The 67,992-nt window shown below is 41.5% G+C and overlaps 1 protein-coding gene across 4 annotated transcripts; it reads left to right on the top strand.

Moving 5' to 3' along the window:
- The first annotated feature begins 20,810 nt into the window (after positions 1 to 20,810).
- Positions 20,811 to 67,606, top strand: LOC149309189 (stAR-related lipid transfer protein 3-like). 4 transcript variants are annotated; one of them, XM_089531911.1, is made up of 16 exons: positions 20,811 to 20,897; positions 33,302 to 33,365; positions 38,973 to 39,252; positions 47,722 to 47,799; positions 48,369 to 48,446; positions 48,583 to 48,636; positions 48,949 to 49,066; positions 52,652 to 52,750; positions 53,567 to 53,619; positions 56,972 to 57,064; positions 58,626 to 58,688; positions 59,495 to 59,590; positions 61,583 to 61,662; positions 61,766 to 61,870; positions 64,254 to 64,347; positions 64,787 to 67,606. In XM_089531911.1, exons 3-16 carry the CDS (start codon positions 39,043 to 39,045, stop codon positions 64,889 to 64,891), a joined length of 1,326 nt encoding a protein of 441 aa, XP_089388037.1. In that variant the 5' UTR covers positions 20,811 to 20,897; positions 33,302 to 33,365; positions 38,973 to 39,042; the 3' UTR covers positions 64,892 to 67,606. The 4 variants fall into 4 exon arrangements, with proteins under 4 accessions (XP_089388037.1, XP_089388035.1, XP_089388038.1 ...); XM_089531910.1 differs by lacking the exon at positions 20,811 to 20,897 and adding an exon at positions 29,074 to 29,100; XM_089531909.1 differs by lacking the exon at positions 33,302 to 33,365.
- The last annotated feature ends 386 nt before the right edge of the window (positions 67,607 to 67,992 follow it).

The following is a 67,992-nucleotide window of genomic DNA, read 5'->3' as shown; positions in this document are numbered from 1 at the left end:
GAGCTGTTTTATCAAGAGAGTTGTATGCTCTCTGTAACTGGCCCCGGTCAGCGTTCTGACTGCCAGATTTTGAACCCACTGAAGTTTCCAGACAGTTTTCAAAGGCAGCCCCACGTAAGAGTGCATTGCAGTAGTCCAAACGGGATGCAATCAAGGCATGTGTCACTGTAGCCAGATCTGACATCTCAAGGAACAGGCACAGCTGGTGCAAATGTTTATGATGTGCAAATGCACTCCTGGACAGTGCTGGGAGCTAGGCATCCAGGTTCAGAGAGGAGTCCAGGCAGATCTGACGTCTCAAGGAATAGGCGCAGCTGAAGCACAAGTTTAAGATGTGCAAATGCACTCCTGACCACTGCTGGGACCTGAGCATCAAGATTCAGAGAGGATTCCAGGCAGTTCTGACATCTAAAGGAATAGGTGCAGCTGACGCACAAGTTTAAAATGTACAAATGCACTCCTGGCCAGTGCTGGGACCTGGGCATCCAGGTTCAGAGGAGTCCAGGCAGATCTGATGTCACAAGGAATGGACACAGCTGACTCACAATTTTAATATGTGCAAATGCACTCCTGTCCACTGCTGAGACCTGGGCATCCAGGCTCAGAGAGGAGTCCAGGTGGATCTGACGTCAAAGAACATGCACAGCTGGTGAATAAATTTAAGATGTGCAAATGCACTCCTGTCCACTGCTGAGACCTGGGCATCCAGGCTCAGAGAGGAGTCCAGGTGGATCTGACGTCAAAGAACATGCACAGCTGGTGAATAAATTTAAGATGTGCAAATGCACTCCTGGCCAGTGCTGAGACTTGGTGACACCTCACTCCAAAACTCTGGATGACCTCTCTTAGCAGTTTCATGTAGATGTTGAATAACATAGGGAACAACACAGAACCCTGAGGGAACCCACAGGCCAGTGGCCAAGGAGTCAAAGAGGAGTCCCCCAATACCACCTTCTGAGTCTGTCCTTCTAAGAAGGACCAGAACCACTGCATAACAGTGCCCCCAAGTCCCATCCCACAGAGGCGGCTCAGAAGGATAGCATAGTCGGTGGTATCAAAAGCTGCTAAAAGATCTAGCAGGACCAACAGGGACACACTCTCTCTGTCCAGTTCCCTGCAAAGGTCATCGACCAGGGGACCAAAACTGTCTCCATCCCATAGCCAGGTCTGAAACCAGATAGAAATGGATGGAGAAACCCCTGGTGCTAAGAGGTCACCACTTGCTCCAGAACTTTGCCCAAGAATGGAATATTAGAGACTGGCTTATAGTTATCATAATCCTTGCAAGGATACTACAGAACAGATTAGTTCCTGCCATTGCAGAAGAACTTCTTCCTGAAAGCCAGTGCGACTTTTGAGCTAATAGGAGCACTACAGATATGGTATTTGTCCTTAGACAACTGCAAGAGAAATGTAGAGAGCAGAATAAAGGACTCTATGTAACATTTGTTGACCTCACCAAGGTCTTCGACACTGTGAGCAGAAAAGGTCTGTGGCAGATCCTGGAACAACTAGGATGTCCCCCTAAAGTCCTTAAAATGATTATCTTGCTACATGAAGGCCAGCACGGTCAAGTCAGATATGGCGATGCTCTCTCGGAGCCCTTTCTAATAACCAATGGTATGAAACAAGGTTGTGTTCTCGCTGCAACTCTATTTATAATCTTCTTCAGCATGATGCTCCAAAGGGCTACGGCAGATCTCGAAGAAGAAGAAGAAGAAGAAGAAGAAGAAGGCATTTATATACGCTACTGTACTGATGGTAGCTTGTTTAGCTTAAGCCGTCTGAGGGCTCGCACCAAGAATCTAAACAATCTAGTCCATGAGCTGCTTTTTGCTGATGATGCTGCCCTCGTTGTCCATACAGAAGCAGTTCTGCAGCACCTAACATCTTGCTTTTCTACAGCTGCAAAGCTCTTTGGGCTGGAAGTCAGCCTGAAGAAAACGGAAGTTCTCTACCAGCCTGCACCACAGGAAGAACACTACCATCCCCACATCACTGTAGGCACATCTGTGCTTAAGTCCGTCCAGCAGTTCACCTACCTGGGAAGCATCATCTCCTCAGACAGCAAGATTGACAAAGAGATCGATCACAGATTAGCAAAGGCATATAGTGCATTCGGAAGGCTTCACAAAAGAGTCTAGAGTAACAAACACTAGAGGTGAAGCACAAAAATCAGTGTATACAGAGCCATTGTACTGTCTGTTCTCCTTTATGGGTCTGAACCATGGGTCACCTATCGCCAACACATACGACTCCTCGAACGCTTTCATCAGCACTGCTTACACACAATTCTAAATATACACTGGACTATGTGACGAATGTTGCTGTCCTTGACAAAGCAGGGATCACCAGCATTGAGGCCATGCTATTGAGAATACAGCTGCGCTGGGCAGGACACATTTCTAGGATGAAGGACCATCGCCTCCCCAAAATAATACTCTATGGTGAACTCGCCACAGGTCAGCATAAGAGAGGCACCACAAAGAAGAGATACAAGGACTCTCTGAAACAACATCTCAGGCTTGGCCAAATCGATCACCAACAATGGTCCGCCCTGACCTTCCATCAGGAGGCATGGAGACACACTATCTACAATGCTGCAGCCTTTTTTGAGCTTCGAAGAGAAACGACAGCACAGAAAGAACCACAACCCAGAAACATCACCCAAGGAGATCTTCTGCTGTGCGTACTGGACTTGTTTATCTCGAATTGGCCTTTATAGTCATCAATGCGCTTCTAGAAAGCGTGGGATGAGTCCTTCCTGAATCTTCGTTCGCGAAGAAAAGCCAGAGAGAGATAGTTATCAAAAATATTAGGATCCAGAATGGCCTTTTTCAGTGACAGTCTCACCACAGCCTCCTTGAGACAAGAAGGAAATCTGCCTTGCAGCAGTGAGGCATTTGTCACCCCCCCTTACCCACTCGCCCTTCCCTCTCTGGTTGCCTTCAGAAGCCAGGAAGGGCAAGGATCCAGTATGCTAGTGGTGGCCCTCACTGTCCAGAACCTCAGGCTGCATAAGTTGAAACTTATCAAACAATGCAGAAGAAGCACGTGCCGATATTACATCCACTGGACCTGAGTCAATGACAGCATCCACGTCAGAGCAAACCCGAGTGATTTTGTCAGCAAAGTGTCTCGCAAATTCCTCACAGCAAGCTGTTTGTTTTGGTCTTGGAGGCCAGAATTTAAAAGGCCCCTGACCAGTCAGAACAACTCCGCTGGATGACACTGTACAGACACTATGGTGGCAGAGACGTATAATTTCATCGCTGCCTCCACTGCCTTGGCATAGGCCTTACAATGGGCCCGAGCCCATTTTCGGTCACATTCACTCTGAGTCTTCTGTCATCATTGCTCTGCTCTCCATCCCACTCATTTTGTTACTACCAGCTGCTGACTTAACCAGGGGACATGTTTGGGTCCACTTCGTGGGAGTGGACGCTTAGGCGCAATCATGTCCACTGGCCTGGCCATTTCTTTTCTCCAGAGATGTGCCAGGGCATTGACAGGATTGCCTGCTAAGACAAACTCCTCAAGAGCCATCAGGACTCCATCTGAATCCTTAAGCCTCCTGGAGCGAACCATCTTAACCAGCCAGCAGCTTTATGCTACCATGGGAAGAGTACACTAACATGAGTATAATAACATGAAGCTGTACTTATATTTCAGACAGAGAGAAGAACCAATTTCAAAGGAAATGCTTTTGCAAAATCCAACATGGTCCCTGGGGATACCGCTCCATGCTCTGACCACTTGGCTTTTGCTACCACCTAGCAGCTTACTCCTTCCATGCATGCTTTGTATCGGCCAACAACTTACTACTTCCATGCAAGTAAGTGTAACAACTTCCCCCGCCACTCCAATTTTTCTCTCTTTCTCTAGAGGATGAGTGTACTAACATGAAACTCTGCTTATATTTCAGAGGGAAGGAAGAACCAATTTCAAGTGAAATGCTCTAGCAAAAGCCAACATGGTCCCTGGGGATACTGTGCCAAGCTTTGGCCACTAGACTTTTGTACCGGCCAACAGCTTACTCCTTCCATGCAAGTAAGTGTAACAACTTCCCCCGCCCCTCCAATTTTTCTCTCTTTTTCTGGTGGATGAGTCTACTAACATGAAAATCTGCTTATATTTCAGATGGAAGGAAGAACCAATTTCAAGTGAAATGCTCTAGCAAATGCCAACATGGTCCCTGGGGATACTATGCCATGCTGTGACCGCTAGGCTTTTGCTGCTGGCTACCAGCTATCTGCTTCCATGCAAGTAAGTGGAACAACTTACCTCGCCCCTCCATTTTTTCGCTCTTTGTCTGGGGGATGAGTCTACTAACCTGAAGCTCTGCTTATATTTCAGATGGAAGGAAGAACCAATTTCACGTAAAATGCTCTAGCAAAACCAACATGGTCCCTGGGGATACTGCCCCATGCTGTGAACACTAGACTTTTGCTCCCCACTAGCAGCTTTCTGTTACTATGCAAGTAAGTGGACCAACTCTCCCCCTTCCATTTCTTCTCTCTTTTTCTGGGGGCTGAGTGTACTAACATGAAGCTCTGCTTATATTTCAGATGGAAGGAAGAACCAATTTCAAGTCAAATGCTCTTAGAAAAGCCAACATGGTCCCTGAGCATACTGTGCCATGCTGTGACCGCTAGACTTTTTTACTGGCCAGCACCTTACTGCTTCCATGCAAGTGAGTGGAACAACTTCCCCTGCCCTTCCAATTTTTCTCTCTTTCTCTGGAGGATGAATGTACTAACATGAAGCTCTGCTTATATTTCAGATGGCCAGAACAACAAATTTCAAGTGAAATGCTCTAGCAAAAGCCAACATGATCCCTGGGGATACTGTGCCATGCTGTGACCGCTAGGCTTTTGCTGCCAGCTACCATCTTTCTACTTCCATGCAAGTAAGTGGACCAAGTTCTCCCCCTCCATTCTTTTCGCTCTTTGTCTGGAGGATGAGTGTCCTAACCTGAAGCTCTGCTTATATTTCAGACGGAAGGAAGAACCAATTTCAAGTGAAATGCTCTTGCAAAAGCCAACATGGTCCCTGAGGATACTGCGCCATGCTGTAGCCATTAGACTTTTGTACCGGCCAACAGCTTACTACGTCCATGCAAGTAAGTGGAAAAACTTCCCCCGCCCCTCCAATTTTTCTCTCTTTTTCTGGGGGATGAGTCTACTAACATGAAAATCTGCTTATATTTCAGATGGAAGGAAGAACCAATTTCAAGTGAAATGCTCTAGCAAATGCCAACATGGTCCCTGGGGATACTATGCCATGCTGTGACCGCTAGGCTTTTGCTGCTGGCTACCAGTTTTCTGCTTCCATGCAAGTAAGTGGAACAACTTACCTCACCCCTCCATTTTTTCGCTCTTTGTCTGGGGGATGAGTGTCCTAACCTGAAGCTCTGCTTATATTTCAGACGGAAGGAAGAAGCAATTTCCAGTGAAATGCTCTTGCAAAAGCCAACATGGTCCCTGAGGATACTGCACCATGCTGTAGCCACTAGACTTTTGTACCGGCCAACAGCTTACTACGTCCATGCAAGTAAGTGGAAAAACTTCCCCCGCCCCTCCAATTTTTCTCTCTTTTTCTGGGGGATGAGTCTACTAACATGAAAATCTGCTTATATTTCAGATGGAAGGAAGAACCAATTTCACATAAAATGCTCTTGGAAAAGCCAACATGGTCCCTGGGGATACTGCACCATGCTGTGACCACTAGACTTTTGCTCCTGGCTAGCAGCTTTCTGCTACTATGCAAGTAAGTGGACCAACTCCCCCCCCCCTTCCATTTTTTCTCTCTTTCTCTGGAGGATGAGTGTACTAACATGAAGCTCTGCTTATATTTCAGATGGAGGAAGAACCAACTTCAAGTGAAACGTTCTAGCAAAAACCAGCATGGTACCTGGGGATACTGTTTCGTGCTCTGACCACTAGGCTTTTGCTACCAGCTAGCAGCTTTCTGCTTCCATGCAAGTAGGTGGAACGGCTTCTCCACATCCATTTCTTCTCTGTTTGTCTGGTAGATGAGTGTAATAACATGAAACTCTGCTTATATTTCAGATGGAGGGAAGAAGCAATTTCAAGTGAAATGCTCTTGGAGAAGCCAACATGGTCCCTGGAGATACTACGCCTTGCTGTAAACACTAGAATTTTACTATCGGCCAGCAGCTTTCTGCTTCCATACAAGTAAGTGGACCAGCTTCTCTGATCTGACATCTCAAGGAATGGGCGCAGCTGGCGCACAAGTTTACGATGTTCCAATGCACTCCGGGCCACTGGGCATCCAGGCTCAGAGTGAAGTCCAGGAAGAAAACTCCCAAGCTGTGAGCTTGAGATTTCAGGAGGAGTGTGACGCCATCCAGCCGAAACCCCAATTCCTTGATCTTCCTTATCAGGAGCACCTCTGAATTGTCTAGATTAAGCTTCAATATTTTTGCCCTCATCCAATCCATTACTGACAGCAGACACTGGTTCAGTACCGAGGCAGCTTTCTTGGAATCAGATAGAAAGGAGAGATAGAGTTGAGTGTCATCCGCATATTGGTCACACCTCACTCCAAAACTCTGGACGAGCTCTTGCAGTGGTTTCTCCCCTTTCGTGATTTTTCAGCACTTGCTACTAAGAACACACAATCCTCAAAAGAAAGCCATCTCTCCACAATAACCCAGAGTGCTTTATTCCAGTAAGACCAGTTGCACTGAGAACTTCTTTCCCTCCAATTTTCTTTGGGGTTATTGGGAGGGACTGGGCAGCACTGAGATCCTGGTAAAGTGTCTATTCTGACTTTCCATCTCTGTGTGTGTTTGTATGGGGGGTTTCTCTCCTTTTCTGGGGTTCTAGAAGTTCCTATGAAGAATCCACACAACCGTTTGTCCGAAATCATCCCAAACCCGTTCCCATTGCAGCTGGATGATCAGATAAGTTATCTTTTCTGTATCTCAAGAGCAAGTCTCAACAAATACTAACAACAGCGTGCTAGGATCAGATCCCTAACAAAACTAATCTCAAGGATTCATCCTAACAGTAATGATGGTAATAAGGAGGTTTCTGCAATGTCTTAATGACTCTTTTCAGGTTGCAAAAAGTGAATACCAGATACAGTTGAAGCTTTGTGGTGTAAATGTTCTCCTAACCCTGTCAGGTTTTCTTTTCCTGAGAGAACACTCATGTGTTCTCTCAGGTTTTGCTTTTCCCCTTGTTGAACTGACAGAAAAAAGCAAAAGGCGCTGGTGGTTGGCACTCCTGGTTTCCAGGATGGGGTTCAAGTCCCCACGGAGCCCTTGCTTTCCTCCCCAATGCAGCTCTAGGAGGGTTTAAATCTCATCTTCCCTTCTGCCTTGTTAATGACAGCTCTCTCTGAGAGAGAGAGAGAGAGAGAGAGAGAGAGAGAGAGAGAGAGAGAGAATTTCAGGATTAGTAACATAGGGGCTCAACAGATCCGGCCTTTCAAGGGTGCAAAATGGAGCAGCAAAAAGCTACTCCTTTTTGCACCTTCAAAAGGGTGCCATAGCTGCGATGGTGCGGCTATATGGTTGGTACCCCTTCAGAGCTGCATCATTTGGACGCAGCGCCGGAGGCGTGCCGTGATGCCGTGCGCCGTCTGATGCAGCGCATGGTGTTAGGACGCTCTGGGGGGACAAAGTCAGATGTGCATTGGCAGGATGCTATGCCCTGACTCTGCCCCCAGTCCAGCCTTTCAGGACAGTTTGTAAAGGCTCATATTCCCTAATGGACTTTTAATAATTATTTCCTATCCATTTTTATGCATACCAGAAGTCAAGAATTTTGAAGAAAATGGTAATAAATGAATAAGGTGACAGACACTCTGAAGGGATGCCATATAGTAATTAAAGCTCTAAAGTAAGCAAATAAAGCACATTTATTTATTCCAAGGAAAGTGTCAGCTTTAAAGGCAGAATGACCATCAATACATAACCATAGTAAACAGACTAGGACCTGCTTTAGATATTTTGTACATTTTATGTATGTGTAAGTTAAAAGTGTAGGGGACTTCCGGTGGTATGGAGAAGCAAAAGGACACTCTTTAGGAGGTCTCCAAAGAGTGCCCGGCTAGTCGCAGAAAGGAGCTGCCGGGGTGAGGTACCGGCAGCTGAAAGTATTCTCCTGATTAGGAGAAGGCAGAGGGGCTCAACATAAACCTTTCATCGACTGAGCTTAATTAGCATCTTAAAAAGAAAAGAGGAAAAACGCTGCAGCCGAGGGAGGACTTGAGTGATCACATCTGCGACAGCCGCTGCGAGCCAAGGCTCCGCAGCAAGGGCTTCTCCACCACTTTCTTTCTTGTTTATCTTCAAGGGATCTCAAGACATTTTGGAGAATTAATCACCAGTAGAACTTCTTTCTACAAACAGATCAAACCCGTGATATATTGAACTTGGGGTGAGTGTCCCTGTTCTCTGTTTACAGAGGAAAAGAATTTGAAAGAAGGAATTCCAATGCATTTGGGAATCCTTTAAGGGGAAATGTTGGTGAAACTTTTTAAAAGAAAAGATATTGTGGAATCCACTGGAGTGTATTAAGTCAGACTAACAAGCGACTGGATGGCGGAATAAAAAGAAGATTCTCCCCCCCACTTTGAATTATTAAAAGTTTGTATGCCATTCTTCTGATTTTTTTTTCTTTTTTTTGTCTCTCCTTGAGGTGGTAATTAAGGATTGTTATCAAGAATAAGAACGTTTCATCCATGAATTAAAATCATTTTTTATATCCTTTCCTGCCTCCTTCCAATTAATAAAAACTTCTATCAAGTGTGGAGTTGGGCTGAGTTTGGAGGACAATAAATGCTAACGGAGGACTGCTGAACTGCGATATTGCTACCTAAATTATTCTCTGTAGTCCTGTATCCTTCCTTCCTTTGGCAATAATTTCAAGCTCTAACAGACATCTTCCCTATGATTTCTCCTATGGAGGACTAATTCTACTCTACTTCTGCTCTGAGGAGAAGGCCAGACTGTGTTTGGAGGACACACTGTGTTTGGAGGACGTTACGTGTTGGCAACTGTGAATGAGACTGGTCTGGAGGACAACTTAAATTGCTTGGGACCTTTTCTCTCCCCTCCTCTTGTCTATACCAATTTTATACAGAAGATATTAATTTACTTTGGAGACAGTTGTAGACAATTGTTGGGAGTACAGTGACAGACATATAATAATTCTTCTTTATGTGTTAAGAGATATAGATTGTGCTCCTGGGAACCCTGAAGCTCAGTAAGCTGAACAGTGCTTGCAACTAACCATAAAGCAGAGAAGGAAAAAATATTAAATTTAACACAAATAGAAAGCTTTTTGAAGGGAATTATTGAAAGAAGAAAGCACATTATAGGGGACTTGTAAGCTACTGCAGGTATTATTATTTATTCTTTAATTGTATTATTATTGGAAAATAATAGATAAACATATGAAATTTTGTGTGCTGGGGGAGAGAAGAAGAATAGGGAAGGAGAAAAACTGTAAAGCTACTAAGGGGAATAACAAGGACTGGTTTAAACTCTAAGGATACAATCTTGCAAAATAAGGGATACGAGTAGGAGTATAAATTGTAACCAACTATCTAGACTTTAAATAGAAGAGTTTTGAAGGGTGACAGTTAATTGATCTGGTGGAGATACTTCTTTCCTACTCTTATTCTCCTCTGAAGAAGGTAGTGTGAATAGTGAAAATATCTTGGATTAACTAAATTAAAGCTGCAGGGGTGTTGTTTAGATAATATTCACCTTTCTTTGGTTTATTTGTCTCCTGAACTTGCTACTGTCAACTTAAGATACAACTATCTAATTTAAGATTATTGTTGCACTAGGATTAATAGAGTGTTATATTTAAGGCTTTACAGGATCTCTAAAGGCAAGAGAGAGGAAAGAAGTGAGAGAAAGAGGGGAAAAAAAAGAAAGTAACAAGATAAATCGTATAGGTAAGGAGGGTTAATATCTATTAAAAAAAAAATTCATACTGTCGGATTTGGATTTTGAGAGACTTAAAATTATCTACCGTGGAAGTGAAAGAAGGGACTATCTATTTAACTTGTAGGCGAACCAATCTTTATTCCTCCAGCAAAGTTTGATTTAGAGGAATTTATTAAAAGAATTTTGAGTGGATTTAATTTTATTTGTGACTTGAAATTTAATTCTATACTTATCTGTTAATTTTAAATATAGGATTACAAGTCTATTAGTGTATTGTGTTTTAGAAACTGACTAACACTCTATCCCTTAATACAATAAAGATGCCAGTAGGTACGAGAAAAACAATAGCGCAAGCTGCAGCGGCACCTCAGAGAAGACCTTCAACTTCAATTTCAACTGAATCACCTAATAGAACGATGGAGAATAACAACCTTCTTCTAGAAGAAATGAGAAGACTCCAAGCAGAAACAAATAAAGAAATATGGAGTTCTAGAGACGAACTAAAGAATGAGATTGTAGAAGTTAGAACAAGATTGGACAAAATAGACATAGATATCACAATGATTAAAGATAGAGTGAAGAATCTCGAAAAGAAAACTGAGGACTTGGAGAAGCAGAAGGAAGAAAGAACTAAAGAACAGAAAGAAGAACAAGATCAAGTGTTGAGGATACAATTGAAACAAAGGGAAAATTGTCTAAAACTACGGGGTCTTCCTGAGAAAACAAACGAGAATCTGTATGTGGAACTTTCACCGATCTTGGCAAACTTCATCGAGGAATCTGTTGACCACTTCCCTTGGGAACTAGACCGAATATATAGATTAAACTCGAGAATTGCTAAAATGATGAAGTTGCCAAGGGATGTGGTGGTTTATTTTGTGCGCAAGCAGACTAGAGACATTGTGCTGCAGCAGAGCTATAAGAAAAAATTGGTGATAGAAGGCAAGGAGGTATTGATATTGAAAGACATCCCGGGGAAAATTCTTAAGAAAAGGAGAGATTATTATTTCGTGACTGACAAACTAAAAAAGTTTGGCATTTCATTCAAATGGGATGAAATGGAAGGATTACATGTTTTCTGGGATGAGAAAAGGATAAGAGTAAATTCAATGGAGAGGGCTGAGAAATTGCTGGAAGAGCTACGAAAAGCATACGATATGAAGAAAAATGAAGGCGACAAAGGTGGGGGGGGGGACTCATCTAGCTCACAGAGCTCTTAAGATTTCCAGGGCTTATTAAATATAAAGTTATCAAGGTTTTTTATGGTTTCTGTAATTATTTCGGAGTACATGTGATAACAGATATCTTTTTAAACACTGTTAGGTGTATTTACTGACTTAATATTACTCACTGCAAACCCTGAATTCACTGTTAACGCTATTTTTGGTCTTTGGATTTTATAGTTTTTAGGAACTTGTCCAGTATTAAATCTACAAACTTGGTCAAATTAGAATTATTAACTTATCTGATTGAAGCAAAAGGGACAAAAATAAATCTTTTGCTCTTGTAACATATTAAATAAAGTCTGTTTACTTATAAACAGAGAGTTAAGTGTATTGCTTATAAAGAGAGAATAAAAATATACGCCATCGTAACACGTCATATTACTTTCTCTCCCCCTATATTCCCCTTATTTTGGTATAAGGTACAGCTTAAATATTGAAAGAAGGGAATATTGAAACATGAAAATTTTATCTCTAAATATTAAAGGGCTGAACTCTCCCCAAAAGAGAAAAAGAACTTTCATATTTTTGGAGAAGCAACATGCAGACATTGTATGTCTACAAGAAACCCGAATAAGGAAGAAAGATTCAAGACTAATTAAAAATGAGAAATTAGGTAAAGAATATTTATGCGCAACTGATAAAGCCAAACGAGGGATAATCATATACATCAAGAATCATTTAGAATCCAAACAAGTTATATGTGATTCAGAGGGTTATTATTTAGGGGTCGAAATTAATTGGAATGGGGGAAAAATCTTGATACTGGGGATATATGGACCACAAGAAGGGAAAAGTAAATTCTTTAAAAAAATGAAGAAAAAAGTGGAAGAGCTAGAGTATACAAACGTAATCATGATGGGAGACTTTAATGGGGTGATTGATCCCCAGAGAGATAGATTCTCAGGGAAAAAAATAAAAGAAAGACAAGGGAAACTACCTCAAACATTCTTTGATCTTATTGATGAATGGAATTTGTTAGAAATTTGGAGACATTTGTATGTAAATCAAACGAATTATACTTTCTATTCTGAAAGACATGAATCACTTTCTAGAATCGATATGTTTTTTGTATCCAATTCTTTAATTAGTAAAGTGGAAAAAATGGAAATTTTAAACAGAGAAATTTCGGATCACAACCCAATTGAACTGAAACTAAAAGAGGCTTATAGGAAATTTAACTGGTATTTGAATGAAGAACTGTTAAAAAATAAAGAAATTGTTAGTGAAGCTAAAGAAATGATGAGAAATTATTTTAAGGAAAATTTGGATAATGAGGTCAAATTACCCATTGTATGGGATGCAGCTAAAGCTGTTTTTAGAGGCTTCTTCACACAGCAAAACATTAAAAATCAGAAAGAAAGGAAACAAAAGACTAATCTACTAAATAAGCTATTAAAAGAAAAGGAAGAAAACCTAACTAAACACCCAGGTAATAAGGAAATACAAAATGAGATTAAAGCTCTACAGAAACAACTAGAATCACTTACCACTGAAGAATTAGGGAGAAAATTAAAATTGGTTAAACAAAATTTCTTTGAGCAAGCAAACAAGACAGGTAGATGGTTATCACACAGATTAAGAAAAGAAAAACAGAGAAGGACAATTTGTAGAATTAGGAGAGGGGAAGAAATGGCAACAAAGCAGGAGGAAATAAAAGGAATATTTAGAGAATTCTATCAAAATTTATATGCAGAAAAAGTAGTTGAACATGGGAAATTTGAGGACTATCTTCAAAACTGTAATATTCAACCCATTTCGGAGGAGATGAGACAGAAACTTAATCAACCCATAACTAATCTGGAAGTCGAAGAAGCCATTCAACATTCCAAAATAGGGAAAGCACCAGGAAATGATGGGTTAACGAATTTATTTTATAAAACGTTTAAAGATGAAGTGGTTGAAACCCTCCAAACAATTATGAACGATGCAATATTAGGAAATATACCTCCTTCTTGGAAAGAAGCGGAAATAACTCTAATCCCCAAAGAAAATAAAGATTTGGAAGACCCTTCAAATTATAGACCAATATCTCTCTTGAATTGTGACTACAAAATTTTTGCTTATGTATTATCAAAAAGGCTAAAGAATTGTTTGAAGGACACAATTGGGTTGGAACAAAGAGGTTTTTTACCTCAAAGATTTATCAGAGATAACACGAGACTTTTACTAGATGTACTGGAATATTATGATAAGCATAATGATAAAAAAATTGGGCTTGTTCTTCTTAGATTTGGAAAAGGCCTTTGACTCTGTGAATTGGGATACTTTACTAAAAACACTGAATGTATTTGGAGTAGGTGACAGCTTCTTGAATTGGGTAAAAAAGATTTATAGTAACCAGAGAGCTCAAATTAGAATTAATGGAGAGAAAACAGATTTTATCGAGATCCAAAGAGGTACAAGACAGGGGTGCCCCCTATCCCCCTTATTATTCTTAATGGTGATAGAAATTTTGATTAAAAAGACCATTGGGATTAAAGAAATCGAGGGATTGAAATTGAAAAGAAACAATTATAAGATTAGGGCATTTGCGGACGATATTATTTTGTTTAGTGGGAATCCAAATGAAAATATTGGGAGAATTGTAGAAATATTGGATAAATTTGGTGAAGTGTCAGGATGCAAGCTGAATAAAGGTAAATCAGGAATCTTGACTAAAAACATGAACAGGGAAGAACAGACAAGATTAGAGAAAGAATCCGGTATTCAAGTTGTTAAGAAGACCAATTACTTAGGATTGCAAATAAGTAATAAAACAGTGGAACTATTCGAAAACAATTATAAAAAATTATGGAGTAACATAAAAAAAGACTTGATTAGATGGAACAAACTGCAATTATCTCTTATGGGGAGAATAGAAACAATAAAAATGATGGTGCTTCCAAAGATTCTATATCTGTTCCAGACTTTGCCAATCATTATATCTAATAAAACCTTTAGAGAATGGGATAAAGATTTATCTCAATTCATTTGGAGAGGATGTAAACCAAGAATTAAATTCAAATTGTTGCAGGATGTGAAAGAAAGGGGTGGACTAAATTTACCAAATTTGAGGTTGTATTATGAAGCCTGTTGTCTACTATGGATTAAAGATTGGATTATGTTGGAAAACGATATACTGTTGGATGTGGAATCAGACGGGATATTTTATGGTTGGCATGCCTATTTGATTTATGGGAAAGAGAAACAAAATAAATCTTTCAAAACTCATTGTATAAGAGGTTCATTAATTAAAGTCTGGAACAGATACAAAGATAGGGCGATTCCAAAAATACCAGGATGGATTTCCCCGCAAGAAGCTTTCCATAGAAAAGAGATGATAAAAGAAGGGGATTGGATCAGATATAGTGATATCATTGATAAAGGGAAAATGGAAATTAAAATGAAACCTAAGGAACAACTGAATAAAGAAGGGTGGAATATCAATTGGTTCGCTTACAAGCAATTACAAGAAAGATTCCGAGAGGATAGAAAGACGTATGGGTTCGCTTCCACACGGGATAAGTCAGCACTTATACAAACTTTATTGGAAAACAATGAAAAAGTGATTGGGAAAATATATAAATTACTGCTAAGTTGGGATTTGGAAGAAGAGGTTGTGAAACAGCAGATGGTTATATGGGCAAATAATATTGGGCATTCTATAAATTTGAACCAATGGGGAAGAACATGGAAAAATAACTTCAAACTTACAGCCTCTCAAAATTTAAGAGAAAACTTTTATAAAATGTTTTTCCGGTGGTATTTAACCCCGGTTAAGGTTGCAAAAATGTCCAAAAACTCAAATAACAAATGTTGGAAGTGTAAGAAGGAGATTGGGACCTTCTACCATTGTTGGTGGACATGCAAATTTGCCAAAAACTATTGGAAAGACATTAATGATCAAATTAATTTAATTATGGGAAGAGAGATAAAACATAAGCCGGAATGTTTTTTATTGGGAATATTTGAAGAGGATATAAAAGGGAGAGAGGAAAAAATGTTGTATTACATGGTTGTTATGGCAAGGATATGTTATGCGCAACATTGGAAGTGTCAGACAAACCCGACGGTTGAAGACTGGATCTATAAACTGTACGAAGGAGTAGAAATGGACAGACTGACACAGTTTATGAAAGATAAATCTAAAGACCAAGTTAAAGAAGATTGGGAGGGGTTTTTCAAATTTTTGGAATCCAAATGGGGCAAAATGGCTACATGTTTTGTATGAGATACTTATATGGATAAGCTGTTTACTTAAAGATATAGATTTACAGAGAACTGAAGTTTTAAGACTGTGTACATGATAATATACATGGCAATTTAGGGTAAGTGGATCTAGGTTAATATATTTTTGTGATTTAAGAAAGGCAATATTAATCAATAATAGAACACATACTGGTGAAAGGAAGTCAGTTTATGTGTGTATGTAAGTGAGAATGGGAAGGGCAGACTCAGATGAGACTGAAGGGAATGTAAGAGGAAAACGGAATGATAAGGAGTTAGTAGTTGAGAAAGAAGAAGAAAGTGAAGAAGATTAGAGTAAGTAGTTAAAAGAAGCTAGGAGAGTTGAGGAAGAGGAAGCGAGAGAGTTAAGAAGGAAGATTAGGGTAGGATAGATAGTTGAGGGTTAATAGGTAAGAGGGTTGGTATAAAATTTAAGAAGGTTTTCCTCCGGCAAATTATTATGAATGTATAAGAATGAGATGGTTTTTTTTTTTTTTGATTGTTTTTTTTTTGTTTGTTTGTTTGTTTTTTTCTATGTTTACTTGTTTGATGTTTTGTATGATGTTTATTTATTATGTAGTTGATTGTAAACTTATTTATGTACAATACACAACTGTTTTAATAATAAAATTTATTTTAAAAAAAAAAAAAAAAGTGTACATGTAATCTCCAAACAAAATGATGATGATGATGACGATGATTCCAAATTAGCAAATACAGGTTGAATATCCTGTATCTAAATTGCTTGGGACCAGAAGTGTTTTGGATTTTGGATTTTTATTATTATTGAATTTTGGAAAATTTACCTGCACATATTGAGATATCTAAAGACGAAATTTATGTATGTTTCATATACACCTTATGCAAATACCCTGAATATAATTCTATACGATACTTTAAAATAATTTTGGAGTTGAAACAAAGTTAGTGTACATTGAACACAAAAGTGTCACTATCTCAGCCACCCATAAAAAAGTTTTGGATTTTGGAGCCTTTTGGATAAGGGTTACTCAGCATGTAGCATGGCTCACACATCTAGTTTCCTCTCACAGTTACTCTTTCACATTCACATTATCCAGCTGCTGTTCAATTTCTGTGTGAAACCAAGAAGAGAAGTCATTTGAAGCTTTGAAGTGAAATGTAAAGGGCATACTTCTGACTCAAGGTCTATTGTTTCTTGTCACCATAAATGCAGGCTGTTACCCAAAGAAAGTGAGAGAGGAAAACCGGAGTGGCTCCAATTGGGGACCCTGAGGACAACACAGAACATACACGGAGTGCAGAGGTGTATTCCTGTTGTGTGCACAGAGGCCAGGTTTCTGAGACTCATGTTTATACCTGATAACTAGCCTCCGGGAGTGTGCTTCATGGTCTCTAGCACTGTAACAAAGACCTGATGGCTTTCCCAGGTACTGACAATGGGATTCTGGGCTGGTTGATGGTTTTAATTTTAGTGTGACAAAAGCAGCTGTTGGATCAGGATATCTCCAGGATGGATGGACAGAGAAGTTTGGCAGGGAGGTTAGTTTACTGCTTTGGGTGCAAGAAGATCCTTTGCCTCAAGTTCCAAGAGGAAATGCAGATGACTTGGGGAAAAGAAGGAGCACTTCGTACACCCATTTAGATTTGATTGTCCCATTACCTGGATGTGTACATGCCTTGAGACATGCTCTTTTTCTCCTGGGAACCTGACCTTGTGTTCCTGAAAGGTCATCACTCTCTCAAGAGCATAGAGATATAAGATATGGGGACCCCAAAATAGAGTGTGGGGTATGCAGGCCGTGTCCTTGAATGCGACCTGAGCTGGATTGGCCCATTGAGGATGGACACACTGAAATGCAGTATGTTAAGCACAAAGGCACCGCTGGTAGATCAGATGCATCGTCTGTGAGAAATCCCTTACTCTGGGTTGTCTGTGGACTTGTGGGGGAGGAGGGGAGCAATAGCAAAGAGTGCTTTTCCATCACTTGTTTTGTGCATCAGCTATAACCTGAGTCAACCTGATATAGTAACAATCATCCATGCTATAACAACTTGAACACTGGAACAGAAAACTCTGTGAAGCAACCCATTTCAGGGAATGCAAAATGAAGCAGCTGATAGATCATATTGAGATCATATTACTCCAGTACTGAAAGATCTGAGATGGTTACCAGTCACTTCCCAGATCTTGATTTTAACTTTTATCACTTTTAAGGGCTTGGGATGTAGCTCTCTAAGGGACTACCTATATTGCAACCAAGCTCTCCAGTTGTTAACATTTCCAGAAGCCTTCTTGGCCATGGCCAGCAGAGGCACATGAAGAAGGGCTTCTTCTTCTTGTGCTGCTTCCAGACTGTGGACTCCACTTTCCTAAACTGCAATCCATTCCAATTCTCACTGTATTTACTTAAGTGTGAAACTACACCTCTTCAACCTGGCCTTCCAACCTTTTTTATTGTTTACTGATTTTAATGGCTTGGTTGCAAGAAGTATTTAAGTGTGCTAATTGTAATGGCTTTGTTGTTCCATTTATTTTTATGTGGGTTTTTTTTAATTAAAGTGGAAAACCAGAATAGGGATGTTTTTAAAATAGTTATAATATAATATACACACACGCTGATCCCTTCCTGATGTATACCTTTCAACTCTTTTAATTTCTGTTACTGTCATGTAATCTCAATGACGTTGAGGACATTCTGTTGGAAGGTTTCTTCATTCTCTTTCTCCCTCTTTAGATAGATAGGGAATTCCTGCATCATGCAAACTCCTCTCTCACATACACACATATTCAAACTAACTATGTGATTTTGGTCACAACTCCTTTGGGACTAACAGATTCTCAACAATTTTCAACTGTACCACATATTTTCAGCCTTCTTCCTCTTTCAGCTTTCTTTGGAAAAATGGTGAGATATTCCTTTTTACCTGAACTATTCACTAGCTAGATTAGGATATAGCCTTTTACGTAAATATATAGTAAAGCCATTAGTAAATTTTTGTTTGAACTTCAAACTACTTGTGTTGTTTTTGGAATCAGTCTCAATTCTTAGGGAAGCACAGTTAGACAACGGCACATTTCTGTTACTCTGCTAAATTAAAGCTAGACCCTAACAAGGTTTGTCTTTGCAAATTTTCTTTGAAATTAAGAAGGTTACAAAGTTACCCCTTAAAACTTAATATAATTGAATAGTCTATGGGGAAAAACTGGTAAAATATTGCTTTATATGTTGCCAGCAGTGAGAATAGTTGATGATGAAGATGAAAGAAATACCTACATTTGAAGATTGGACGCTTCAGCCATTTGATATATTGGAAATGGACAAACTATCAAGAGAGAAACTATCAAGAGGAATTAGAAACAAACCATCAAATCTCTACAAAGAAGATTGGGAGAAGATGATAGAATACTTCCAAAAGAACTGGGGGGAAATCAGTACTCTAGGGATAGAATTAGATTAATTTGAACTAATTGAAATAATGGCTGAATAATTATTCATACTTTAAGGCAAAGAATTGCAATGATGTTTAGTTTAATTAAAGCAAATCTATATTAGTATTTACACAATTCAATTTGGGATTCTAAAGAAAAATTTGTAAGTATAAGAAGGGTAGAATGCCTTTTCTTTGTATATTTTAGTATGAGATCATCTAAAAATAGATTAGATAATAACAAATTCAGACTTGCAGATAGGAAGTGATGAATGAAGGAATGTTAGGTATATATGGTATATGGTAGTTAGATACATGTAGTCTTTGTGTAGTTTCTGATTCATGTCTTTGTTTTGTTTAATGTTTTGTGTGTATGATATTTCTTATGGTTGATTTATGTATTAACTTTTTAAATACAATTGTTAAAGCTTAATAAAATATATTTTTGGAAAAAAAAGGTTTGGCTTTGGTATTTTTGACATTTCAGTATCTGTTTTCTATCCAAAGGCTGAAGCCTTAGGAAACTTAAATTGCCCTACACCTCCTCCACTATTTAGTTGTCCTTTGTCGAAATCACTCAGATCAGCTCTGACTTGAATGTTAACAGATGGAGTGGATTTAAGTCATAGAACCATAGAATGCTAGAGCTGAAAAATACCGCAAGGGGCATCCAGTCCAACCCCATTCTGCCATGCAGGAAATCCCAATCAAAGCATCCCCAACAGATGGCCATCCAGCTTCTGCTTGAAGACCTCCAACGAGGGAGACTCCATTACACTCCGAGGGAGTTTGTTCCACTGTTGAACAGCCCTTACTCTCAGGAGGTTCCTCCTAATGTTGAGGTGGAATCTCTTTTCCTTCAGCTTACATCCATTGTTCCAGGTCCTAGTCTCTGGAGCAGCAGAAAACAAGCTTGCTCCCTGCTCAACATGACACCCCTTCAAGTATTTAAACAGGGCTATCATATCCCCCCTTAACCTTCTCTTCTCCAGGCTAAACATCCCCAGCTCCCTAAGCCATTCCTCATAGGACATGGTTTCCAGATCCTTCACCAATTTCTCAATGTCCTTTTTGAATTGTGGTGCCCACAATATTCAAAGTGGGGCCTGACCAAAGCAGAATAGAGTGGCACTATCACTTCCCTTGATCCAGAAACTCTTGATGCAGCCTAGAATTGCATTGGCCTTTTTAGCTGCAGCATCACACTGTTGACTCATGTTCAATTTGTGGTCTACTTGGACTCCTAGATCCCTTTCACTGGGGCTGCTTGTCCAGTGGCAATGGATACTTTTCAGTTTGTGCAATCCAAGGATGTAGGCAGGATTCCTGGAGAGGTAAGAGCCACCGCACATGTTCCAAATCCTAGAGCATCCGTCCAAAACACACTGCAGAAATAATCCAGTTTGAGACCGCTTTAACTGCCCTGGTTCAATGCTAATTAATTCTGGGAACTGTAGCTGTCTTGTACAATCCCAGCATTCCCTTGCACTGAGCCAGGGCACTTAAAACAGCCTCAAACTGGATTCTTTCTGCAGTGTGTTTAGGATTTGGACACAATATATTCTAGTGTCTCCCGCCCTTTTCCCTTCTGGCCAATCGTAAGGCGCCCTCACACCTCAGCAACCAATCAGCATTCAGGTTTCTTTCTGCCATATCCTTTCAGCCAATAGCGGCCCGCTCCAATCAAAGCTGTTGCTGCTGCTGTTGCCAGGGGCAACGGTCGCCTGTGGCCTTCTTTTTTCTTTTTAACCAATCACGCATCACCTTAGAACTCTCAACAGCCAATGGACGCGCCTCACACTTTAAGCGACCCGCCCACTTTCCTGTACGGCAGCCAATAGGGCGATGTTGCTAAACCGTTTCCCTACAACCAATGGGCCTGGCTTTTTTCCTTTTGCTTAGCCAATGAGCACTCACCATCTCCTTCCAAGCCCCGCCTACTCAGAGAAAGAGGCTTCTGACTCTGCTCCTTGTGGAACTAAGAGGAGTGAAGGGGCGGGGTTTCGAAGTCATGTGACCGGAAGTAGTGTCTGGCCTTGAATGAAGGAAGTTACTTCCGCCTTGGTGCTCTTGGTTCCTGTTGCTGGGGGAACTGAGGCCTTTGGCTGGAGTCCTCTGAGCAGGTAAAGCGCCCAAAGGCAGGTGCTGCCTTGCTTCGCATGGAGAGCTGGCGAGAGGGTCTTAGGGGAAGCATTACAGACCTCTGTGGTTCTGCTCAATGAAATTGGTCCAATAATCCACTTTGAGACTGCTTTAACTGCCTTGGCTCAATGCTAGGGAATCATGGGAACTGTAGTTTTGTGAGACATTCTGCCTCCTCTGTCAGAGAGAGAGCTCTGGTGCCACAATATAAACTACAATTCCCAAGGTTCCCTAGCATGAAGCCAGGGCAGCTCAAGGATTCTGGGAGCTGTAGTGTCTGTGAGACATTTAGCCTCCTCTGTCAAAGAGGAGCTCTGGTACCACAACGAACTACAATTCCCAGCATTCCCTAGCACTGAGCCAGTGCTAAAGCAGTCTCAAATTGGGTGATTTCTGCAGTATGTTTTGAACCACTGATGCTTTGCTTTTCTATACTTTGCAATTGTTAATGTAGGGCTCCTCTTAACAGCCCTGAGAGCCAGTGTGATGTTGTGATTTCAGCTTTGGGCTATGACTCTGGGGAGCAGGGTTCGAATCCCACCGACCTTGGGCAGAAGTCACACTCTCTCAGCCTCAGAGGAGGGCCATGGCAAAAGCCCCTCTGAAGAAACCTTGCCAAGAAAGCCCAGTGATAGATTCGCCTTAACTCTGAATCAACTTGAAGGCACACAACAGCTCTGCAAGGTAGATCATTATTGTTGTAGTTGTGTGCCTCCAAGTCACTTTTTACTTGGACTTCGATGGGTTATTTTTTTACTTACCTATAGTAGTGTTTTCTTGGCAGGTTTCATCAGAGGGAGGTTGCCATCACCTTCCTTTGAGGCTGAGAGAGTGTTACTCACCTAAGGTCATGCAATAGGTTTCCATTACTGACCTGGGATTCAAACCTTGGCCTCCAGTCATTCAACTCTCAGATCACTACACCACAGTGGACATCAGTATTAGCACCCCACATTATTGGTTGTTCTGGCTCAGGAGTGAGAGAGGAATTTTCTGCATTAATACAATTTGCCCTCCACTATGCCCTTTGAGGAACGCCTTAGGGAGCGGGGGATGTTTAGCCTGGAGAAGAGAAGGTTAAGAGGTGATATGTTAGCCCTGTTTAAATATTTGAAGGGATATTGTCATATTGAGGAGGGAGCAAGCTTGTTTTCTGCTGCTGCAGAGAACAGGACATGGAGCAATGGATGCAAGCTACAGGAAAAGAGATTCCACCTCAACATTAGGAAGAACCTCCTGGCAGTAAGGGCTGTTTGACGGTGGAACAGACTCCCTCGGAGTGTAGTGGAGTCTCCTTCCTTGGAGGTCTTTAAGCAGAGGCTAGATGGCCATCTGTCAGGGATGCTTTGATGGAGATTTCCTGCATGGCAGAATGGGGTTGGACTGGATGGCCCTTGGGGTCTCTTCCAACTGTACGGTTCTATGATTTGGCACTTTGTCTTTTGCAGGTTTGATTAATACATTCTCTCTAGGAATCTCTAGGTCCTCTTGCGCAATTCTGCCCAAAAGTTCACCATAGAGTTGTGCCAGAGAACCTAGAATTTCAGAGACAACACTTCTCTAGGCATTTGTAGATCCTCCAGCATGATTCTGTGATCAACGTTTGTCAGATGTTGAAGACAGAGTTGCATTGGAAGACTTGGAGATTCCTAGAGAGGTATTCTCTCAGGTAAAAAGAATAGGGTTTTTTAATTTGCATTTTCCCCACATTCACAGGGGTGCTTTACTCCTAACCCCAGCTCTTTAAAACCATGGCTGTCATTTGTTCAGTATCTCAAAAGACAAACAGTATATTTACTTCTGCCTTCATGTACTGAGAGCATTTCATGAAGGCAATTTTATGGCAATCATTTCATCAATCTTCTAAATATGTAACTTCAAGAGGAGTTGTTTTGTTTCTCTGTTGCAACAAAAACAAAGTGATTGGTGACATCTTAAAGATAATGGCCTATGTTCTTGTGACTTGCAATGGTTTTCCTGTGGCATTTGTGGCAGAGACAAGACATGACGATAAAACTCTGTGATTCAGAGTTCAGTTCATAATATCTGTCTCACAATGCTATTATCAAGATGACAGTGCTTCTGAGCATTTGGAGGTTGTTTTTCCCCACAAAGACTTAGTAAGAGTAGAACTATTATGAGCCTAAGCGTCTCAGACTTAGTGGGAGAGAGCGTTTTAATTCTCTTAACACACGTGGTTTTTGCTATAAAAAGAGAATGGTAAAGGAGGAAGAGAATCAAGTGTAAACAAAATAAGGAAAGGGCAGATGATGGATTTGCTTAAAAGCAACATGGGACTGGGCTGTCCCCAGAGGTTATTTGATGACTAATAATCAGAGCAAGCAAAAGCATTTTAGGAAGTGAGAAAGAAGCATTGGATGTAAATGAAACTGTGGCAACAATGATCTTATCATAATTGGTCATAAGGGCCCAGGAAGGCAGACTGCTGATAATTGCCAAGGAGAGCTGTGGCTGAGAGAGAACCTTGGACCCTTCTAGGAAGGTCTGGCAGCAGTGAGATTTCAAGGGAGAGGAGGGCTCTTGCTGGATTGTGAAGCCTTTCAGTCACCTCTCAAAGAGTTTCCTCCTTTCCAGTGAAAAGAGATCAAGCTCAAATTGCCAAAAGGGAGTTAGGGATGGAGGTTATTTTCTTCAGGTCCCCTCTTTGTTTTTGCCCCTACTAAATCATCAAAAAACCCTGTTTTATTATCAGTGTCTTTGTGCCTCATCCAGTGGGAGTGAATCAAGAAGTGAGCATGGAAGAATAAACACAATAAGTAGCTGTATGGAAGTGAGGGCAGAAATCCTGGACTTGAGACCATTTAGATGGGCAAGTTTGGATTGTCTCCCCTTTTAAAATCTCCAGAGACCCTTGGTTTCAGTTCATGAATGACCTGGACCCATGGCTTGGGTTGTGGGAACTATGCTTGAGGAGAACTGAGAAATCATAGGAGTGGAAGAGGGAAGTGATAAGGGGATCTTATAAGGGTGTGCGGCCTGGATGTTTGTGCTGAGGTGAGCAATACTTCATGAGTACGTGTATTGTGGGAGGTAAACCCTTCCCTGTGACCCTTCCTGGAGCTGGGAGACCTTGAAACAGTAATACATGCGCTGGTAACCTCTCAGCTTGACTTCTGCAACACACACTACATTGGGCTACCCTCGTGCCAAATTCGGAAACTTCAATTGGGACAAAATATGGCAGCCAGGTTGGTTGCAGGCACAACTAGAACTGCCCATATTACACCTGTTCTAAAATCTCTCCACTGGCTGCCTATTAGTTTTTGCGCAAGATATAAGGTGTTAATTATAACCTTTAAAACCCTACATAGCCTGGGTCCAGACTACTCGCAGGAGCACCTTCTTCCACATAATCCACCCTGCACAGTTCGGTCCTCTGGGAAGAACCTGCTGCAACTCAAGAAGACTAGATTGTCCGCAGTGACCCAGAGGACCTTTTCATCTGCTGCTCCTAGGCTCTGGAACACCCTGCCGGTTGAGAGCCATCATATTACCACTCTGGAAGCCTTTAAAAAGGCTGTTAAGGTGGATCTCTTCCGGTAGGCCTTTCCAGATTAGCCTTCCTAGACTAGCCTCCCCCTACCAATACTATTGACCCTGCTCCTCCCTTCTCGCCCATATCTACCCGCAATTTTTAGTTAATTTGTAATTGGAACATTTTAATTTATTCTGTTTAATATCTTTTTATGTTTTTTGTCTAATGTTTTTATGATCTGGGGAGGGTTGGGATGTGGGGTTATCTTTTTTTAATTGTAACCTTAACTGTATGATGTTTTATTCCTATATTTGTAGTAATTTGCTTTGATTCCTCTGCAAAAAAAGCAGATTATTATTATTATTATTATTACAGTTGATTATACAATATTTTATTTATTAAGTTTAAATCTTGCCTTTCTTCCAGTCATCTTAAGACAAGCTACATGGCTCTCTCCACTTTATCTCAACAATAGCCAAGTGAAGTTGGTTATACAGAGAGAGAGAGTGATATAGTCACCCTGTGAATTTAAAAGCTGTGCTGGCACCTGACCTTAGACCTCCTCAATCTCAGTCCATCATTCTAATCTTTATAACACATTTGTTCTGTATTTCTAAAGCTTCCTTAAAGTCCTGATATTGGGAGCCTTTGAATTTTAACACTATGATTCTACTTTAACTGCTGTGGCTACATCCTTTCATAACTTGGGATTTGTAGTTTGGTGAGTCACTAAAGTTCTCTGACTGAGAATTCTAAATATCCTTTCCTAAACTGCAAATCCCAAGAGTCCATAGGACAGTCAAAACCATATCAGTCAGGCCTAATACAGATGGGCAAAATATGCTGGGTTTTGACCAATTACGAGGTGAGGCATTTAGATGATACACGGACCAGATCCAGGGCTAAAAGCTGCACTAAAAAGGAGCTGAATTTTTCTGCTCTTTCCTGTAAAGTGCACACCTAAATGCAGCAACGCCAAAGCGGTTCTAAAGGAGCACTCTGTTCCATTTATGCATATAAATGCTCCAACACAGGAGTACATTAAGAAAGGACAGAGTTGCTGTACCCAAGCAGTTGGGGTGGCAATGCTCACAAGTGAAAATGTAACATCTCTCATGGAGATAACGAAAGTATACACAAACCAGACAGTCCAAGAGGGGGCATGGGTTAAAGCAGTACTTCTCAAATAGTGGGGCGCGCCCCCCAGGGGGGGCGCAAGGCTCCGTAAAGGGGGGGCTCGTTTGACCTCGGCAAATACTATTTGCAGTCGCGCGGGGGGCGCAAAATGTTTTCTTCTTCCTGGGGGGGCATGACAGAAAATAATTGAGAAGCACTGGGTTAAAGGAAGGTAAAGGGGGCATGAATAGGGAAATGACTGGATGCTCCAATGCCCTGTACCAGTGACTGATCAAAAGGGGGCAGCCATCCAGTGGGATGGCATCTAGGGAGAGGCGGTTGCTGATGGTGGTATGTTTGTGTGGCAGTGTGCCAGGATGGTGGGGAGGCAACAAAACATACTACTGAGCGGTGCGGCTTGATGCTGCGTGGTGCAGTTGTGACGTTCACATCCAGGCTGCCTTGGGAGCAGCCAGCGAGTTTGGTGGGGCTTTGGATCAGCTTTGGAAAAAGCAGCTTTGAGACACTTTCTCCTGCTCATCTGTTTCACCCCTTAAAGTGGAACCATAGTGCTTAACTGGTCAGTGTGGTCAGTGGAGTGGTTAAAAGGCCAATGAAAAATGAGAAAACCAAGAAAATCAAAACTGGGGAAGAGAATTTTTACCAGTTGATTAAAGTTTGCCGAATGGGCTATTCTTCCTGCTTTCTCCCTTGGTATTGTGTGGAACAGTGAGACAATTGCTCATATAAACTTAGTTGTGTGAATGTAAAGGAAAATTACAGAAGTGTAACAAAAAGGATGAAGATGATGCAAGGGGCAGATACAGCTATAAGTGCTGAGGAGGACCAAGTTTAGAGTAATGAACTGAGAATGGCTATAGCAGGAGGCATCCGGGTTTGCCACCTTGCAAGCCTGTCTTAACCAAGTGAGTGCTTTGATATTACAGTACATCAGATCTAGTTAAAACTATTCATAGTGAGCTTTTGACTCCTTTGCTCTAGTGTTTTCACTGGCTTCTGGTTTATATCTGGCCTGAATTCAAAGGGATGATTGTTATCTTAAGGCAGTAATTCTGCATATGGCTATCTGGGAGAGGGTCCCATTGAACCTATTCCTAAATCTAACAGATGTTAGGTTATGGTGTAAAATCCCTAAATGATTTAGGATTAGGTTACCTAGATTGCCTCTTAGCATATCATCATGCCTGTTTTCACAGTTGGTTGAGGGAAAGGCTCTTTTATGCCTCCCACCCATATTTGAGGCTTGTTTGGCAGAAATATGTGATAGAGGTTTTTCTGTTGTTGTGCCAGGCTCTGAATGCCCTGCCCTGAAATTTGTTTGGCTTCCTTTCTGATGACACTTTGTTCCAAGCTGAAGACTGTTTGTTTGTTTGTTTGTTTGTTCTGGTAGGCCATCGGCCTCTTTGGATGTTTTGAGTGTTTGTTCTTGACTTTATTACTCCCTAGTTGTTGTTACTGGGTTTATATTGTCTGATGGTTTGCATTTAACTTTTAGTTTGCTGTGTTTTGTTTTGTTTTGAATTGTTTTTGTTTGCTTGTGAGCTGCTTTCAGTGCATGAACAAGGCAGAGTAAATTCTAAATACTCACACATTGCCTTCTTATTTGTCCTGGTCCTTTTTGCTTCTTGGTCTGATGACCAAGATACAGAAATTGGCAAAATCAACGTTTGCTTTTTGGATTTAAAAAAAATATATTTTCAAGTTTTGGATTGTTGAATCCTTGGATACAGAGGTCCAGCTGTACTTTTGTCTCTTTATGTGTATGGTTGATGGGCGGCAGGGTGTAGAGAGATTGCAATATTGCCAGCATCTGAACTCCACATCCCACTGTGAATTTTGACTAGCTTGAGAATTAACACACTCGCTGAGTCTTAACCAATGAGAGAAAATCCTCCCAAACAGCTTTTGCAAGCTAATTCCCTACAGTCACTATGCATCTTAAGGGGCTTTAAACAATTGGATCTATATTACTGGCAGCCTGGTTGGTGATCAGAAGTACAGGCAAAAACTTTGAACAGGCTGTTGAACCAATCCTGGTTTATATCATGAGCCACATGGTACTGGGAGCACCACGTCTGTCTTTGACACTCTTTTGTTTTCCTCAACAAAAGGGCTTTATGAATTTCACCTCAGGATGCTGCAGTGATCTCACCAGATCTATTCCTTGGGTAGTTTTGCCCAGCTTCTGTCCAGTCAGAAAGAAGGGGATGCATTTCTGCAACTACCTACGGTAAATCAGCAGTCTTCTTTCCTTGTCCAGCCCTCATGCTTTGTTGTTCTATACTCTTGCCTGAGGTGGGAAATTCCCTTTCTGATATGCTTCATGTTCAGAAAGCAGAAGGTGGAAATTGGGAGGCTTCCATTGAGCAGAAAGTGTGACTTCTGCTCATCCTTGATGCACCCAGCCAAGCTTCCCCTTCCCCTCTTTCTTTCTCTTTTAGATATTAATTTACATTGGCCTGTTCTAGGCGGGTTTTTGGCCCGCCCCCAGTACGTACTAGGGGTTGGCCAAGGACGCAGCGTCCAATCAGGCCTCACCCCTAGTACGTACTGGGTATGTCAAAATGGCGGTGCCCAGTACACATGGGCGCTGCCGTTTTGACGTGGCAGGCGCTTAGTGTCCGCGCGGCTCGGTTATGACGCCGCAGGTACACCATTGGCACCTTGCGGCGTCACAACTGCTTTTTGCCGGTTCTTTTTGCTGCACGGGGGAATTGCACAGTTTGTCCACTGCGACTCCATGCAGCAAACATGGGCGCCGGCAGAGCGCCCTTTTGGGGCGCTCTGTAAAGCGCCAAAGCTAGCTTATTAGTACTTGAGTTTGGTAAAAGCAGTTTTATCCCAAATGCCTGCCCTACTTTATTTAACGAAAGGATAAACAATTCATATTTCAATCCTCCATCCCACTGTCACATCTTTACTATTCAGTCATAAATTATTCCCCACCCCAGAGCTTGGAAAGGCAAGATCACCAAAGCTGGACGAGCACCAGAACTTGGCAATATTCTTTTTTTCTTCCAGAATCTTCCAGACAACAGGGCTAGGGGCCATGCTAGCTTAAAGAGTTTGGAAGCTGTAGCCCAAAAAAGACTACAGCTTTACAAGATGAAACCACCCCAGATCGATTAAATGGCAGGGTGTGGGTGCTGTGTGCTTCATTGTGTGCACCTCAGTGGTCCTGTTGTATTTGGCAAAAAGCAGCATCCTCTCCTGAATCTTAGGTCTCAAATGCAAAATTAGTTCCAGAAAGCTTGACGAAAGCTACGTTTTGGAGCTGGAAATAACCTTTGAATTTTGTGAAACGGCTGAAAAACATGCCGTTGATGTCTGGGCAAAGTCTAAAGGCATATTGTGCTGTTTAAACAATGTAACTTCCTCCTACAGTTATAAATTTTATTTTTCGTAGTGCTCCTGCACTTGCTGGAAAATTCCAAGTACATCTGGATGCAGTTCAGTTTTTGTGGCTGGAACCTGAACATTTCTAGGGTTCCGGTGACACCTTGAGAAACATGGTGTAGACGCTTGCTGACTGAGGATGATGGAAGTTGCAGGTCAGTACATCTGACAGGCACAAAGTTTGGGAAAGCCACTGTTGTCCATATATATATATATATATATATATATATATATATATATGTTGCAAAATCTGGAGCCAGAGTGTTGTTTGTAGCTGTGCCACCATGAGAATTACATAGCTCTATCAGCTAGTTATCTACTGTTTCAGTGCAGTAATTCATGGCAGTAGTTTTCCATCTAAAATAGTCTAAGTATGCTATCAAAATCAAAGACTGTGCAGGCAGCATTTTCAAACAGAAGATACTTTCAGGGAAACAGAAGAGGAGTTATACTAGCAACAGAAAGATTGCAACACTGTGGAAGAGGAGCTGTGTAATGCTGTTCAGGTCTGAGGGGAGACAAAAGTTGGGGGAAAGGAGGAGGCGGGCTGCCCCCCTTCTTACAAGACCTTTCACTGGGGTGCTATATAGCAACAATTCTCAGACTGCCTGGTGTGGGTGATCAGCAGTGTTTTTCTAATGGATCAAGGACTAGTACCACATTTGTGTCCATTGGTTACAGTTTTTTTCTCCCTGTGGAACTTTTGTGGCCCATCAGCTGATGGCTCACAGACTCAACACCAGTCCAGAGACTACCACTTTGAGTAGCACTGCCGTATAGTACACAAGGTAAACGTTTCCCCTAGACATGGCTCTCAAGTCGTGATTTACCATAGGGGTGGTTGCTCATCTCTGTTACTAAGCCAAAAAGCCAGTGTTGTCCAAAGACTACTCCGGTGGTCATGTGGCCATCATGACTGTACTGAACGCTGTTTACCTTCCCACCAAAGTGGTACCTATTTATCTACTTGCATTTGCATGCTTTCAAACTGAGATGTTGGCCGAAGCTGGGACTAGTGACAGGAGATCTTCCCATCATGTAGCACTTGGACCTTGAACTGCCAACCTTCTGACCTTGTGATCTTCAGAACTGGCATCTTAACCATTAAGCCACCACATCCCTTTTTATTGCACTAGAGGAGTTATATTTGGGCTGGTTTATATTTTGGGCTTCGTTTGCTCATTCTAGTGTGGAAGAGAAAGCTGACTATTTGTTAACTGCCCTTGAGGTGGCCCTGACTCATGGCACTCTGTGGATACGACATCTCCAAGATCCCCTGTCCTGAAGTGTTGTGCTTAGGTCCTGCAGGCTCAGGCCCGTGCCCTCCCTGACTGAGTCCAACCATCTGCCATATGGCCTTCCTCGCTTTCTACTGCCCACTACTTTTCCCAGCATTATTGTTTTTTTTTTCTAATGAATCATTTTTTCTCACGATGTGGCCAAAGTACGACAGTCTCAATTTAGACATCTTGGCTTCCAGGGAGAGTTCAGGCTTAATCTGTTGGGAGACAGGTGGCCAATGGGAGACAGGTGGCCTTTCTCTGTGTGTTTTGAGTGTTTTCAGGTCAATTCTGACTTATGGCAACCACAAGAGAAACCTATCGTGGTTTTCTTGGCAAGATTTGTTCAAAATGGGCTTGCCTTTGAGGCTGAGAGAATGTGTCTTGCCCAAGGTCACCCAGTGGGCTTCTATGATCAATTGGGGATTCAGACTCTAGTCTCCAGCATTATAGTCCAACACTCAAACGACTACAGCACACTTGCTCTCTTGACATTGCTCCCCCTGTAACCTTGACTCTAAAAGTGAATCCAAACGTTCCCTTTCTCATTTGTTAGACATACTCATACAACTTTTACACCTGAGTCACACAGGTGTGCAGAAATCATGTCCTTAGTTTGGTATGTCCTTTCAAAATGCAGGTGTGAATTACCTTATTAACTCTGTGATAATGCTATCATATGGCTGTCCATCTGAGAGGAAATGGAGACAGAGATGAGATGTCCTGAAATGGTATATGGACCTGAAAAAATGGGGTGGTGGAGTTGTGTTTTCCAGGGCTTTGTGGGTAGGGAGATTGCTCCTGGAAGGAATATGTTGAATTATGAAATATTTATTTGAGCATGACAAATAAAGGCTTCTTTGCATATTGTTATATAGGAAAGTCATTTCTAGAAATCCTTAGTCGTTGAAAAATGACTTTTATAGATCACTTTCAGGAATACAGCCTAGGATTCTGGTGAGCGGATTTCTCCTGAGACATCCTGAAAAGACCTTTATATGGTGACATAGAGACTAGGACTCCCCTTCCTTCTCACCTGTTTCAGCAGCTTCTGCAGCATGTGAAAGAAACTGACATAATTCTGGGTAATTCACGAAGTCAAAAAGTTAGTGTTAGAAATGGTAGAGAAGCTCATCAGTTTTTAGACTTTCATCAGGAGGATAAAAATGAAGCAGAAACTGCTGATGATAATGTGCTTTCTTAGAAAATGAAATGTCACAATAAGGGTGATACCTTCCAGTATCACTCTTAGGAGTCCATCGCATTAAAAAAAATATAACCAACTTATCCCTTGCATTTTACAATCGATTACAGGATGCAGTCAGGTATTATCACAGGGAAAATGCCACCGATACTGCCACCTGACTGCATCCCACCTAAAATCCGGCTACAAGTTGCACTTAGCTAGTCGATTTGCAATGTCAGGAAGCGCCTGGCTTTGCACATCGACCAGCTGAGTATGGCTTGTAGCTGGGTTTTAGGCAGGATGCAGTCAGGTGGCGGCATCAGCGGTGTTTCCCCTGCAATAATATCTGACTGCATCCCATAATTGACTGTAAAATGCAAGGGGTAAGTCAGGGTTTTTTTTTAATGCGATAAACTCCAAAGTGTTTTGCCTGCAGTTGCAACACAAATTTCCTCTCCCTTCCCTCCCTGCATCAGCTCCCGGTTGGGTTGAAAACTGGGTTTGTAGGATATCCCAGCCCTCGAGAGCTGGTTTGTGGGAGGGCTGCAGTGGGCAAGTTGAGGGCCAGCCTTCCAGTTTTGCTAGGTCCCACTGTTCCACTGGCACAACACGATTGTTGGGTATTGCCCATAGGCTGCTTTTCATGAACTGTCAAAAAACTAAGAGCTGCTACATTTCTTAGCGTTCCGCTACTTGTAGCTTCATTTCTAACTAGAATTTAAAGCTTTAAAAGTAATTTCAATTAGCAGATCTGCAGTTATTGTCTCACTAAGCTATATTTCAGATTTAGTATACCAAAACATGATAATTTAATGAGCAGACCAAATCATGCATAATACATTTTATGTTCCTGACAGAACAAAGTGGTTTTAGATCTATAAAGGCTGCTTTAAAAAAAAATCCTTGTTCTTCACTTTTTCCTCCAACACTTTTTTCCAGGGGGAAAAGAACATGAAAAGTATTGTGGGTTTTTCCCCCCTTGTGGCTTCAAGTGGGTTTTTGTTGTTGTTGTTGTTGTTGTTGTTTTGGAAATGGTGCATCCTAAGGGGCAAAGACAGTTAACAACAAAAAGGGGGCAAGGGGAAAAAATGGAAAGGTGATGCTGGGAACATAAGCACAGAGTAGTTGGATTCTCTGGGGTTTACAAGAACCTGGGGTAGGTAAAGTGGGAACCGGTATAATATGTGAGAGAGGAGCATAACTTTTCAACCTCTTTGATTTTAAACTCAAGTGAGAGCTCAATTTGTTTCTTGTAGTATAGCTGCTTTAGCAGAAACATTTCCCATATATTTTACATGACTTACCTTGAAAGTAACTCACTTATACTAGGACATCCTTGGCCTTCTGGTTGCCCAGGTTTGTGTGGGAGAAGTATCTTGTGAAAGTCCAAGTCATTCCCAATTTAACAGTGATCCTAGATTAATCTGTCAGTGTGTGTTCTTGGCAAGATTTGTTCAGAGCGGGTCTGCCAATACCTTCTTCTAAGGCTGCTGTTTTTGTGTGCCTTAAAATAATTTCTGAGCTATGGTGACCCTAAGGCAAACCTACCACGAGGTTTTCTTGCAGGTTTCTTCACAGGGGGTTTACCATTGCCATCCTCTGAGGCTGAGAGATTGTGACTTTCCCAGGTCCACCCAGTGATTCTCCATAGCTGAGCAGGGATTTGACCCCTAGCCTCCAGAGTCATAGTCCTACACCACACTGGCTCTCACAGACTGTAAATTCTCCAAGATTGCCCAGTGGGCTACCGTGGCCCAATAGGAATTTGAAGCATGTTTTTCTGGAGTCTCAATAACATTCAGACGACTTCACCATGCTTGCTTTCTCTGGCACATATGCTATTATTTAATGTTATTTATTAGCTATGTTTATATCCTATCTTTTTTCCAGTGACCTCAAAGTAGTAAACCTGGCTTTTCTTCTTACCTCTTGATCCCAACAAGAGCCATGTGAGGTAGGTCAAGTTAACAGAGTGACTGCTCAAGGTAACTCATTGAGTTTCATGATTCACTTGGAGACTTCAACCTGGATCTCCCAGGATACATTCATTACTGTCCCCTAGATCATACTGGCTCTTACTATATATGACTTCTGTGGTTTGACAGTTTCAAAAATAAAGTTAGTTCTGCTTTAGCAATCACATGTATGAGTTTCTGGTTTCTGCATTTCTCCCCTCCATGATAGTTGAAGAACGTTCAAGTCCCACATGTTCTCATGTCAAGGTCTCAGCAACAAAGCTGTGTGCGTCAATTAGCCTTTAATGTGCCTGTGCCTTTTCTGCTACCCATCCACTACTCGTATTGTTCTGATACAAAACAAAGAATTCTGGTTCACAAATTCTGGTTTATTCTTGCTCACAAAAAGGTTCAGTTTATTTCTTTTATTCCATTCAACAAAAAAATTGTTGTTGTTTTTTCAGATAGCCACTCATTTCTTGACTTATCCGTTTCTTCTGGGGATGGTACTAACAACAATTGGGTTGCTCCTAGGGCCTTTTGAAAGGGAAAAAACATTTAGATTCATCTGTTTCCACAGCCTCTGTGGAATTTTTCCTTTCACTCGGTTCTGTAAACCAGAGATAACAGCCCTTTTTGTTTGACATTATTGAAGTGGAATTTATATAAATCTCCATAAATTGCAATCTAAAAATATTCCATTTTGCACCAGTATCAAACAGTCAAAAAGAACATGAGACAAATAGTTTCAGGTAAGTTAACAGTCATTAACCAACATCCCTGAGGAGCCACTCTTTTGCTTAACCCAGTCCCCAGAAGAAGGAGATGCCTTGTGAATCTCAGATCATGCACATATAAGAACTATTGGGGGTAGAAACCTCAAATAGCAAAATCCCAATCCATTGGTGCTCTCTTTAGGGTTCCCCTATTGTGGCTAACAAGTGGCATCTTCATGTCCAGAGAACATCCAGTGGTAACAGTGTTTGCCACATAGCAAAGTACAATAGCATCCAATATCCACAAAGCTGTGATATCTTTATGGAGACATCCAAAATGCACAATATATGTATTACAAGCTTTTGAAGCTCCACTTGTTTCTTTATCAGATAAAGGTGTTAAAAATCATACAAGAGGGAAAAAAAGAATGACAATATTAGTGATAAGCCTGCATTTGTCAAGACGTTGCGGTTGTCCTCAGCTGGTATGGAGGGGTATTCATGCAGGCAGGCAGGCAGGCCCCTCCACCTTCTGGCCATGTGAGTACTGAGAGATTCTTAAAATCCAGAAAATAAACTTTAAATTTTATTAGCAAAACAGAAAGCTACTGCTTTGAGATCCAGTTTCTCTCTAATCCTTTGTGAGGCTACAAGCCCCTTTGCAGAGAACACCAAATTTCTCAAGAAGTCTCCATGCTTTTGCATCAGGAAAACTTTTAGATGCTGTTTTAGGTGTTGCCTTGCTGGATTGGAGACTTTCAATCTGCCCATCACATTTTCTGTCAAAGCCATCCAAGCTAAATATCCAAGCTCTCTAGAACTCAACATATAATCAGGTTTTGGTTTTTCAGACTTTCTCGGAGAAGTAGCAGGGTTATAATTGTGTCACTATCTGTAGGAGTTGGGATAGGCAGTCAAATTTTTAGAGGCCATACCTTCACAATCACCTAATTCTCACCAAGGTACTAAACCTCTGTCTGGACTGCTCTTTCAATGCACATACACACCCTAAAATGTTAGACTAGAATCTTTATAGTTGGGTAGGTTAGTTGTCTGTTTGCTCAAATTTTGGTGATAGGATGGAAGAGTCACCTATGATTCCCTACCTGCAATATGAAGTGGTGCAGGTCACCATTCAGAACCAATTCACTGGTAAGCAAGAGGGCAGTCACAGTTTATAAGTGCCAGTATCACATTGTTAAGTACGTGAGGTAGCCAACATTTTTTTGTGGGGAAGTAACCATATTTGTGTGCTAGTTGTTTCAGAGATCATACTAACATGGAGAAGATACGTATAGGCACACTGATATGGGATGTGAGAAAAAATTAATGAATTTATCAAAGTGTTTTCTACATCTTGCACTTTGAGAGAAGCCCAATATAAGGTGTTGTAAGTGGTGTTTGACTCACCAAAGATTGAATCAAATATATGGAATGAGTCATACAAGAAAGATAAATTAGGTGGCTTCTGTTTTATTTAGTGGACCTCCCCGAAAATTAAGTATGCTAGGGCCAGATGGCTATAATTGTCCATCAAATGGTGAGTAAGGTTTTGTTTTGCTGTGTTAGTGTTGTTAAATTGTTTAGAAAACGGTTCCTGTAGAAATAAAATATTATCTACTTATAGAATGGGGGGAAGGATTATGAATCTGGAAATCTGCTTCTCTACCAGCTACAGAAAAATAGCTACTAAAAGTACTTGAAATGACATAAATGGATCTTTCGGGAAAGCAGACTTTTTGAAAATCCTGACTGTTTAGAAATTACCGTCATTATCTTTTGAACTGGAATCTTATTGTTCACACATCAAACAGCATTCTTCCAACTGCGATAGTGGGCATACTGGCTGGGATTGATAGTAGTTGTAGTATAAAGCATTAGGCTCCAGTCCTTTTGTTCTTGTGGTCATTTATTTTGAACAAAAACGTGTGTGTGTGTGATTTTTTATAAAGTATTTACTTGACGTTACCCCTCATGCAGGGTACTTTATTTTCTTCTCTGTGAATACCTAGCACCTGTTCTGAAAACTCCTTATTCTTATCCAGAGATGCTTTTTTCTACAATAGAGGCTGCAATAGTGCAGGTTATCCAGAATTCTGAAATATTCCAAAATACAAAATTGTCTACCTAAGTGGTTGAGATGCCATGCTTTCTGATGGTTCAGTGTACACAAACTTTGTTTCATGCACAAAATTATTAAAAATATTGTATGTAAAATTACCTTCAGACTATGTGTTTATACAAAAGATAAATGAATTTCATGTTTAGACTTGGTCCCATCTGCAAGATTTAAGTATATGCAAATATTCCAATATCTGAAAAACTCCAAAATCCAAATTCATATCTGGGTCCCAAGCATTACAGGTAGCGGGGACTCAATCAGTAATAAGCAGGACTTGGAAATGTTACTTTTTAGGACTGCAGCTTCCAAATTCGTGTACTGTAATATTGGAGGGTCACAGAAGGCTGAGCTGCTTCAATTTGAGATGCCTTTGACCTTTTATATCCTTTAGGAAGTGAAATCCCCACTTTTTCTTGGGTAGTGTGATATGATTTCCCCATGTTTACAAAAGGCTGTGCTTTATATGTTGCATGTTGCTTGGAAATCATCCATAGAAATATGACACACATGCATGGCACCAGGGCACTTACATGTATGGAGAGTGTTGTTGCCTTGACAAATATTCAGAAGGAGAATCTCCTCTTCCCCTTGGTTGCTGCTATCATATTTTTAACAGGTCGAAGCCATCAAGTAGAAATTAAACTATGCCTGTGTTCTGTTCTGAACTTTGGAAACCGTTTCCCCAAATGTACTTTGGCATTTCTCCTTTCATATAATCACTGCTGCCTTCTTTCTTCAACCCAGCTCTGTAGAAAAAGCAGAGAGCAAAGATCTCCTGAGGCTGCTGTGTTTTAAAAGCGGGGGAAGTTTGGCTTCCTCTGTGATCTGCTTCTGGAGTTTAGTTACTGAGGGCAAAAAAAAGTCCTCCAATTCTGGGTAGGAAAGTGGATTAGATGACCTTTGGTTCCTTCCAAGTCAGCAAACCACCATCTGATGTAACAGTTGCAGCAACTAGTGAGAGAGGCACTGTTCTCTCAATCCCCATATGGGCTTCAAGTGATAAAAGCTGGAGTAAGGAGGCCCAGCATTTTTCATACTTGCTTTCTATTCAGTTTATAGTGCATATGGAACAAAGATGAGCCACAACTAATTTGAAAGATGTGTGCTGCTCTCACCATTTCTCCTAAATATTATATTTGGTGTCCAGTGCCTGTTCATTGTTCTCTCAGGAGGGAAGGGGGGGTACTGAGCTCCCATTTCACTGTAAATCAGGAATAGGCAACTGCGTCCCATGAGACCTTGAAGGGCTGCATCTCCTCACTATGTGCCCTGATATTTTTTTTTAAACCTTTAAAAATATTTCTCTACTGTATTACATGTCCCTTCTCCTGAATCCCTTAGGGGTCATGGGATTTTTTAATTTATTTTTTTGGCCATGTTTTGGGCCCTCTTGGGTTGTTTTAGGACCAAAGGCGGGATACAGACCACCCTAAAAGGGCGGTCTCCCGGCACCCTGGTTTGCTCCGTGGGGAAGCTGCAGCTTCCAGACCGCGAGGCTTCCCCGTGGAGCAAAAAGAACCCGCAAAAAGGACCTACACAAAGCGGATTCTTGCAGCGCGATTGTGACGCCGCAGTGTGCCAATGACGCCGGGACATGCAGACGCTAGGCATCCGTCACATCAAAATGGCGGCACCCATGTGTACAGGGTGCTGCCAATTTGACGTCCTCGTCAGGGGCAAGGGGCGTCTGAAAGCACCGCCCCTCGCACGTCACAATGGCACTTCATAGCGCCCGTCTGGAACGGGCCAAAATAATATTTCTTTTTTCCCAACTAGGAAGTGAACTGGGAGTTTACCAGGACATAAACTGTCATGGGGACATTTTATTTTAATACTGCAAAATATTGGGGGGAGTCTCCTAAGGGCCTCAAAATTGCCTGAAGGGCCATATGTGACTTGCAGGTCATTACCTTTCCTACTGCTGCTGTAGATAAAGTAAAGATGAGATTGAGTTGTTTGTACTTAGGCTTAATTCTACCTTTCCTCCAATTTGTGTAGGTCTCTTTCCCCTCTTTATCCTCACAGCAACAACAACCTTTTGAGATAGGTCACACTAAGAGAAAGAGACTTTCCCGAAGTCAACTAGTGAGGTTTATGGTTAAATGGAGACTGAAATATAAATCTCCCTAATCCCAGCCCAGCACCGTACTGACTACACTATGGCGGGTTACAGACCGCCAAAAAATACGTATTAAATACGTATTAGGGTTAGGAAGGGGTGGTGCTTCCGTACCCCCCTAACCCTAGTACGTATTTAATACGTACAATATGGCGGTGGCCGTTCCACACGGCCGCCGCCGTATTGACGTAGCAGACGCTGTGCGTCCGCACGTCACACAGTGCTAATGACATCGCAAGTGTGCCATTGGCACCTCGCGGTGTCATTAGCACGCCGCAAGAAGAAGCTCCATTTTGGAGCTTCTTTTTTGCTCCGCGAGGGAGCCGCTCGGTGTAGCTGCTGCGGCTCCCTCACAGAGCAAACAGCGGCGCCAGCAGACCGCCGCAAAGCGGCAGTCTGTAAAACACCTATGTTGGTTCCCCGAACTGTCCTAGTAGCTTCTGTTCAGGTCTGTGTTTATACCACTCAGTTCATTAGGTGGCGATGAGCCAGTCACCTTCTCTCAACCTGGCTTGTCTGATGCAGTTTTTTAGTATAAAACAACGTAACTGTCACATATGCTGCCCTGAGTCGTTTGGAAAGAAGGATGTCTTTAAGCATCTTGGCGATTTTATCTACATGTTCTCTCTTTGTTCTCTCACCCATACAGATGAACCATTGACAAGGTCACGAATGACAGGTCTGCATGCAAGTGCCCACAACTTCATCTCTGTCTGAGGATGAGCAAGCCGTTGAGCTTGCAGAACAGTGACCTGGAGCAGAGTCTTCCTGCCATTGCTTCCTCACTTTCATACACCCAGGGCTTCTCTCCCCACCACTACTTCTCTCCTGAGAGGAGAAGGGCCATCTCTGATGTGCGGCGGACCTTCTGCCTTTTTGTGACTTTTGACCTTCTCTTCATCTCGCTTCTTTGGATCATTGAGCTGAATGTGAGTTTGGAGAAACTGGGAATATGATGCTCTTTTTGCCCTGAACATCTGCTCAAGCAAGCAGGCAAGCAAGAAGTGGCAGTCCCCCATTGTTACAATAAACTTAGAGCAATGAACTATTCAGAGCCCAGAAATGCTTAGGAAATTTAGAGTGTATGCAGAGAATAACTGTAACAGCAGTTTGCTAAACTCCTTCATGTTGCTGCTGCTGGCTTGTTCCTTCTTCAATTTGCCAGTCAGATCCAGCAATCTGGAGGTTTTTTGTTGACCTAGGCAGCATTGTTCTGTAGCTATAACTGCTTAGAAAGTGATGCTGCTTCAGCAAAAAATAAGAGCTGGAGGAGTGTTACTTTTTGGACTCCAAATTCCAGAAACCCTCAGCCAGCTTGACTAGTGGCTAGTGGCTAATCTGACTGGCAGAGTCCTGAATTTGTTTTTGTTTTTTATCTCGAACTTTTTGAATGTTGGTCAGCTCACATGTTTGCTGCTGCAGCCATCTTCCCTACTTGCAAAAAGAAGCCTTCAAGGCCATCAGAAATTTGGCAGCCTGCCTGTTGCCCATCCCTTTTTACACAATGGTTTCTCTTAGAACAGAAGAGAAGAGCCCCTTGTTTTATTATTGGAAGTTTTTGTTTCATTCTCAACTCCTTTCAGCCTAAAATGGATGAGGCAGAACTGAATTTAGTCAAGTTGTTGTTAAAATGATCAAGAAGGCTGGGACAAACAGTGACTCATTTCGTAGAACTGTTCTAATTGTTGAGTTGAAAGAGAGCGTACATCTTTATGTTGGTAGCCCTTACCTACACAAATCAGGAATAGTGTGGGCCGGAAGCAGGTGACCTGATGACTCAAGTCAGTGTCCCAGCCTACACATTATAAAAACAATTTTTCCTTGAGAGGGACAATTGGGTCAGCTAAGCTCCAGGAAAACCAGTTGAGTAGCAAAACAGTGCTGTGTTTCTCCAGCAGCTGCTGGTGGTGACAATGCAGTGTAAATCATGGTGGTCTGATGAACGAAGGGGTGTTTTTGCCTTCCTCAGACCTCAGTATCCCCCATTATTTAAAAACTGCCAAAAATGGGAAATACAACCCAAAAGGATTGTCCCCCCAGGCCTATTTCAAGTCAAAAGTAGCCTTATTTAAGAAGTGAGATGTGGCCTAAAGGTCACTTCTAGTTTCTGAAAAACATTACTACAGTCATGAAACAGGCCTGGCAGCAAAAGGACAAAATAGCATTTAAACTCTTAAATCACACCCTGACAAGAGTTCTGAGCATGTGATATTTGTTTCTTTCAGGTGGAAGGGAGTTGTGGGGTCCTGGGCATCCATGTGTGCCTGTGTGCTGTTCTTGCGCACATTTGGTGTAAATACTGTACATTTCTAGCAGTAAAGTGGTCAGCAAATAAACTCACTTTTAGACTTCTAGTGCATTCACCTTGTATCATTCAGTGGTCAGAAAACTTAACTGTTTTAGCTACAAATAAACATGTATATTATAGACAACTTCAAGAAAACCTGTTTTCACACCTATTTATTTAGTGCCATTGACATACAAGGCATACACTCTAAAACAAACACACACACACATACAAAGGGAAAGGAAAGAGTAATACAAACATAAAATTATGCAATGCCATTGTAAAACAGGTTATCCAGACAGGGAAAAACATTTCAATAAATATAAAGCAAACTGACAGATGCATATAACGAACATATACAAGATTCTAAAACATTCTTAAACTAAAGTTCTGAAAGCTTTGGAAAACAAGAAAGTTTTTAATTGAGATTTAAAAACAAGAGGGAAAGAGAGGTCTGCCGCTGTTCAAGGAAGTCATTCCAGGAGTATGGAGTAGTGAGTAAAAGGGATGAAACCAAGCCAAGGGAGAGGAAGCTTACAGTTTCTAGAACACAGGTTTTGAGCAGACTGGTAAAAATAAATGAAGGCTGAAAGACAGGAGGAGCTGGGTTGTGTAGGGCTTTAAAGTTAAAACAAGAAGCTTGCACTGAATCCTAAAAGGAATAGCAACCAACAAAGAGGTATCAAAAGTGGAGTAACTTAAAGTGATGGGCCAAAAAGATAATCTTAGGCGCCTTACAGACGGGCCTAAGCGGCGCCGTCATTGCGCCAGGAATACGTGTGAGGGGCAGCGCTTCCGGACGCGCCTTGCCCCTCGCGCGTATTCCATACGGCAAGATGGTGGCACCCTATACAGACGGGCGCCGCCATCTTGATGTAATGGACACGCAGCGCGAGTGCGCGCTTTGGCACTTGCGGCGGCTCTTCCGAGTTGCTGGAAGGAGTGCGATTTCTGCACTCCTTTTTTGCAGCGCGGAGGAGTCGCGCGGTTTGGCTGCTGCGGCTCCTCCGCGCTGCAACCGGCAGCAGCCCAAGACCGCCCCTTTTGGGCAGTCTGTAACGGGCCTTTGTAACAGAATGTTAAATGGAAACCAGAGACCTAAAATGATCTAATGAAGACCAGTGAAAAGAAAATTGCAGTGATCAAGGCAAGAAGTAACCAAGGCATGAACTTAAGTCTTTGTCAAGGAAACAAGTAGAAAACATCTGATATTGACCATGTTATAAAGGAAAGAGCAGCATGACTTGTGGTCATTTTATATTCATGTATTTGCCCAACCTACTGTATGTATCTCCCCCACTTTCTTTTTCTTCTTGCTCTTCCTTGCTTTATCATGATCCTTTTCAAAATACAATAGAAGTGTTGTTGTTTTTAAAATAAGACTAAAGCAGATACAGCTACACCAGATGGGAACACATGCCAATTATGATATGGACATACCAGTAGTAACCACTGAATAGCAAGAATAGAAAAACCCACTCCATAAATATGATGAAGGCAAACATTTCCGTGGTGGCACAGCATGTGCAAGCCAACGGATGCATTCACACTGTGGTATCCCTAACAGTAGGGTTAGACAAAATGTTTCCCTCAAGATGTTTGGGAGAGCTTCCTATACACTACTTGATAGTAGCTATCAGCCCCACTAATGGTTAGGGATTATGGGAGTTGCAATACAAAACATCTAGAGGGTCCAATGTTTCCTGCAGCTGCTCAGCTGTATGTATGAACCACTGTGACAAGACAAGCCCCAAAGCAATAACTGATAGTTCTAGGAATCCCTGGAGAGGAGGTTTTGCATGTCTTTACATCCAGGCTGTCAAGGCTGTGAATTGCCACCTATCTGACAGCTGAATGCCTTTATTCCAGAACCCTCTTGGGGCAAAACATGCTCTCAGCACATGCAGATGCACTTTATATACACGTGTGCATGGATAGATGGCCTGCTTATATAGGGAACACACATATTTTTTTATCTCAGGAGAAAGATAAGCAACAGTGAAAAACTACATCATGTTCAAAGGAAAAGTCTCTGATAGCTCAGTAGGAAAGAAACATGAGATGGAAAGTGGCAGCTCAAATACAAAAAAAGGGGGGGGGAGTGGGGGAAGAGGAATCAGGAATAGAGCCCAGTGGTTCACAGAGCAGTCCACAGGATTAGATGAGTTGTGGAGCAGGAGTGACACATTATGGGTTATCTGCCAGGAATCTAGGTTGTGGACCCAGCCATAGTTTTCAAGCTTAGAGGGGGCTATAGTTTTGTGAGATTATAAATTTTTAGTGTTCCTAGGGCCTAATTTTGAATCATGGAGATAGCCTCCAACTGGAACTGGCTCCCCAGGAAAAAGAGATTATAGTACCACAGCCAAGTGAACTATGGCACAGACTGAAAGCATGATTTAGCTCAAGGGTAGGCAATCTTTTTGAGCCAGGGGCCGGGTTGCTGTCCCTCAGACTGGGGGGCCGAAGCCAAAAAATAAATAATTAAATAATTTTTTAAAACATTAAATATATAAATAAACCAGGACAAATGTAGGACAAAATTTTCAAATGGAAGACACTTTTTTTTAAAAAAATGGAGGACACGCGAAAAAATTTGCTGATTTTTTAAAAAAAATGTTAATATAAATGCATATTTCTGAGGCTTCTATAGACAATTGCCCCCCAAAGGCCCCGGCGGCAATTGGTGGCAGGACTGGGCTGGGGCCGGTCCCAAGGCCTCGCCGGGCCGCAGGTTGCCTACCCCTGATTTAGCTAATAGCCTAGCCATGCCTCATCTCAGATTGCCTATCATTTTGTCCAGCTCCCTTCAACCTATCCAGTCACATATCCTCTATGCTCATCTACTTGCTTAGGTGATTGCCTTCTTCTGCTGTTGCTTTTCCATCTACACCTATTTCCCCCTATATGTCCCATAAACTGATTCTGCAAATGCTGTGTTATGATTTTAGGGGGAGAGGGTGGTTTAGTGAACACTGGCCATTCGGTAGGGCTCTTATTGAAAGGAAGATCTTTCAGAGGTGGTGCAACTATGTTCAGGATGAAAGCAAAAGCATAGTTACTGTAGTTCGGAGGTCACAGGTTTACAAAGGTCTGGAATATTTTAAATTCTGATTTTAAAAAACGAACCACTGCTTTCTGCTCCACATTGCCCTCTGTATATAACTCTTTACTGGTATTAACCTGCCACTTAGATTTTATGGTGCTATTTTATTTTGACCGCACTTTGCCTGTGCCTCACACTTCTAGTGTTTTGTTTTATGGTGCTTACTGATTGTACTGGTTTTTGGTTTTACTGCTTTCTGCATTTGGTAATGTTGGAGAGGAATCAGGGGAATATATCATGAGTAAGCGTGGTACTGTTTTTGGGTTGGCGGGGGAAACAATATGGTAGAGTAGGTAGGATAGCGTAGGAGATGATCTTCCCTTTATTTTAGGCTTGTTTTCCCCATGGGTGCCTACCAGGTATGTTTCACTGCAGTTATTAGAATCTTTCAATCTGGGGGAGGGTTTCTGAGAGTTGTCATTTAACATATCTGGTGGACACCAGGTCGGAGAAGAGTAGGGTTGCCATAATTCTGGACCTCCAAACTGGGACAAAAGTAGGACAAAAGTAGGACAAAATTTTCAAATGTAGGACACTTTTTTTTTAAAAAAAAATGGAAGACACGCAAAAAAATTGATGATTTTTAAAAAAATGTTAATATAAATGCATGTTTCTTAGGCATGATCAAAATGGAGAACATTTTGGCATTGTTCCTAGACAGATGGCAGAAATGTACTTCCCTTTCTGGCTAACCTCCCCCCCCCCCATTCCAAACAGCATATTTGGGCATTGAAGAGGAGGAAGAGTGGAAAAGGCAGAGGAGGAGGAAGAAGGGGAGGAAGAGGAGGAGGAAAAGAAGAGATGGAGAAGAAGAGGAGAAAGAAGATGAAGAAGAGGAGGAAAAGGAGGAAGAAGGAAGAGGAAGAAGGGGAGGAAGAAGGGGAGGAAGAGGAGAAGAAGAGATGGGGAAGAAGAGGAGGAGGGAGAAGATGAAGAAGAGGAGGAAAAGGAGGAAGAAGGAAGAGGAAGAAGGGGAGGAAGAGGAGGAGGAGAAGAAGAGATGGAAAAGAAGAGGAGGAGGAAGAAGATGAAGAAGAGGAGGAAAAGGAGGAAGAAGGAAGAGGAAGAAGGGGAGGAGGAGGAGAGGAGGAAGAAGAAGAGGAGGAAAAAGATGAAGAAGAAGGGGAGGAAGAGGAGGAGAAAGAAGAAGAAGAAGAAAAGGAGGCAGAAGAAGAGGAGGAGGAGAAAGAGGAAAGGCTCTTTCCCCTGCCTGGATGCCTCCGTCGCCAACGGAGGAAGCCAGGCAAGGGAATGGGGCCTCGCTGAAGCCAAGCCCCAAACCCCTGCCTGGCTGCCTCCATCGCCGTTTTGCCCCCACCCCCGGGATTCCCCCCCCAGAGATGGAGGCAGCCAGGCAGAGGTTTGGGGCTTGGCTTCAGCCGTCCTCCAAGCCCCAGCCAAGCCTGGAGGACTCCGCGATCGCGGAGGAGCCCCCTGGGCATGGCTGGGGCTTGGAGGACGTCTGTCTTCCAGACGTCCTCCAAGCCCCAGCCAAGCCTGCAGGACTCGCTGGGGGGGGGAGTCCCGGGGGGGGCCAAACCGCGGCGGGACCGTGCGGACCCGCCCCAAATCGGGAAAGTCCCGCCCCCAGGCGGGATATGGGAAGCCTAGAGAAGAGTATGCTAGATAATCGTGCTTTGTCTCCTCTTCTGCTTATTCTGGGGACATCTGGTGGTCATTTAGCAAATTATCCATTCTTGCTGAATGCCAAGTTGGTGAATGGGCAACATTCCAGAACTCAGTCCTGGATGATACCACTGAATTGGCAGGCATTACCAAATAGAGAGGGAGTTCTAAATCTCTCCCAGCTGTGCCCATTGCGGCCTCATCTCGATAGGCAGAGAGGAGAGGTGCTAATGTGAAGACTTTTGATGCTTCTTGTTCTGGAGAAGTTCAACATTTAATCTGCAGCCTCTTTGCCATGTGCATCGTAGAGTTTCATGGCTGCCATGGTAACGATTGGCCTGTGTCAGCTTATATCCTGCCTGACATATGCGGCCTGTTACACACTTAATTTGATTTTCTGTTCTGGGCAGGCAGATGGCGATCTGTGAGTAAAAGAGACTTGCATGGTTCCCTTATCATGGGTAGATCTCAGTGAATAAGGTTAAGGTTAGGTGGTTCTGCCAATAGATCAATTGATTTCTGAAACACCAAGATGAACTAGGCTACATACCTTTCTGGCAAGGCTCACTATCTTGCCTTTAGCCATTGCTTTCAGTTTCTGAGGAGTCAGGGCAATGAAATGAACAGATTGATCACCAAAAAACAAAGATTTGGGCCAAATGAAATAGGGCATCACTTAGAATTCATGTTAGAGACTATGAACAGAGTGTGCAATTGCCTGAGGTTGGAAAGGCCACACTGACCTTCCATTGATGAGGGTTGCATTCTCCTGGTGCAACCTGCCCCAATTTAAAAAAAACCAACTTTTATTTTATTTTATATTGGCACATTTAGAGCCTGCTTAGGCTAATTTAGGCCTAGTAGAGTTTTGTTACAATAAAAATGCAGGCAGATGATGGGAAGCCCTGGTGGTTTGAACGACAGCCTTGGGAGGCCACATGCACCTCACATTCCCCACCTGTGGAATACATTTAGCATGCTTTCAGAAGAGGTCCTCCTTCAAGTTGTGAGGGTCATTTGTTTGTTAGAGCACAAGATTGTCCTTACCTGTATATTTTCTGAATGAGTCACTGCTCTCCTAATAAGAGACAAAGCTGTAACTCATACAGAACTGCAACAAGGAGCTATCAGCGAGAATGAATGGAATATTTGAATTTACCTAACTCCAAAGGCAAAAGATCCTATCTAATCTTGGAAGCTAAGCAGTGTCATCACTGATTGTGGGAGATTGTCAACAAATGTCAGATGCCCACGGCTATATTTCAGAGGAAGGAGCTGGCAAAACCACCTCTTGAGTATTCCTTGTTTAAGAAAACCCTGTGAAATTCATAGGGACACTATAAGTCAACAAGCATCTTGAAAGTACATACATACACACCACAAAGAAATCTTCAGTTCTGATGTTCTTAATTTTCATATACTAGCATGTCCCTTAGTAATCTTCCCTTCTTTATAAACTGAATTTCTTTCTTTCTAAACTTAAAAATGAAGACTCTAAAGTTTAGAAGGGAAAGGAAGTCAGTTTAACTCAGCCCTGCCTATTGTGTTGAATGACAGCTTTCATTGTCCTTAGCCAGCATGACCATTGGGGAGATTATAGGAATAGTAGCTGAATGCATCTGGAAGGCACTGAGGAAGGATAGCTGGCCTAGGAAAAGTAGATGAAATGAAAGGCTACACTTTTCATTATTATTATTATTATTATTATTATTATTTTATTGTATACAAAAGGTAAAACACAATTGCATCATTGTTCTACTTTAAAAACACAAGCTAAAATACAGATTTACAAAACTGAGATCTCATTCAAAACCCCAAACCAAAATCTCTTGTGGTGCTGTGGTGGAACATAAGCATAAGAATTTGAGTTTCTATATTCTATAAGAGGTAACCACTTTTCCTTGAACTGATTACAGTTCCTTGCCCCAGAGGTTCTCCTGATATTGTCTGTAAGCTTCTCCATTAACCATACTTCCCAGAACTTCATCCACCATTGACCCATGGACAGATTACCTGTTTTCCAGTTTCTGTCAATGATTAATCTAGCTATAGCAACTGAAAAGGATATAATTTCTTTATGATGGAGAAATTTATTATCAAATTGAAATATTGACAAGAGAAGCAACTCTGGGATGGGTTGAACTTTTTGCTTAGTAATGTCTGACATCAATTGAACAATCTGTGTCCAGAATTGTTGAACATTTGGACACTCCAATCACATGTGTAGATAAGTACCTCTTGCCCCACAACCGCTCCAACACAAAGGAGAGGATACGCTTTTCTTGATCTGGGTCACAGCCAACATAGAAGAGTCTTAGGCTAACCCTTATTTAGCAAGGGTTTTTTATGTTTCTTAATGTCTTTGTTTCTAATCTATAGACATCCCAGAGTATCCAGGAGAGTTTAAAGGAAGAAATTATCAACTACAACTTTAAAACTTCATTTTTTGACATATTTGTAAGTATTCTGATAAAGATGTAACTTGTGGTGGAAGGTAGAAGAGCTTTTCTTTTCTTTTGTCTTTTTATCCAGAACAAAATGCAATATGTCCGCGTTATACGCAGGCGCGCTTTACACAGACTTGAGCATACACGCTCAAGCTGCGGGGAGCGTGCGGGGCAGCGTGTCCCATTCAAATGAATGGGGCGCACACCCATGGCGCCCTGCATACTCCCACACTGCTGTGCACGAGCCCCATTCAAATGAATGAGGCTTGAGCATAGGTGGAATTCGCCTTACATGGGGAGGGGTCCGGAACAGATCCCCCACGTAAGGCAAGGGCCCACTGTAATGTTGCTAAAAGAGGCACAAGGTCAGGATGGGTCCATGTACATGAATGTTATAATAAGCAAGCATTTGGTTTTGCAGAAGTCTTTGTCTCTACCAGAGGCCTGTGAAGTTTTGAAAAATTGTTATTCTTCTGCCGATTGAAGTTGATTAATATAGAATTTTAACTATTTTCTGTCTTGGAGAACTTTGCTGATTTCTCTTCATGAATGTCTTGTATGTGTGGCTTGTTTTTTAAGATCTTGGCTTTTTTCCGGTTCTCGGTGCTGCTTCTTGGATATGCTGTCTTAAGGCTCCGCCACTGGTGGGTTATAGCGGTAAGAATCTACCTGCTTTTGTCATGTTGTTACACTCATAGACACATATTTATAGCTGTTAAAAAGATGGTTCTGATTTTTTTTAATGGATCTCTCTCTCTCTCTTCGCCCCCCTTATCCGACCTTTTCCTTCAAGATCACTACACTGGTGTGCAGTGCCTTCCTGATACTAAAAGTTATCTTCTCAGAGGTAAGTTTGTAATAATTAACACAGCATTCAATCTAATATTTGTAGTCATTTGAAAGGTTTTGTGAGATTCTAAGTTGTAATTGCTAAAATTAGCAAATTTTATAATGTTCAAAAATAATTACACTAAACATCTACTGCTAGTTGTTGGTTTATGAGTACAAAACATTGTTACAGATGCTTTAAAGAATGTCTAATCTATATGAATTATGTTTTGAATAATTGGTGTTACAAGTGCTTTAGGGATGTCTGATCCATCTTAAGTGATTTCTATCATGTGCTTTGAAACCTAATTCTTTTTTTTTCCTCCAACAGCTGCTAAACAAGGGGCCTTTTGGCTACCTTCTGCCTATTGTTTCATTTGTCCTTGCCTGGCTTGAAACATGGTTTCTAGATTTCAAAGTCTTGCCTCAAGAGTCCGAGGAAGAACAATGTGAGTCAATGTCTTCAGTGACATGGGTGAAAGTCATTAACAGCCTTGCATGTGTAATGTGCCATATGTTGGCAGGAATGGGCAACTCCAGGGGCAAGTTGTATGCCTTTGGGATCTTACAGTTTCACAGACTGCCAGAAGATAGAAAGCAAAATTCAAAGTGGCCAGAAGTTCAGTTTGTTTTTTAAAAACTGGGGGTTTTAGATGTTAACCTGCACTGTGTCAGCTCTGTGACTTATTTGAAAGATCATTTGCCACTTCTGGATGCTGTTTTGGAGAGACAACTCATTCTTTTTGCAAGAAAAGGAGTGGTCCAGGGGTGTGTGGGGGGTAAAAGGGGGCTATGTGCAACCACTAGCCATGTGTAGAGAGACGATCTAAAACAGAGGTGGGCAACTTTGGCTGGTATAGGTGATTAACCTGTAAACCCACCCAAAGTCTGTTCCCACAGATTTCAGCAGCAAACAACAAAACCTCTTTAAATGAAATATTTCCTATTTGTTGTACAGGACTTTCCTAAATTTGATGATGTGATTTGCTGGTGTATGGCAATACTTTGGTTTAGAAGGGCTGGAGCTGCAGAATGGCCTTTTGGGGACCGTATCTTTGCTGATTATTGCTCTGAAACAGGGGTGGGCTGCATTAGGCCCCCAGGAGAACTTGGAGAGCTGCACACAGCCTCACCACCCAAAGCTTCTCCTGCTAAAAAAATGAATCAATGTTTTGTACCCAATCCAAATGCCCTTTAGGGGACTGGGGAGCCATTATCACTATGTTTGTGGACCTTAATAGGACATTTTTAATAACAGAAAATGAATGGAAGTCCCTTCCTGTTCATTTCCTGTTTCAAAAAGGCCTCTCTTGGGTGGAAATTGGCCCAGAGTGGACCAAAAATGTAGTGGAAATTCTAACACATCCCTAGAAAGGACTTTGGGGCAAAACAAAATTGAAAATTGTTTGAAACAAATTGTTTGACCTTAGGGGGGACTCCCAACATGGTAGAAATGCCCTGGACGGCTTTGGGGGTTATTTTGGAGCAAAAAATATTTTCTTTATTTTATCCCTTGGGGGCCACAATAATGGTCTGTTGGGTGCATGTGGCCTGTGGGCTGCGCTTTGCTCACCCTTGCTCTGAAAGAAGAACTTACATTTAAGGGAGTGGTTGATTCTTTTTGGAGCCTGTAGCTTGAAAAATGTATTTTAAATCTTAAAGGCCATTTCCTATATTATATTTTTCCTGTACAGGGAAAGAATTGAAAAGCACAACTAGAATAATTTGTATTCCTTACCCCAAAGAAAAAAAATGATGGGGGAAAAATATGTTAGAACTAAACAAGCACTCTATTGCTACTATTGAATTAGGAACACACTGCTTAAGGGAGAAAAGCATTAGCCGCTTAATTGCTTTGCAGATATGATAGGCAAAGAGGCCATCAGTCTCTACCAAGATAAAGCATCTCAAACTGAAAGGTTGAGGTAAGCTGCTTGGTCAGATCCCATACATGGCAGAGATAAGTAGCCTTTTCTGTACAAAGGTGTTTGTGTGTGTTAAGCTAAAAGGAACTTTCTCACTGTGATAGTGTCCAAATTTATCATACTCAGTTGAGTCTCTTGAAAATCTGGTTTTTGTATAATTTTACCTCTGTTATGCAGATTAGCAATAGCATGAAATGCAGAAGGGGTTGATGAGAAGGAAGGGCCAAACGTACTTCGGTGACCATGTGGTTACTGCTCTTGAAGGCTAGAACGCTGAAGGTTTGTAGCACAAATTTGAAAGAAACAGACAGGTCCTCTGTTCCATTTTCTGTGCATTTTCACTTTCTTTCTACCCATCAAAGTCCCATTCTGGTATCAAATACCAGTATGGTGCAGTACATAAACCAGGGGTCAGGGTCAGGTAGCCCCAGAGATATTGGACTGCAACTCCCAGCATTCCTCACTATTGGCTATTCTGGCTAGGGCTACTGGGAGCTGCAGGGTAATATATGGTCACAGGATTTCCATGTGAGGAGACCATGGATTGAATTGGAGATACCTGGAATGAAGTCCCATGCAGCTATCTAGATTTCTAGAGGACCTTAGGCCAGACAGTAGATTGTTTGACTACAAAAGTAACTCTTTTGCATTACAACTGCAACATTACAAAACTGCCCCCCGCCCAACCAGCATTGCCAGTGCCCATGCTAACTGGGGGATTCTGAGAGCTGCAGTTCAATAAATTAATGTTCCAAATTATGTACTTAATCTAATCTACGTTGCAGGATTGTTAGAATAAAATGTTTGAAGGACATTTAATCTCTGTCCAGTATTCAGCTGCCCGTATTGTCACATCCGCTCACCGCTTTGACCATGTTTCTCCTCTTTTATCCTCCCTTCATTGGCTCCCCTTCCCCTTCCGCATCCAGTACAAGCTTTTGTTATTGACTTTCAAAGCCCTCCATGGATTGGCCCCTCCTTACTTATCTGACCTTCTTTCTCCTTACATTCCTACTCGCACCCTCCGCTCTGGTAGTCAAGGTCTCCTGTCACAGTGTAGGACTACCACTGCCCCCTCCCGAATTCATCCCTTCTCGCTTGCTGCCCCTTACTCCTGGAACCTTCTTCCCCCACATGCACACCTCATCACTTCTCTGCCCAGTTTCAAAATTGAGTTAAAGACTATATTGTTTAGAGAAGCATTCCCAGAGGTAAGCCACTCTCTGACCCAGGAAGCCTCCTTTTAACCATCCATTAAGAAGCCAAGCTCTTCCTCCAGTCCATCTGCCTTGGTCCAGGCCTCGGAGGTGGAGAAGAACTGCTAGACCTGATCCCATTCCCCACCACCACTCCCTTCTCCTTTTGTGTCGTGTCTTCTTAGATTGTAAGCCTGAGGGCAGGGAAACATATAACTAAAAGATTGTATGTACAACGCTGTGTAAATTTACAGCGCTTTATAAATAAAGGTTAATAATAATAATAAGAAGAAGAAGAAGAAGAAGAAGAAGAAGGTCTGGGCAAGTATTCTACCCTAAGCTCCATAGAGGAGGACCAGGTTGGGGGGGGGGGGGGGGGAACTGTTCATTCCACCATAGATAGCAGGATTCAGCTTTTGCTTAGAAACATGGCAGGCATGCAGATTACACCAAATCAGTCAAATGTTAGATTACAAATCCCAAATTTCCAGAATGCTAGACCAGTACCTTCATACAGACTGTCAAGAATCTATTAAATGTGGTTGTTGAAGGTGAACGGCTGCCAAGTGTTTTCTGTGTTTTCTCTGTCTGAACTTGGCTCTTTCTCCTGCCACTGGTAGTACCTCAAAACCACAAGGAAGGAGTCCCAATCCTGGTGAGCACTGCTCCATTCAAGATTAGAAACCCAGTTTTTGCCTTTCTCCAGAACATGTGCAGTTGACCAGACCTCCCAAATTTGTCAAATTTCCCCACTTTCGCTTCAATGACATGATGGTTGTTCTCAGTTTATACAGAGATGTAAAATTTCTGATAGGATGGTTAATTTCTCTCATCCAACTTTCCTACTCACAGGCTGAATGAGGGATATAACATGATTTTAAATAAACCCATCTCTTTTTCTTGGCCTTTTCAGGGTACTTGGCTGCTCAGGCTGCTGTGGCCCGTGGGCCCCTCCTTTACTCAGGTGCACTCTCTGATGGCCAGTTCTACTCCCCTCCAGAATCAGTTGCAGGTGACTGATGTTTCTTCCTCAGGGGCAGGGGAGGAGTTACTGTCAAACTTGTGTGTAATGTTTTATGAGTCAGTTGTCACAATTAAATATTGGCAGATCAAGAGTAGCCATTCTGAATGTGAGTAGGGTAACATGGAAGCTGCAGATTCACATGAGCAGGCTCTCCTTTCTCTTGATGAAATTATTAACAAAGGAGCAGCCATAAAGTGAACAGCCTGTATAGCAGTATTCACCTAAGAGAAATCAAAGGGTTAATTCAGTATCTCCCAAACTGTCCGTTGTAACATAATGGTTAACATGATGCACGCCCCAGCTCCACCCCCCAGGGTGGCCTGATGCTGCACGCCACTCCACATGGCGCGCGGCATCACGGTGCTTCTCTGGCACTGTGCCCACATGACACAGTGCCAAAGGAGCACCTTAAAGCCACTGCACCGCAGCTATCACACCCTTTCCAGGGCACAAAAAGGAGCTTTTTTTGTTGCTCCTTTTTGCACCCTGTAAAGGCTAGATCGGGGCCATGGCATGCGGTTGCCACGACCCCAATCCGACACAGCTGGAGGCGACTGCAGGCTGCCACTTAGGGGCGGTCTGCACAGCCCCAAAGTCACCATTTGACAACCCTTGCTGTGGAACACCTGAGGAAGCAAAATGTCTGTAATTCCTCTGTGTTGTCTAAACATGGTTTGGGGTGAATAAGTAGTCATGGGATTTCAGGGAATAAGGAGCTATTGCTGGTTGTCCTGAACTTCAGAATTCTAAAACCATTGTGTCTTGACTTGTAGATTTTTTTTCTTGCTTTGTCTTCACCTACAGGATCAGATGACTCAGATGATGAGCTTTTGGGTAAAAGAGCATTAACAGATGAGGTATGTTTAGGCTGAACTGAACAGCAATAGCCCTTCGAATCAGGCCGCAAAGCATTGGACATCAAAGATTGCTAGAATGGAAGTTGTATGCTGTAATGCTGCAGATTGCATAGGTGACATGGGCATCTCATGGGCATACAAAAGCTTCCTACTGCTAATGCATATGTATGCCTCAGAATCATTGGTTTTTGGGACTTTGGTAGAAACAGAAGTTCAAATACTTGGATTATTGGACAACATTTGGAAAAATATCTCTTGACTTTGAAACTAGGGCTATAGAAACTGGCCTTTCAGATGTTGGCACCTCCAGTCAATTTTACCCAACATAGCTGTTGGTGAGGGATGATGGGAATTAGCATCTGACAAGATCTGATGAGCCACATTTTCCCCAAGCTTCTGTTAAACCCCTTTCTCTATATGAGGCGTTTTAATGTTGGAGTATGCCACTACCTCTGAGTATAGCAGGGTAACATAAACTTGTTTTTTCTGTTTTATTCTAAAATTCACAGTAAGCGGGATACATTCATTCAGTGTTCAAGCAGACAAAATTGCCAACATGACTGCAAATTCTGTTTAAACAGGTGATGCCTTGTGAGAGCCAGTGTGGCATAATGGTTTAAGCATTGAGCTACGACTATGGAGACCAAGGTTCGAGTCCCAGCTTGGCCATGAAACCCACTGGGTGACCTTGGGCAAGTCATATGCTCTCAGCCTCAGGGGAAGATAGTGGCAAACTTTTTCTGAAAAAGTCTGTTAAGAAAACTTTAGGATCGCTATAAGTCGGAAATGACTTGAAGGCATACAAAAACAACAACAAGAACGCATATAAGACTGGTGTGGCGATAATGACTAACAACATGAGTAATGAACCAGGAAATACCTGGTCAAAATTTCACCTTGGCTGTAAGAACAGATTAGAATAAATTCGGTCCAACCTCTCTGTCTCTGTGCTTCCACCTATAATAGGGATGTAATATTTACTTGCCTTATGGAATGGCGGTATCTGATATGATATGGAACATTTTGGGCCTTTAAAAAACTGCTATATAAAATTATTTTCAGAGGAGTTGTTTAGTATGTTTCAGCAAAAGCAATGAAGAATATTGTGACACCTTAAAGTCTGTTACTCTTATTATAGAATCCTGTGAACCTTTGAAAGTGACAGAGAAAGAAATTTCTAACATAAGCTTTAATGGGCTCCAGTCCATTTTAACAGTGAATAAGTGGACTGAAATCTATGCAGGCCTATGCTAGAAATGTATTTATTTCCTTTAAATATAAAGGATTCCTTTATATCTTTACATGCCGGTAGTGACTATCATGGCTATCCCTTTGGAAACATTCATTATAGAATACACTTCATTCCACTTTACCAGATGCATGGAGTGTAGTCCTGGTTGAGAAGGAGACATGCTATAACAATGAGGTTAGCGGAAAACGAAATGCAGAAAGTCTAGGCAGGGATTAATTATGTTATTAGCTGTGGCCACTCACAAAAGCAACTGTTGATGTTTGTATTCTCTGAGACATCTGTGCACTGGTAATGGGAAGTCTGGCTTGCAAACTACAGATTTGACATTGATTCTACTGTCATCAATAGCTGCCAAATTGGTGCTTATAGGAGTCGCCATAGGTTGAAAACCTACCCTGTTTGTCGGTTGCAACAGTAGCTGGATGATGCTCCCTCCCAGTAATTAATAATTTTAATAGACTTGTACAGAACTGTGCTGCGTTCATAATTTAATGCAACTGCAGACGTAATAATTGCATTTCCATTATATTACTTGCACACAAATAATGAATGTTCTCTTGATTATTTTCTGGACCAGACAACTTCCAAGAAAAATCTCCATGGTTTCTTTTTATTTGTTTGTTCATCTTCATGTAGCCCTGGGCATAACAATTATAAAATGATTATAACAATTATAAAAACTTTTACAACCCCTGAAATGCTGTAGGAAAGTGATTTTTGCAGCAGAATCCTCACTGCCTTTTCCTGCCTCAAAATCAGGGTCTTTAATTTCTGGAAAGGAAGAAATAAGGCAAAATCCAGATTAGGATAATACCTCGATTTGGCCAACCTCAGAGGGCCTATGTGTAAATTGCTCCCCATACCTTTGAGTTGCTGTGATCCTGTCAGCCACTGAGGGGCAGTGTGATTCCACTGCAGTCTAAATTATTCACTGTAATCTTGAACCTCCCAAAGAAACTATATTGGTGTTTTATGATATTGCTGTATCATGAGTTGAGATGCCAGTATTGACATTGTTTGGAGCCTTGGCTATATTCATGAAGGGCCGTTTTGTTCCTGATGGCAATGGCAGTTCACCTTGAGTTGTGTCTTTCGCTGCAGTGGTATCTTCCATTGCTTCTTCATTGTAGAAGCAATGAGAAGATTTTGTATCAGGGATCCAGAATCTTTGATTTCCCAGATACTTTGGTCTGCAGCTCCCACCATCCTTATCGAGTGCAGCCAATGGTAAGGGATTATAGGATTCACAGTCCAAAACACCCAGAGGGACAAATTTCCCTGCCATATGTGGACCAAAAATAGCAAACAGAAAAAGTAGAGCCATATTGCTTAAAAAGTGCCCCTGATTAATTGGTTAGCAGAATTTTTTTTAAAAAAATAACATAAACCTTAGATACATCAGAAAGCAATCACTGTTTTAGAAGAAGCATTGCAGCCTCCATAAGACAAGGGAGTGCTTCTTCTAATGGTGATTGTTCTAATGCATTTGTGTAACTTTAAAAAATAAAGTGCATTGTTTCCCTCTTTAAATTATTGTGTTCTATTTTGGCAAATGTTATCAATTAATTGATAAAGTCATATGACTAGTTACTGTTTCTTAACCAAATAGCAATCCTAAATAAAATCTTTTGCTTTATTTATATGTGTCTGTCTGAATAGAAAAACCTTTTTTCTGTTTCTGTCTGAACCAGTACTTCTCAAATAGTGGGGCGGGCCCCCCAGGGGGGGCGCAAGGCTCTGTAAAGGGGGGCACAAGGCTCAGGATACAGTGTTATGCAGAGGTGTACTTATAACAATTTTATAGACAAATGATACTATTTACAGTCGCGTGGGGGGCGCGAAATGTTTTCTTCTTCCTGTGGGGGCATGACAGAAAATAATTGAGAAGCACTGGTCTGAACTAAGGATAGGGCTCTAGTAAACCTGCAGTAGTAAGTGACTCTTGTTTAAATGCTAGGAAGCATCTGAGTACCACTTTCCTCCCTGCCCTGTTGTACAAAATGGAGATTAAGTCTATGAAACTTTAGATGCAAAAATCAATTGGAAGTGGAACTGAGTGTGTATGTGTGTTGCTTAACTGTGTGTCATGTCTTGCCCTAGGAGAGGGAATATGTCCGACAAGGAAAACTAGCTATGGAAGTGATGGACCAGATCTTAGCTCAGGAGGAGAACTGGACTTTTGAAAGATGCACTGTAAGTTTACGCTTCCTGGATAATTAAAGGACTGAAGGATTCCAGATCAATATTAGAAAGTATTAATAGATAATGTCTAGCTCAGATAATGGGTGGGGTTGTTTTAATCTTCCTAGACATAATTTATCATGTTTGCTTTGCTGAAGTGTGCTGAAATGAACATCCAAAGATGAGAACCTTCATTTTGGGATGAGAAATCCTTTCAATTCTTTCATCAAACATGTTCTAGATGTCTTCTCCACATAGTGAAATAGAAACATGAGGGGAAAGGCATGGTTTAGTTTTCAAGGGAGCAGGGCTGGTGTTGTGTGACTATCTACCCCTTCCAACCCAGTCCCACCCTCAGGGATCATGAAAAGATGCTCATTTTAAAGATCTTTTCCATTCCTGATAGTAATGTGGGTTCTTCATGGTGCCAAAATGACTTGAGAAATTTCCTGCCCTTGCCCTGTGTCTTCCTCACATTTGGACTTGGAAAATGAGGCTTCTTTAGTCCATTGCCCTCCAGGCAGGACCTGTTCAGGATCTCTGAGTCATGGAATGGCACTGAAGAACTAATAATAATAATAATAATAATAATAATAATAATAATAATAATATAGTTTATTTGTAACCCGCTTTTCCAAAATTTTGATCAAAGCGGCGAACAATTATATATAAAAAACATTCCAATAAAATCAATTAAAAACAGCATTAAAAACAACACAATGATACTAACAACAAAAGGGCCAGATAGAAGGGGAAGTCGATATATACATTCCTGGGTCATCAATGAAGAGGGGTAAAGGAAAAAATGATTTTTCACGGTGGGAAGGCTTGGGAAAAGAAATACGTCTTCAGGTTCTTTTTAAAAAGAGCTAAAGATGTGGTGGAGCGGAGCTCATCTGGGAGACTATTCCAAGATCTGGGGGCCACAATAGAGATATTGCCCAGTTTTTTTCCATTCCCTGCAGTTGCTTAGACACTGAGTGCCAGAGCTTTTCTGAGGCCACTTGTTCCACATCCCAAAACTAAGACTAGAAAGGGAGGAGAAAGTTGGTTCATGGAGCCCCAGAAGTGGTGAACCAAAATGCTTGTGAAGAATATGAGATGTCCCATGACTCTCGCCCACCCACCTGAAACAACACCCAGTCTAAGCACTTGACAGACCTATATAGGTTGAAAGAAGGCCACTGCAGGCTTTAAAAAAGTAAGAGCGTAAAAATGCCCTAAATCTGTGAAATCACCAGGGTGTGGAGAGCATCGCTGACTATTTGAGGACAAAAATAATATTTCAGCACCACAAAATAATGGGTGCATGGGAGGGCCACATACTGCCTCTACCTTACCAGCCTCTCCTGTACATCTAGAAGCATCATAAGGTATTGCTCAAGAGATTGCTCTTAGACATATAGTAGATCATTAGTATATATGTCCCCTTGGTATGAAACAAGCTAGAAGTCCAACTAATTTAATGAAAGGAAAAAGTGATGTACCTCTGCAAGTTTTCATTGAAATGCTACAGAGAAGCTGCTCTATCCCCAGCTATTTACTCACATGCCTTCCATGATGTTTGTTGCAGGACTTTGGTGACACAGTTCACTCACTTGAAATGCCATTCTATGGCAAGATTTTCATCCTCAAGGTAAGGCGCCTGGATAGCTTTTGCCTTTCTTCTAGCACATGTGCTATGAATCACAGAAGCCACAGAGATTTTTTATTTTCTCTCTCGATAATCTGTCTCTCTCATTTTATCCTACCTTACTCATTCTCTGCTACCTTGAGTGAAAAGAGTAGAAAATTGAGACTGACAGATTATGAGCAAATATCTAGAAGAAACACTGTGCGGGTCTCTAGGTGACATTGTTGGGTGGGTGAGGAGTTTGTTGCTTGGGTTTTTTTAAATCTAAACAGTGTCCTCCTCTTGCAAGAAAGTTATTTTGCTTCTAGTTCCCTGTTCATTGTCTGATCACTTTGCCCAGGATGAGCAGCCTGACTGAAAGCATGTTAATTTCACTCCCTTTGACACTTCTTCTGTTCTTGATGTCAAAGCTATTGCTAGAGGGGATTTAAAAATAAGTCTCTTTTTAATTGCCTGGAGGGAGAGGGAAGGTTTGCCACTGTGTGAAAATAATTGGCTACTGGCATGGGGTAGTTAACTAGGGCTCACTGCTTAATCTCCATTGACCTTGCTGAATTTTAGTCTCTGCTTGGGGATCTTCTTCCTTTGAAATCTTGTGGCTTATTTTTCAAAAGAAACTAAATCAGCCCTCCAGGTAAGCTGGACTTCAGCTACCATTATTTCCAGCTAGCATGCTGGTTCAAAATAATGGGAGTTGCAGTCCAGTATATATGGAAGGCAGTGGGTTGAAAAATGCAGCTATAAATCAGCTCCACAGAAGAGTTTGGGCAGAGCAATGAATGCAATGAATAATGCTCCTTCACTTGCAGGCTGTTCTGCAGTGTCCTCCTGAGATAATCTACCAGGAGATGATTCTCCAACCAGAGAAGATGGTGCTGTGGAATAAAACCTTGTTAGCATGCCAGGTAAATATTTCCAGATTGGTCTCCTGGGTAGCTACTGGCTATTGATGGTTCGTCTGCTAACATAGTCAAAGAAATAGCCATATATATTTTAGCCCCCACCCCCATCCCCCAAAATCATAAGGGATCCAGTAGCATTTTTGAGACTAACTAGGAAGAAGAAATTTCTACCACAAGCTTACTAAAATCTGAGGAAGTGGCTCCTTAAAGGTGTTACAGTGGAACCTAGCCTTACACAGGGGATCCATTCCGGGACACACACACCCCGGCACGTAAGGCAAATTCCGCCTACGCTTGAGCCGCCACGCATGCCATTGAAAGTATTACAGTGCGGCTTACGCATAAACCAGAAACCACGTACTAAATTCCTTTATGTCTTCCTCTACTAAAGTTACCTTTGGCATCACTGACTCTAGGCTACATAACTTTTGTTTGTGACTTTCATTCCTCTGAATTGTTACTTGCTAGAGAGGAAGTTCTGAACTAAATCTAATTCTGTTTTGGAGATAATGGTTGGCAGACAGCAGCATTTATTATTGCTTTTTTGTCTTTCAATTTCTGTTTACTTCTTAAACACCGCAGAAACTGCTTGGGACTTATTGAATCAATGAAATTATAATCTTTAAAGAAAGGGCTAGGGTCTTGTATTGTTTTACATTATACTGTTCTAAACATTTTTATCTTTTTAACTGTATTTTATTCGTTTAACAAGTGTTTGTTTTAATAATGTAATGATTGAATTCTATTTTAATGCATCACTTTTATATGTTTTTAATTGTACAGTCGCCCCTTGGAACTCGCAAGGGATCCGTTCCAGACCCCTTCGCGAGTTCCAAATCTCACGCATATACAAGCCCCATAGGCTTGAATGGGGCGTGTGCATGCGGGGCACGCACCATGGGCATGTGCCCCATTAAGATTAATGGTGGTCACCCCTCCGCAGATTTCAAGTCCGTGGACTTGGAATGGCGATTGTACTGTTCTTTTAAATTGTAAGACTCTTTGAATCCCAGTTTTGGGGGGGAAGTGGAATACAAATAAATATAACAACAACAACACACAATAGAACATGAGTGTAATAGCATATCCTCCTCATATCTGCTAACAACTGATATTCACTGGCATACTGCTTCTAGTATTAGAGATAATATAAACTCACCATGACTAGTAGCCATTGGTAGCCTTTTCTACCTTAAATTTGTCTACATTGCATAACACTTTGATACATTCTGTGATTTCCCAGATGTTGGTGGACTGCAATTCCCAGTAGCCCTAGCCAGCATAGACAATAGTGAGGAATGCTGGGAATTGTAGTCCCACATCTGGGTGGCCATATGATTCTCACCTCTAACTTGTTAGCCTTATTTTTCTAATATGTAAAAGGCTGAAACATTGTAACTCTTCCATCTGTCCCTGTGATCAGCTCCTGAAGCTTGATTGATTGATTGATTGATTGATTGATTGACATGATTTTGGCAGTGTTATTTTAGATTTGTTCCCTAATGATCCCCAGCCTGGAATAAGCCTTTTTCACAGCGGCTGTACACAAGATCAACATTTTCTTTAAGCTATTCTGATTGCTTTCTGTTGTGCCTTTGTGGAAGTGGGATGCCTATGGAGAAAAAATATTTGCATCTGTAGATAATATACAACTGAAATGTGGCAAGGGTTTAGAAATTTAGAAATAAATTACCTTTTATATTGTTTTATTTGATGATAACATTTTAGATGGAGTCTTAACAGAGTTTGTATAATTTACCTTTTTTTAGACCATTTCCCAGAATTTACTGGTAATGCAAAAGTGCAGCTCAAGATTGAGAAATACTGCCAGTTTTAATTTTTTCCCCTTCATAACCGGAGATACTTTGTGAAGATGGTAAAAAATAGCCATCAAATCCCTAACCACTTCATCAATTTTGAATTTCTTGAGGAGAAGCTCACACAATGGTTCAGATTAATTTGTCTAAGACAACTGTATGTTTTTTAAAAACTCAGATCTTGCAACGGGTTGACGATAACACATCGATATCCTATGATGTGGCAGCTGGGGCCGCAGGCGGCGTTGTGTCACCCAGGTGAGTCCTGACTTCATTTGGTCTAAATTCTAAGCTTTTGTTTGTTTTTTGTTTGTTTGTTTGTTTTCTGAATGAGTTGTTTACCTCTTATTTGTTTTCCAAGGGACTTCGTAAATGTGCGTCGCATTGAGAGAAGGAGAGATCGATACATTTCATCCGGAATGGCAACAGTTCACAGTTCACGTCCACCGACTTCCAAATACGTCCGGTATGTATTTGTGTATTTTCAAAATATATTTAAGCCACCTTTTAGGATACAAAGCCCTCTTGTGGCAGCTCACAGGATAAAATAAAATGACAAAGACAGCCAGTGACAATAATAAAACAGGCACCTCCCTCAAGATAAACTAGGACCATAAACGCATGCAATCAAAACTATCAGCAGTCCCAAAAATCTTGCTGTTAGTGCCTTCTCGTGCTATATAAAACAACCAAGTTTCTAATAGCAATTACTGGAAGCCTGCTAATGGACCTCCATATAAAGTAGTTAATGTCTGGGATATAGTGAATATGGGGAAATTAACAGCAACACACACACACATATCTTATTCCACCTACCAGTCTATTATTTCAGGCATTTTTCTCCCTGGACTTGTTTAGTTTCAGCAGTAGAGTTGATTTGTTGGGAATATATAAAACTACTGCTCTGCTTCTGACTTGGGAGCAGAACTCATGAGCAATAGACACACGATCAATATTCAGCTGACTCGGTCTAGTTTATCACCATATGAGTCAAAATACTTGATGTTTGGTAAACCGAATAAACTAGTACCTATTAATCACCTCTTGTCACCATTATAAAGCATCTGTTCCTTGATCCCTCAGCCTTGCCCAAACCTTGTATTCTTAAGAAGTGTTGGAGTAGCTCCCATAATCCCCCAGCTGTGTTGGAATGCCCAGGTGGAGGAAAGCTTGTCCCCTTTGTACTTCTTGCCCATATATTGTTTAATTTGGGGGGGAAATGAAATAAATTATTAATCCAAATTAAATTAATTTGAAATGTAAGAATCAATACTTCAACCATTATAGATCTTTTGAAAAAAATGATCAGGTTTGGGTTTTTGCAATCTTGCAACAGGGAAATGTTTTTAAGATGATAGTGCTAGTTACCCAGAACTCCTTTTTGCACCTCATATTATGTTCCATCTCCTCATAAAAATGAAATTGCTATGAAGGTGCTCATGGTTAGAGTTGAGAAAAGTTGTGGTCCCTTACTTTTTCTACAGCCTTGAGAGCTAGAAATTTGTGATATTTCACTTTAAATTGGAAATTCTCAGATTATGTGTCTCATCATACAGGAGACTAAATAGTCACATTATTTTAGTATTTCAAAGTAGCTTCCCATATTGTGTCTGAATGCATGCATACATGCATGCAAATGAGAATAGCTCTGCACCCTCTTGTTTTGATGTGACCAGAGGTCAATAAACCTTGATCCTAGAGAAGTGAGGGATTTTGTGGTATCCACCAGTGACTGATTTTCAGTGAGCTGTCTCTTCAGCAGCACTCCTGGGTGTCTGGTCTCTTCCAGCTTCTATCTTGTGATGAGCTCAACTTCTGCCTAAGCATCTCCCAACAACAAGGCCTCTTTTGTTGTTATCAGAGTCTCTGCCTCAGGTGACCAGCCAGGGAAGGGCTTTGCTTACCATCTTCATTTTTTCTGAGTAATAGCATTAAAAAGTCATTGGCCTTTAGCTCACTGACTCTGCAGCTTCTGGGAAAATTTGTGAGGAGGGCAACATTCTTTTCACACTTCAAAGCACACAGTGAAATATGGTGTGTCTAGTCTCCTTGTCTTTTTCAAGAAGATTGGATTGCTAGCAATTTAAATACTTGAGAAATGAGAGTAAGCTTTCTGCATCTAATGTCAAGAGTCAGAAACTAAGAGCAGTCAGCTCTCATTCCCAACATACTCTTGGGGGGAAATTCACCAGTCTCTTTTGTCTTGCTGTTGGTGAACAGTCTTCATTCTTCTCAATTCCCTATGGGGACAGGTTCCAATGGCAGTTTGAAAAACAAAGATGGTTTCATGTATAAAACAAAATACAAACAGTCCTGCACCAAATTCAAAATCTGAATTAAGATCTTCATTTTGCGGCTTCCTGGAACCATAACATACAGTCTTTATAACTTCTAAAATCCTAATGTCCTGGTCTCATTTCAGTATATCTATGACATTTCCATCCCCTGTATGAATTGATCTGTATATAATCCCTGTTTTGGATGTCCTTCCCTTGCTTCTTGGCAGCCTGTTTTGTGAAGGTTCTTATAATAACCCACCAGAACAGTCTAGGCTGGGTTTCAAATGGGATGAAATGGGAGGAATTTGAATTTTTAATCTGTGGCTCTAATACTGCAACCATTTTAAATACAGTACTTAACCAGATGTATTGGAGGAGAGGTTTGTATTTGGTGTTTTCATTCCTTAAATGTGTGTTGCCTTGTGAGCCACAACTGTTTAGGGAGGCAACTGAGATTATCTAATTAATAGCTACTTTACCTTAAAATCACAAGAAATTGCTTTGCTTATCTACTTGCTTCTGTTGTGACACACACCCCTCCCAATTTCTTCTGCCTTTGTCATTTCCTAGGGCAGAGAATGGTCCTGGGGGGTTTGTTGCTCTGAAATGCCCCACTAATCCAAACATCTGTACTTTGTTCTGGATCCTCAATACAGACCTGAAGGTAAAGTAAATTTGTCTCTTTATACTTTGTCTGAAATAAATATATTTGTGACCGCAAAGAAGCTTGTTCCACCATGGTTAGTGGGAGCTATAGTCCAAAAAAGTCATTTTTCCAGGCTCTGGTTAGGATTGAATGGTAGGTGAAGTACTCTGACACAAGTGCTAGTTGGATTCAGAGAAACTTCCTCCATTAGAATAATAGTCTGACTCAATACAAGAGGGTTTCTGTTTTAAATCAACTGCACCATCTTAGGGTAAGTGGCCATAGTTTGGTAGCTCAAGCATCACTGTGGTTTCTGCAGTGAACATGATGTCAGAAAGCAGAGTGTGAGAAGACCCCTGTCTTCTTTGAGGGCCTTTCAGTCAAAGTTTGCTGTTTTAGTATTTCTTCTAACATTCATATGGACATGATGTTAATTCTCTCTGTTCATTTCTTTTAGGGTCGGCTCCCCCGATACCTTATCAACCAAAGTTTGTGTGCTACCATGACAGAATTTGTGTTCCACCTACGTAAACGGATTATGGAAGTCATGGCACGGTCTTAGGTTCTTAGCATCTTGCTCTGATGTTGCCTTTTGAGCATGCTCAAACAAACCAATAAGGTCCAAAAAACTGGATTTTCTTATCTTCGTACTGATGAGGGAAGATTGTATCTCACCGCTGATCTTGAGGGTAAGGCTGAAGAGCCTTGACAGTGTCTTCATGAGGCTGACCAATTAAAGGATGAGATGATGATCAAATGGCAAACAGGAGACAAGACCACAGATGGTCCAAATTAGTGCAAATTAGAAAGAAGCATGAAGGAGGCTTCCTCAGGTCTTTCTGTGACCTGATGTAGCTAGCATCACTACGAGAACATGAGCCATTTCTGGATTAAGATGTGCCAAATTCTTTCATGGACATGCTTCCAGAATCTGCTAAGTGCTTACCTCTATTTCTGCCTTTGTTCTCTCCCCGGAATGCCTGCCTCCCTGGGCATGATCATACTGTCTTTGCTGTGTTTTCATAAACCTATTCAAATGCCTTCCATAACAGAAAAATGCCATCAAGTAATCCTGATGAGATGTGACAACAGTGCAAAAACTTGAGGTTTGCTTTCTAAACCAAACAGTTTTCTAGCTCACTACTGTGTCTCAAGACTCCAACCTTTCTGAAGGGCTGTATACCTAGCATAACTACCACTGAATCTTGAAGAATCTACTACCCAAATGTATGGGTATATTTTGTTGGCATATTTTAGAAGAGATGACGGAGGAAAGAAAATCAGCTACCAGTCATATTCCTGGACTTGAAAGGGACACCAAGCTGACATCTGTCCTGAGTGTATTGCTATCTCTATTCCACAATGCTTTCTTTCTAATTTCTCAACTTCTTTCCCATGTGCAACAATGACTATGAAGAAAGGTTTTTTTCCTCTCCATTTAAAGTGACCCTTCTGCAGTGGCAAAAGTACCTGAATTATATAATTATATTCTGCATGGGGAACCTAAGGCCCTTTTCTCTAGCTCTAGTATCTGTGTGTGTGTGTGTGTGTGTGTGAGAGAGAGAGAGAGAGAGAGAGAGAGAGAGTGTTTATGACAGAGAGAGAGCATGCACATGCCATAAAGGAGCACTGCTTCCTCTTGTCCTTATTGTATCATCTATTGTGGGTTGAAAGTGTCATAAAAATATGTGGAATTCATTTCGGACAGAGCTATCAGCAGAACAAGTGTCCAGAAGGCAGTTTAGGACTTTCCTATTTCCCCAGCAAAAATCCTAACTTGCTTTGCTCTACTGCTTGCACTGTTGGTACACATCTTTCTCATCTGAAAAAACTGCATTGGCCCACAGATGAGTTTGCAGATTTGAGGAGTTGTTTCTCTTTATCCCAGACTTACCCCTATTACTGGATAGATCACTTGTGATGTAGTGGTACAAGTGCTATCGGAGCATGTCTGCAGAACTCTTGTGTGCAGTTGCTAGAAATTTGGCACAAATGGGAATCAGCATTTCAGCTCCTTTAAAAACAGGTTTGTTTTGGGATATAGAGTCTGGTCTGAGCAATACAGGCAGAAGTGAGATGCTCACATTTTCAACAAGTGCAATATCCCTCACACACCAAATTAACCTACTGAATCTATACATGAGCAAAGACTGTGAATGTGGAAGTGGGGAGAAAGGTTTGACTGAGTTTGGTTTGGCTGGTTTTTCACTCTGAGGGAACTCCTGAACTGCACAAAGTTAAAAATTTCACTTAAGTTGTGGCTTTTGCTGACATATGTAGTGAAAAGGGAGCCTGTGGCAGATGAAAGCTGTGTTTTAAACAACTGTTGGATGATATACTCGCATGCTGCTCCTCACCAGTATGGACATCTAAAATATCCCAGAAACTGCATGGGGTGTTCCATGGGTTCCTTAAGGTGTTCACCACCACCTCAACACAAAATGACTTCTGAAGTTCATCCGATGCTTTCATATGTGGGAGATGACTCCTCAAGAGATTTGTGCATTTTTTAGCTTCAGAATTTGAACTGGGAAGGTAGACTTGTCTACCTTCTGCTTGCACTCCGGTGCATTTTTAGACCTTGAGGCAAAACGTAAGTCAAAAGATCATAGGTTGGATGGAATAAATATTCAATGTCCAGTTTCTTGGGTAAGTAAGGTATATGATCAACTTGCTTAATAGCAAGGGAACTAGCAAACCTGCCAGACTTTGCCTGCAACCTTTAGGGCTGTTTTTGTTTTGTGTTTTTCCTTTTCAGCATTCAGCACCCTTAACTTCGTTATGCTGCTTTCTCTCTCCCTGCCACAGGAATGCCTTCTCCCATCCTTTTTTATTTGTGTGGATCAGTTGGTATTGCGTCCTGTGCAGTGGTGAAGCTTGTACCAAACACAATTCCCTCCATTTGAAATCTTTGGTATCTTTGCCAGAGATTGCAGGGTGCTGTACTGTTACAATGGTGACCTTCCAATAATGGAAAAGACTAGAGGCTCACTATCCAGATAAATTGTCAGCAAACTACTCCCCTTCAAGTCTTTTTTTTTTTTTTAATTGCCGACATGAGACTCACAGGAAATCACATTTCTAGGAATCAACGATTAAAACATGTTAAAGCGCCTTGGGTGATTCGTAAGCGTTCCAGACAGACTGTGGAAAGAAGCTTGCGGACTTTGTGACTTTAATGCACATAACTTTTCCTTGACCGTGTGTGGGGAGTGGATCTCCCCATTTCCTTTGAAAAGCGACTTGAATAACATATATGCCTTTTGCATCAAATCTTTGTGACTTAATCTAATAAAATCTAATAAGAAAAACATCTGTGCTTTAGTGTGTCATCAATTTAGGGTAATTACTCTCTTGCCTTCAATTTTAACTTTTATGCTCAGTTAAAAAAAAGAACCAAAGCAATCCAACATAAGATAGTGAAAAAGCCTTTGTTCCCCCATTCTACTGTCTTCATTGGAGAGCCTCTTCTACCAGAGCAACTCCTGTTCTGATGTTACCAGAAGTATCAGTGGATCCATTTACCAGTAGCAGACTCACTCTGGATTTTACTACCAGTCTCCCATAGCAGCTCTGAGTCAAATATCAATGCTGGTCCCTAATTCTACTGGACATCCCTTGCCTTTACACCGTTGATGGCACTTTACAACCATAAACCTACCA

This window comes from Sceloporus occidentalis, unplaced genomic scaffold (assembly GCF_023333645.1).
Source record: "Sceloporus occidentalis isolate IW3139 unplaced genomic scaffold, rSceOcc1.0.p SCAF_7, whole genome shotgun sequence".
Lineage (NCBI taxonomy): Eukaryota > Metazoa > Chordata > Lepidosauria > Squamata > Phrynosomatidae > Sceloporus > Sceloporus occidentalis.
Note: the sequence above shows the minus strand (reverse complement) of the source record. Positions and strands in the feature narration are given on the sequence as shown.

Excerpts from the sequence above, each read along its gene's own strand:
- LOC149309189 (XM_089531909.1), top strand. The coding sequence starts at position 39,043 with ATGAGCAAGCCGTTGAGCTTGCAGAACAGTGACCTGGAGCAGAGTCTT. Across the intron at positions 47,800-48,368 it reads CTTCATTTTTTGACATATTT|ATCTTGGCTTTTTTCCGGTT; the intron begins GTAAGTATTCTG and ends TTGTTTTTTAAG. Across the intron at positions 64,348-64,786 it reads TCCTCAATACAGACCTGAAG|GGTCGGCTCCCCCGATACCT; the intron begins GTAAAGTAAATT and ends CATTTCTTTTAG.